Source organism: Aedes albopictus, chromosome 2 (assembly GCF_035046485.1).
Source record: "Aedes albopictus strain Foshan chromosome 2, AalbF5, whole genome shotgun sequence".
Classification (NCBI taxonomy): domain Eukaryota; kingdom Metazoa; phylum Arthropoda; class Insecta; order Diptera; family Culicidae; genus Aedes; species Aedes albopictus.
In genome coordinates this window covers 325,588,540-325,660,076 of record NC_085137.1, presented here as the reverse complement: position 1 = coordinate 325,660,076, position 71,537 = coordinate 325,588,540, and the positions used below count along the sequence as shown (strand labels likewise).

Genomic DNA, 71,537 nt, shown 5'->3' with positions numbered 1-71,537 from the left:
GATTTTCCACATTTGGAAAGATTGTCTAATTTGTAGCGCACGCAATTTAAGCAATTGCGCTCTGATTATATGGAATCAACCTTCTAACTACCATCCGCCTCCTACTCCTTCCATTTGCTGCCGTAAACAGTAAGATGGAGACGCCTGGTATCTTATTAGAATTCAAAGCGGAAAATACCAGAGGTCGTATTGCCCCACCTCTAGGTGCGTTTTCCCCCAACAGTTTTTCAGCACCCAAAACGTAACATCTTTTTTAAATTGTTAATTTGATTCGGTAAAATTGATATCACGCGGACTAAAAGTTGGCGTCTCTTAGTCAAATAAGTAAACTAACTTTCAAAACGCAAGATACCCATAAAATCATCTTAATCTTATGATTTTCGGCAACGCATCATAAGATTAAACCTTACAGTCGATCGATCACCAGTTCAATCATCTTAATTTTTGCTATGGGGCCACGTTTGCTTAAAGGGTGCATATTACCCCACCTTCCCCTACTCCAATGCAAAAGACTGCCACACCAACTAACGATTTGCGCACCTACCAGGATCTCGTTGACTACGATAAGGAACAGTAGCGGTGATAGTAAATATCCTTGCCTCACCCAGCGACTTTTTTGTAATAAATGAACACCATGTAGAGATATTCTTGGAATTCATTGATTTACTCCAAGATAATACGGAGCGTGACAATAGGATCCACACAGGATCGTCCGGCACGGAATCCTGCTTGCTGACGTCGGAGAGTTGCGATAATCTTCTCCTGTATCCGGTTATGAATCTCTTTAAAAAACGATGTACTGTAACATGATGTCCTGCCAAATACCTCATGCAGACACCCGTTTTGGGTACCTTCAACTACTAAGATGCCCTGCATACGATCTACCGGAAATGTAACGTTTTCCCATACGTTGCAGAAGATTTGATGTAGCAGTTGTGCAGTACGGGGATAGCTTTGAGCCTCTCGGCTGACATGCGATCGACCCCCGGGATCTGTTTGATTTCATGTTATGGATACCTGTTGCTATCTGCTGCAAATGATGTAACTTCATTATTGACACGGGTAATGCGTCGAAGCTTTGGAAAATCATGTTGAAATGTTGGTGGCGTGGCGGATACATGAAAAAAGATTCCACGACGTGCTCATAGTCTGAGTTCTCGGAACCAACCTTTGCGATGAAGTGTTTATATCATCTTTTAGAAACGACAGCGTTCAGTTAGCTGTAAAAGTTCTCTTTGTCCTGTGTTTTGGCAGCATTAGTTGTTGCGTTACATTGGACCTTGGTAAGGTTTCGAAACCGTGTTCTGAAGGTCCGTTATCCTCTCCGGTAGGTTCCCAATTCATTAGCATCGAGCCGGCGTGAGCGATGAGCAGGAAACCAATTCCACGGTGACGAAGAACTTGTTCGCCTCGGCCAGAGTACAGCAGAATTTGACCCGATGCCAATCTGTGTTCTCAAACGCTCGGCCAATGGACTTCGCTCAGTTATAGGATCTCAAGCTTCATATGGCATGTCTTATAGGCTGGTTGTACCAGTTTACCCTGCTGGGCTAAGTGAGTACATCCCAAGCTCCAATTTTTGTTCGTTGTTTTGTGCTAACAGTCGTTCCCGTTAAGTCACTTTGCAACCTTCATTTTCGGGATCTGTAACGCTGGGGTTTCCGAACAGTAGGTTGTTGACCTATTGTCCCTATCCACCGTGATGGCGTGGTGGGGTTGCCACTTTAAGAATAGCTTCCGCTGGAGAATCATTTCATACTCAGCCGCTGGATGCCTGAACAAACGCAGTTCGAGCCTCACCTGTTTTGTGGACAGACGGTAGGGACGTACCTCCTCAATCTAGCTGAAGTCAAAAGGACGACAGTGCCTACCCAGTAAGGTGGCCCACACTTATATGAAAAACAAAAATTTCGAAAAATATCAAGTCTTACCTCCTAAATCAGTTGTTTTGGACTCGAAGAAGCTACGTTCAAAATTTGAGCAAAATTAATTAAGCCTGAGGGGGCGCTCAAATTGCTTGAAGTTTGTATGGGAAAACTTGGCCAAATGTATGTAGAAGTTTTTCGAATTTCGCCGCTAGGTGGCGCTGTAAGCGTTCAATCATCAAACCCTTCGGTATTATTGTAGGTGACTATATGCCAAACAACTTTGTCGAATACCGCAAAGTGATTCAACGTCTGTGACAAAAGTTATACCCTTGGTAAAGTGAGGATAAACTTTGTTGTTGTTTTTCCAATACATGTAAAGGAATAATATCAATAATGAAATCTCAATACTTTGCCTCACTTTGCCATATAAACTTCAAGCGTTTTGAGCGCCCCCTTAGGCTCAACCGATTTTGCTCAAATTTTGAACGTAGCTTCTGGGAATCTAAAGCAACTGATTTAGGAGGTAAGACTTGGCATTTTTCGAAATTTTTGTTTTTCATATAAGTGTGGACCACCATACTACCCAGACAACCAATTTACACGTATAATGCAGTTTATGTTCATGTTATACGTACTTTTATGCGGTAACGTTACATCGCATAAGATGCAGTAAAAGTGCCTTATGCGTACAAAAGTGGAGGCGCTATACGTGCATTGACGGCAAAATAATAACGCTATATGACTTCAGGCGATATCTTATGCGATGCACAGTGTGCACTATTACGACGCAATATATCATCTTATGCGACTTAATAATATTCAAAAATAAACAATTCTTGTCACTTCTGTATCGAACTAAGAACCGTTGTATTTTCGAGCCAAACTTCACACTGAACACCAAACACTACTTATGAATCACACTGATTAAATGTCATGACTTTCTAACTCACCTCAGTGTTGGAATGCACTTGGTTTTCGTGCGCTATCTAGAGCTCAAAATGACGAAGCGTGATTTCCCGCACAGTTATCACTACCTCTCTCTTGCTAGCACCACCCATTATAAATTATCAGGTCATTAAAACAAAAATGATGACTTTATAACTTATTTTGTAACCATAATTATGACTGTTAACTTTCTTGTAGCTTTTTGGCACCCCAACAGCACCTCTTTATTTGTTATCACATATCACATCGCAATATACCAATGTTAACGATTCTAGCTTATGTGAATTTGTATGCACATTTTAACGAGTTTATTTTTACTTTTATGCGATTTAGTTTCTACACCAATGCGAGTTTCACTGACATAATAAGAAAAGTACCAAGCGAAGTCGTATAATCATCGCAGTGCGCAATTATGCGAATTCAATTGACAATTTGCGAGCCCGCTCGAACTCTTTTGTGAATAAGTAAAGTTCGTCGCAATAAAACATCAGAATATCGTCTACTACGCAGGGATTGGCGGCATGCACCGTGCGGTGCGAAAAAAGCGTGTGCTTCACACAATCGCAAGTGCTCGTCTCCCGTTTTGCCGAGAGACAAGAGACGTATGAGTGAGAGCTTTCATAATTGTGCGAGAGACAATCGCAGCACTAGCTCTACGACGCAGGGAGTAATGCACGGTGCTTGGGACTGCGCTTGTCTCCAAACAGAAAAAATCAATTAATAATTAATTGAAGAGTTTGTGTTTCCGGCAAAGTTGTTAAGCTTGTCAAGGGTTGACAAGTGATGGGTTGTCTGATTCGAAATTTTTCCAATCGTGCGTAGTATCAAGCCAAGTGCCAAGCACGGAGACAAGCACCGAGAGAGTGCATACGACAGAGCGTGAGAGACAGGAGAGCTCCAGCGCGCGGCAAAGTAAGTGAGCAACACACAACCGATTGCGCGTACTCGTCTCCTTCTAGTTTGTTGTGCTGTCTCGTAGCAGAGTGTGCGGCACGCAAAGAGTTTTGAGTTGCACCCTATCCCTGCTACTACGATGTAGTTATACATTATAAAAGTTAATTTGCACTCTTATATAATTTTACCAGATACATCGCAATAAGTTCAACAAATAACATCATATGCGATGAAAATTGTCATTCAGCCGTATATATATGCGATAGTGAGTTAAAATAGTACTTTATACGATGTACAGTAGCGTGGTTCAAAAAATCGTTTTTGCTCCACACCGCTTATTCGATTCCTTGCCAGATTATATGCCTTCTCCCAAAATTTGAGCTCATTTGGTTGAAAATTGAGACTGCACAAGCCCTTCAAAGTTTGTATGGGAATTACTATGGGAAAACAATGTTTTTCATTCAATCCACCGTAGCATTTCCCCAAGTGTCCTAGTGGGTTAGTTGACCCTTGGTAATGCTAGGCTACTCTATCAGCTACAACTTTGCCGAAGATCACATTCAAATCGGACGCCTCATTAATTAGTTATCGATTTGTATCCAACTGGGCAAACTTTAACAGTAATCCCCCAGCTTCCCAGCAGGCAACATTGCTGCATATGGCGCCAAAGATAGCACACTGAAATCATGGCTACTATGTTTCACTGCAAAATGCAGTGATGCCCACCGAATAGTTTAACCATCATGAGTAAAGATTTCGATTCTGGATAAAAATCGGTAGCTAATTAATGAGGCGTCCGATTTGAATGCGGTCTTCGGCAAAGTTGTAGCTGATAGAGTAGCCTAGCATTACCAAAGGTCAACTAACCCACTAGGACACTTGGGGAAATGCTACGGTGGATTGAATGAAAAACATTGTTTTCCCATAGTAATTCCCATACAAACTTTGAAGGGCTTGTGCAGTCTCATTTTCAACCAAATGAGCTCAAATTTTGGGAGAAGGCATATAATCTGGTTAGGAATCGAATAAGCGGTGTGGAGCAAAAACGATTTTTTGAACCACGCTAATGTACAGCGTACATCCTTATGCGATTTCTGTGTGGTAGTTGCACTACCAGCTAAGCATACAACTCTTAGCTGGCGGCCTTTGGCATATTGACACATGGAAGCGAAAGGACGGAACTTGTTAAGACTAGAGCTCAGTTGAGCGCTCCTTGTCGACTCGCCATTTATCATAATGATGAAATATTCATCTGTATCTCCTTATTTGACCCTCCCTGTGCACGCCAGTGCTTGAAAATCTCTCGCTTATTGCCAATAAATTAGTCCATAAGATGCCAAACGCGGTGAGGGCTCTCGTGCCAACCACTTTCGCTGCTTGTTTAATGCTAATGTGTGGTTATTATATCATAACCATATGTGTGCCTTGGCGCAGACATGACACCGCCATCATCACCACCGTTGCGTTGTCTGAGGGTGGTAAATAGCACCTGTTTAGTCATTTTCCGTTTTCCCACTGTGGGATCACCGCGCAGACACGTCGATTACGCATGTTATTTGGTGACATTTTTTTGATGGCTTTATTGAAACCTTCGTTGACAATGCTCGCTCGTTAGGGAATACACATAAATGTGTCAGTGTTTATAGACCCTTACGCATCTGACATAATGCGATTGACATGCAATATGTGAGTTTATTACGGATTGAAACAAAGCATAGTAAAATTTATGTCACTCCACTATATTTGATCAGTACAATTGACGAATATTCGCATAACTTTTCCCGTGATAAGGATGCTTGGCATGTCCTTTCTTATTAACGTGAGCCTGGAATCCAATACCCTTAGCTGAGCGGTACTTAACCTCTCGATGAGTGCCGTCCGGTTCCCGTAGCATGTAGGCACCAACGACTCGATCGCCATCCCGGTGTTCCCAGTGGCCTTTGTTATCTCCGGTTTTAGGATTCACCACCCTGTAGTTAAACTTATATCTCGGATGTACCCCGTGGCGATGCCCCTTGCTGACGGCAGCCGCGAGAACGATCAAGCAGACTAACAGGAATACGATCTACAGGAAAAATAGAAGTAATTATCAGGATTACAAACTATAAGATTCATTCTACCTTTAGCATGATGTCAGAAACTTAGCGTGATTGAATTAGCAACGTTGGGGCCTTGGTTTGCGAATGAGATGTGATCGATACCGTGCGAAATTTTTATACACCAGTTTTGTTATTAAAAGGCTGGTGCAGATTTATTTGAATAATGTTTAGATTTGGCTGTTTAGTTATTGTCCAAAGCTATGCGAAATGAGGCAAAAGCGTTGGGGCATCAATAGGTTTATCAACATATTATCCAATCAGATAGGTACGAACACTCTGTCTCATTCAGTTCTGTCATTTTTTTTTTTTTCGTTATTGTAAAATGATTACGGTCAATCAAGTGTGGCTTATCCAAAAATCTGCTGATTAATTATTCTCTATACAATATCCGAATGTTTTACAAAGTTATAGCAAATTTACAAAAATGAAACATTCGATTGATTTGATTGATTTGTCATTATTAAAGAGACTTTCAGCCCTTGGATAAAACATTCGAATCATTACAACTTTTCGAAAAGTTTTCAATAAATTGCAACTTTTTTGCCTTTGGTCATATTTTAGTCGAGTCCAACGATACATGAAGACCAATACATTAGTCATAAACTTTCAAAATTTAATTTAATTCGGTTCGCTTAGTCCTAAGGTACAGTAAATTGATAAACGGAAGTCAAAAACTAGATATAGATAGAAGGGCTCTAATTTAGTGTAAAGTTGAATAATCAATCAAGCCCAAATTTGCACCAATTAAATCAAACTCGTTGAGGAACAAGTAATCAAAATAGTTTTGGTGGACTTTATAAAAGCTTGTTCGTTTTGGATTGGTGTTTCTCGGTGATATCTTAATTAGACTCGTAATATTAGTTTACGTTTCAACCTACTTTTATTTTTTCGGTCATCATCAGAACTATATAAAAGAACATAAATAAACAAATTTTCACAATATTAACACATAATTACAATCATTTTCAAATTTCAAATTAGTTGGACAAACACTTACACTTTCCGCCGCGCCTTCGTTCTTTGGGGCGGCTCACTTAATTCTAATTATCTATGTCAGGTTACGTCTCTGTGTCGTCTTGTTCGTTGCTGTTCGTCTTTCAGTTTGTGTATCAAGTTGTTGTATGTGTTTGAGAACCCGTCTACGTCACGTTGCAAATTAACCGTCGTTTCTCTGTTTATCTTAATGTGAACTACCTCTGCTGCTAGCCTGCTCGCGTCATTGTTGATTCTCTCCAGAATTCTAGTTCGGGAGAAGTCAAATCGATGTCCGTTGTGTAGCGCGTGTTGGGTGAGTCCCGTAGCTGATGCGTTCGTGCGTACCGAGTTCTTGTGTTGCGCTATGCGCTTGTCAAGTGTTTGCGAAGTCTGTCCAATATATTCCTTTTGTTCACATGCTCCACAAGGGATAGAATACACTACGTTTGTCTGTTTAAATGTTGGTATTGTGTCTTTTAGTTTTGTGAAGATAGTTGTTTTCACCTTGTCGCATGGTTTGAAGGAAGCGGTGATGTCATGTTTTTTTAGCGTCTTGTTCACCTTCTCGCTGAGACCCGGTACGTAAGGGATGGACACGTACTTTTTCGGTTCGTCATTGCACTCCTTCTCTAACGTGTTGTACAGCCGGTGTACCCGATCTCTCACCGTTCGTCGAATGAGATTCTCCGGGTAGTTGTTGTTACGGAGAATGCTCTTCACTGTACCAATGCTCTCTGTTCTTCGTTCGACGTCCGTCAGTTTGAGTGCTCGGTCGACCAGCGCGATCATCGTGTTAACCTTGTGGGTATGCGGGCTCTCCGAGTTGTAGTCCAAGTAGCGACCATCCTTCTGTTTCGGGAACCAGATCTTCTGGATTTGCTCTCCGTTTCTCGTGAGCGTGAGATCCAGAAAGCGAAGCGACCCATTCGTTTCCTCTTCCACAGTGAAACTCAGCTTCTCATCGATGGCGTTGAATTGCTCCACCACCTTCTCCACATCCTCTCTTCTCCCTACTAAGAAGCAATCATCGACGTACCTTCGGTATACTGACAGTGGGATGTTTTTCTGCTCCAGCTGAGTCATGGCCTCCTGTTCCACCTTCTCCATGATTAGATTTGCTATCACTGGTGAAAGCGGGGAGCCCATGGGGACCCCCGTTGTTTGGGCGTAGAATTTTCCGTCGTACTGGAAAAAGGATGCCTCCAGAACAGTTTTCATCGCCAGCTTAAAATTTTCCCATGGTATAGTGGTATGTTCTTGCAGTTCTCCCCATTTTTCTTCTACCAGATCGTATACCTTCTCCACCGGAACATTTGTGTAGAGGGATACCACATCCAGTGAGTACATGATCTGATCATCTGGGACGACCACATGCGATATTTCTTCCGCAAAATCGAAACTATTCCGCACGTGATACGGTGTTTTCCCTACCAGCTTCCCCAAAATTTCCGCTAGAAATTGTGCCATACGGTATGTCGCCGTTCCTATGGTTGACACAACTGGGCGGAGGGGTCTGTTCGGTTTGTGGATTTTTGGTAGCCCATATATTCTAGGTGGGTGACAATTATAAACCTTAAGTTTGTTTTTTGTTAGTGTGTCAATGTGGCCATCTTTACACCATTTTTCGATGATCGTGTTGATCTGTACATTACGAGAGCAGACAAAGGAAACAAAACCGTGGTGCTGTCCGCTGAGGAATATCGTGAAAAAATGGCGGAAATGGTGAGTGACACGAACACGTATAAACCACTAAACGATAACCCAACGAACAGAACCTTAAAGAAACTCAACACGATCATCGAAAAATGGTGTAAAGATGGCCACATTGACACACTAACAAAAAACAAACTTAAGGTTTATAATTGTCACCCACCTAGAATATATGGGCTACCAAAAATCCACAAACCGAACAGACCCCTCCGCCCAGTTGTGTCAACCATAGGAACGGCGACATACCGTATGGCACAATTTCTAGCGGAAATTTTGGGGAAGCTGGTAGGGAAAACACCGTATCACGTGCGGAATAGTTTCGATTTTGCGGAAGAAATATCGCATGTGGTCGTCCCAGATGATCAGATCATGTACTCACTGGATGTGGTATCCCTCTACACAAATGTTCCGGTGGAGAAGGTATACGATCTGGTAGAAGAAAAATGGGGAGAACTGCAAGAACATACCACTATACCATGGGAAAATTTTAAGCTGGCGATGAAAACTGTTCTGGAGGCATCCTTTTTCCAGTACGACGGAAAATTCTACGCCCAAACAACGGGGGTCCCCATGGGCTCCCCGCTTTCACCAGTGATAGCAAATCTAATCATGGAGAAGGTGGAACAGGAGGCCATGACTCAGCTGGAGCAGAAAAACATCCCACTGTCAGTATACCGAAGGTACGTCGATGATTGCTTCTTAGTAGGGAGAAGAGAGGATGTGGAGAAGGTGGTGGAGCAATTCAACGCCATCGATGAGAAGCTGAGTTTCACTGTGGAAGAGGAAACGAATGGGTCGCTTCGCTTTCTGGATCTCACGCTCACGAGAAACGGAGAGCAAATCCAGAAGATCTGGTTCCCGAAACAGAAGGATGGTCGCTACTTGGACTACAACTCGGAGAGCCCGCATACCCACAAGGTTAACACGATGATCGCGCTGGTCGACCGAGCACTCAAACTGACGGACGTCGAACGAAGAACAGAGAGCATTGGTACAGTGAAGAGCATTCTCCGTAACAACAACTACCCGGAGAATCTCATTCGACGAACGGTGAGAGATCGGGTACACCGGCTGTACAACACGTTAGAGAAGGAGTGCAATGACGAACCGAAAAAGTACGTGTCCATCCCTTACGTACCGGGTCTCAGCGAGAAGGTGAACAAGACGCTAAAAAAACATGACATCACCGCTTCCTTCAAACCATGCGACAAGGTGAAAACAACTATCTTCACAAAACTAAAAGACACAATACCAACATTTAAACAGACAAACGTAGTGTATTCTATCCCTTGTGGAGCATGTGAACAAAAGGAATATATTGGACAGACTTCGCAAACACTTGACAAGCGCATAGCGCAACACAAGAACTCGGTACGCACGAACGCATCAGCTACGGGACTCACCCAACACGCGCTACACAACGGACATCGATTTGACTTCTCCCGAACTAGAATTCTGGAGAGAATCAACAATGACGCGAGCAGGCTAGCAGCAGAGGTAGTTCACATTAAGATAAACAGAGAAACGACGGTTAATTTGCAACGTGACGTAGACGGGTTCTCAAACACATACAACAACTTGATACACAAACTGAAAGACGAACAGCAACGAACAAGACGACACAGAGACGTAACCTGACATAGATAATTAGAATTAAGTGAGCCGCCCCAAAGAACGAAGGCGCGGCGGAAAGTGTAAGTGTTTGTCCAACTAATTTGAAATTTGAAAATGATTGTAATTATGTGTTAATATTGTGAAAATTTGTTTATTTATGTTCTTTTATATAGTTCTGATGATGACCGAAAAAAAAAAAAAAAAAAAAAAAAAAAAAAAAAAAAAATAAAAGTAGGTTGAAACGTAAACTAATATTACGAGTCTAATTAAGATATCACCGAGAAACACCAATCCAAAACGAACAAGATTAAGTAAGCGGTGATCCAAACCATATCAAGACTTTATAAAAGCATACAACTTGCTAAAAATGTTTTAGGCAATTTTTAAAACTTAGCATGCTTTTGTATATACAACTAGGCGGTGCTAGAGGTCAAGCAAATTTTAAATTTAATATATCTCAGAATTCTAGAATTCTGGTCACTAACAAAGTTGGTGTCTTTGACAATGTTGTTTGGTAGGTCAAGGGCTTAGAGTTAATGGTCCACTTGTTTCGAAATTTTGCCACAAGGAAGCGCAAGTTACACATTTGCAAAATTAAGGAAATGAATGTTTTTTTTTTTCGTAAAGCAATCAAAAAGCTGTAATTTAGTTTTCTTTGAACATAGTTTAGTCAAGTCAAAGGTTTTTCAAAGAGCTATATATTAGTCATAAATGTGCAAAATTATATTTCATTCGGTTCACTTAATCCAGAGATATAGCACTTTAACGAAGAACACTCAAATATGAAACATTTTACTAGAGTCGCTCCAACTTCATGTAAAACTATCCAATCGAGCTCAAATTTGTACCATTTATAGCTAATTAGTGGTGCAACTAGCAGATAAAATTTGAGAATATTCCCTACATATTATAGAAAATTACAGGTTGCTGAATATATTCGAAATAATAAGTAAAAGATACATGCTTCTTCTAATTTGCAACTAGCGCCGTCTACTGGCAGAATCCTGAACCAATCAGCTAATCAACTGGAACGCCTTAATAAACCAAACAACATTGCCGAAGAAACCAATTTTCTAAGTAATCAGAGTTCTGAGATATATGGAATATAATAATTAATTTATCGTCAGCGCTACCTAGTGGTGGAATTTTGAATCAAACGGCCCATCACCAGTAAAACCTTGACTGGCCTAACAACTTTGCCAAGTATACCGAATATTTAAGTAATCATGGTGCTAAGATGTACGGTACGGAAATTTCGCCATCGCTACGTCTTGCTGTCTGTGATATCTGTCATACCAAAGACAAACAGACGTAACACTGATGAAATGTTTATACCAAATATCTCATCATCCTGGTTACTTAGAGAGTTGGTGTCTTCGGCAATATTATTTGGCTGGCCAAGAACTAACAAATGATGAGCCGTTTGATTCAAAATTCCACCACAAGGCAGCGCTAGTGAGCAAACAAATATTATATTCCATATATCTCAGGACTCAGATCACTTAGAAATTTGATGTCTTCGGCGATGTTGTTAGGTTGGTTACGGCCGCTCAGTTGATTAGCTGATTGCTTCAAGGTTCTGTCAGTAGGCGGCGCTAGTTACGAATTAATTGAAGCATGCAATTTTTCCTGCTAGTTGCACAACTAGTAAGCTATAAACGGTACAAATTTGGGCTCGATTGGATAACTTTACATAAAATTGGAGCAACTCTAATGAAGTAGTTCATATTTGAGTGTTCTTCGTTTAATTGCTATATCTCTGGATCAAGTGAACCGAATGAAATGCGACATTGCACAATTATGACTAATACATAGCTCTTTGAAAAACCTTTGACTTGACTTAGACATGTTCAAAGAAAACAAACTTACAGCTTGTTGATTACTTCACGAAAAAATATCAATCATTTGAATGATTTAGCAAATGTGTAACTAGCGCCGCCTAGTGGACCATTATAACTGTAAGCCCTTGACTCACTTAACAACGTTGTCGAAGACACCAACTTTCTAAGTGGTGAGAGTCCTGAGATATATGAAATTTAAAATTTGCCGTTTATTGGTGGAATTTCTAATTAAACGATCCATCACCATCCATCATGGCATCGCACATAAAATTATTAGAAAGCAGATTTTTGAATCAGTTTAACCAGACGAACCACCCTAACATAACAATAATAGGGAATAGGGTCAACAATTGAAAATAAACTTTCTAAAACACAATATGTGTTTTAAAACTTAAATCTGAAGCTTAAACAGTTTTGTCTTCGCAAATACGGCTCTGGACCCATTGTGCAGTGTGGCGGCTGTATCACATCCATCACCAAGCCACGTTTGTGTTGATCATGATGGCTTTCAGCCTCGTGTCTATCTATGTGCAGTTGTAGCCGTGCTGGTTAGAGCGCAGGGTACTGTGAATCACCATTACAGTGCCCTCGGTTCGATTCCCGCCGCCGCCCGTATTTCTTTTTAAACATGTATTGGTATTTGATGCCGCCGCTGCTGCCATGATCAGTCTAAAAATAGAACAAATAATGAGAAACCAGTGCGACAGAGCACACGCACACATGCGAAATTTTCCTTTTCCAGATTCTAGGAAGCCAATACAATTTTTGGTATGCTGCCACCTACACGGTAAAAATTATGCACGCTCGATGTAAGGGAAAAATCCATTAACTATTCAATGTCCTGATCAACATGATCAGAAATGCTTTTCCTTCGAGATCGCAAGGCTGTCAGTGTTGACTTGAGGACCAAAACAAACCCACCGGAGAAATCAACTGAAAATCCCTTCGATTTGCACTACTGTAAAAAGCAATACGATCTAAAGTGAAAAGGTGTTGATTTGGTAATGACTCTTTTGGGCATGAAAGTAAATATAGATGACAGGTGGTAGAAAGTGCTTCGCTTCGATTCACACCTCTCCAACAGATGTGAAGTAGTGTAGTGGTAAAACAGTTGATCGTGACTCTGAAGGTCCTGGTATCGAATCTGGCTGCGGCTGAACACATTTTTTAATTCTTGTTTTGAAATCAAAACATTGTCAACAACGAATTGATGTGAAGTTCCATTAAAACTGAAGTGGCATTGGATCTTCTCTGTCAAATGATATGTAATTGATAACAAACTGATTGAACAGTAGTGCGAATTCAAGTGTCAATCAGTTCATATCACAGTGCAGATTTTTTACCGTGTACCAATTTTTGTATTTGCAAGGCCCTAATACAATATTTGTATATGTTTCATACCCAACTGTATTAGAATCTCAGGTTGCGTGTAGTGGTCGGAGTCGATGTTGGCGCCATGATAGGTCCTGACCAGGCACCAAATTTTTCACTCACTCACGCGAGTAACGATCTATCACACAGCGATATTATCCGGACAGAGTAGCCTGTGATATTTTCCTTGCACCCATGAACGATTGAAAAGGCTCTCACTCCGGCTCCTTTGCTTGATAAAATTATGCTCCCTCCGACTAGCGCTCACTCACAAATCGTTTGCTCTCGCAGGAGCAAATATTTGCTCTGGCTGCATCAACCCACGTTTTCACCCGGTTGACGTCTGACCGGTGCTTTGTTATCTAGATGGCCATGAAACAATATGTAAACACGGTACCACTAAACGTCAAATAATTGTTCTCGTGCATCGATGGAGATGTCTTGTGACTCGCAGACGGAGTGAAAAATCCAGGCCCCTGACACGGCCTATATCAATGCATTGGAATCATGGTAGACAGGATGTCCTGGGCGCTAATAAATAGCGCCCACTGTCAAATGCATAAACATCAACAATTTTTTGTTTAACGTTTATTTTGGTTTGTTGATCAGTTTTTGGAATCATTTTTTCCACCTGTTATGATCACAAAACAATTCAAACTCGCTTTAATATTAATGTACGGTAAGAGGAGCATGCGATTAGTTGAATAAAGCAACCCAACAAACACGCATTGTGAATGTGATTTCGTGTGTGGCTCACAACATCAAACAAAAGCTGCGTTTGTTGATTACACGCTCGTTTCAATTTGCACGAATATGAGTATAAGGCAGTTAGATGTTGGCTACGATATATTTCATTCATGCCAGGGGCCTGGAAAAATCGGATGCTTTGTTGTTTATCCGTGAGTTGTGCATGGAGAGCAAGATAATTATCGTGAGCGCTGGAGTGAGAGACTTTTATTTTTCATCCCATGCAGTGAGAAATCACGATCGCGGAGGTGGATAAATCCGGGGAATTTGATCACGTGAGTGAAAAATTGGATGCCTGGTCCTGACATCAATAATGTCGGAGCAGTGCCTTCCGTCAATCAGAACGTGGTCGATTTGAGATTCCGTCTGCTGTGGTGATCTCCTACGTTCTCGTCCAGTGTGATTCGGTAGTATGTACCAATTTGCAGGTACGTCGGAAAATACTGGCAAAAACTTGAAAACTAGAAGACACATAATGCTGATTAAATGACAAATTGAGAGATGAAATTGTGGAATAATCGCGTTCTGGTGGAATTCCAAGCTACATAACAGTAACGATTCTGCGAAACTGAAAGCCAATTGGCTTGGTTTCACTGTAGATAGCTAGTCATTTAGAGTAGTCAATTTAAGGTGTCTTGCTGCATCACTAAGTTTTCAAACGAATCATTGACTTTTTGTTTTTCAATGATTGTTTGCCTCGCGTTTTTAAAGTGATAAAAAACTGTCAATTCTGCAGCAACGCAGCAGAAAAAGTATCATCACAATCACGGCGGGTGAGCATATAGAATGATACTTTTTCATACGAATATTCGCTTTGGTGGCAGAGAATTATCACTTTGAAATTCCGAGCCACATATCCAACATGGCTGCCGATGCTGATGATGCCGTAAAAAGCCTTAAGCTGTAATTATCAAAAAGTTAACTGTAACACGCTACAGGGCCCAGATGTCAATATTTCTCGTATCTACACTGTCTATCGGACAGTCGAGGGTGATAAGAAACTCACCATGGAGTTACTAAGCACTGCTCTGTCCATAACTGCATATTTGTAACATTTGCATATTTTGATGATATTGAGTTATTATCGAGGATCACCATCAAATCGCAAGTATTTCGACTTCCTGAATAAAAATTTCAAGTTTGTTCAAGGATTTATGAAAAAACTACCAAGTCATTTTGTCTCATTGGCCAATGTAACCGCGTAACAGTCACACTGGAAAAAAAAGGCTGGCTTTAAAGCATGTCATCAATCATAATTTGGTCCGATTTATTTTCTGGCAATTCGTCTAGCATATAAGATGTGCTGTAGAAAATTTTATTGCTAAACGATTGATTATCAATTTATGAGAAATTTTTAAAATTTAGGTTCATTTCCATACCATTCAATGTTGAATCTTTGGGCTCCATTTTCTCCAATGCCTACTTTTGTCGAATGTTACTCTTATGCGATTATGGGCAGTGCTGCCCTGTTATATTCTTTTACAGGACTTCCACATGATCTGTAAGGCCCTTGTCATGTGTTATGTTTCGTTCAGTGTGACGACGGTGTTTTTTTTAACTAGCAAGAACTGAGACACGGATAAACAGACGTTTCACTCTACTCACTTCCCACCGTTCCTCTTTTGGACTATCGATTCAAATTCACTGTAGTTCCCAAACCACTCGTTCATGGCGCTATTATCGTTTTTGCTTCTATTTGACGCTTGCTTACTGTCGCCACCTACTCAGCGGTTTGCGTGACCTTGTGTGATTAACATTGAGTGGTTATGTTTTATGACGACGATTTTAATCGCAATTTGTACCAAATGATACGTCTGTTTGTCTGTGACTCATACTACTCCACCAGTCAATATGTGATGCAGTTAAACGGTTATGCTTTCATCACCTACTCATTACGCAACGTACTAATCTAGTAAATATTGCAGCATGTGATAATTAAGTAAATGTACTCAGACATAATCCGTTAATTTGATAAATTTGTGTCTATATTTTCAAAACCGAGATTTTTTTCTAGTTCTTTGGTGTGAGATCAGTTCCTAGTAGTGTTGATGGATGTTAGCGTAGCTTTCGCCATGTGGATGGTGGGCGTGTCCCTTGCGCTGCACATGAGGCTGGAAACCAGTTTTATGGTCCGAGGTGTAATCAACGATGCGGTGGGTTCCATCGGCTTCGTCCAGAGTGTACTGTCCGTGCACGTGATCTCCATCGCGGTGCTCCCAGGCGCTCTTATGGTCGTGGGTATGTGGGTCCTTAACGCCATATTCGAACTTGTACTTGGGATGGCTGTGGTAATCCTCGTAGGCCGACACCACGACGACCAAGCAGGCAACTAGGGCAATGAGCTGTAAAGTGTGTAATGGCTTTATTAATTGATTGTTGTTTGTAGCGTAATCGGAAAACAGCTGTTTCCATACATACCTTGAACATTTTTGATTAGGGCTGGGTTGATGTTGTTCTGATTGAACGCTGGAACTAAACTGATAGCTAGTTGGAATCGCCACAGAATATTTATACTAATCGCTGTGGCACACTAGTGGCTTGTTTTACCATTCTTGAAACAGGTATGACCACACACTTTCGATCGAAAATTTCACTCGACTATTTGTCAAGTATTAACTCGCAAGAAATGCATGTTGCACCGTTCACATATGAGCTGCCAGGGGGTTGTTTGCTACCATGATCGATTATTATTGTTTGATCGTGGGGGAGATCTGATTTTTTCCTTAGCTCTGAGCGATATGGCCAGTGAACCATGCATTTCTGCCTATAAACTGGGCTGTGCCTTCTGGGCAAGGTTAATAGAAAACCGAACAAAGCGCGTAAAAAATGGACATATACTTTCAATTAATAAGCCGCATGGCACTTGACGAGGTGTGGAATCGGTCGGATTGTTTATGAAGCGGACGAACAGATTATGCGCTCGCAAAGAGGAGACAATCAATGTGTATAAATATTCTGCTCCATACCAAATCAGGCATCAGTTTCAGTTTTGCATTCATATTGTGGAGTAGTTAGTAGCTCATCCCAAAAGACGCAACAATGTTCAAGGTGATACAAAAGGTAGAAGAAATTACCATAATCATTACTAATTATTGTCCTGTGCTTTTCCCAACAGCTCATCGCTCTGGTTGTTTGCTTTGCCGTTGTCGCGTCGGCCTATGAGGACTATCACAGCCATCCCCAGTACAAGTTTGAATACGGAGTTAAGGATGGACACACCCACGACCACAAGAGCCAGTGGGAACATCGCGATGGTGACCACGTGAAGGGACAGTACACTCTGGATGAAGCCGATGGTACGCACCGCATCGTTGATTACAGCTCGGATCACAAGACTGGATTCCAACCACATGTTCAACGTGTTGGACACGCCCACCATCCACATGGTGAAAGCTACGCCAACATCAAGCAGCATTACTAGAACTTTTGTCTGGTAACACCAAAGAACTAGATGAATTCGCCAGTCTGAAATATAGCAAAATTTTTGTCCACCTAATGCAAGCTGGTACTAATGTTTATTCACGTGAAAGAAAAATAAGCTTGAAACAACAGGCGTAATGTAACGGTTCCTTTACTATCTCATTGACCCTGCAATAATGACAGCATGGGTCATCGGGACCGTTTTCTCAGATCAAAGCTTTTTTGGTTCCATTTCGGGTCCTGAGTATCTGTGCAAAATTTGAGCACGATCGGTTGCGTCTACACTTTGCGCATTGCAATTGAAATTTGTATGGGATTTTGTATGGGAAAACATACTTTTTCACATTTTTGTCATAAGTTCAAAAAGTTTGTCAGAAACTTTTCAACCGATAATGTAAAATGATAGCCTAGGATGTTCTGAAAAACTTTGTCAAAGACCGCAAAGCGATCCGATGCTTATGAAAATACCGCATGCATGCGTTTATGTTTTAACATGTACAGGAAAGTCACGACAAAGTTTTTCAGGACACTCTAGGCTATGTTTTCACATTATCGATTACATGATTTTAGATAAATTCGAGCTTGTCATGAGAGACATGCAAAAAAGTGTGTTTTCCCATGTAAAATCCTATACAAACTTCAAACGCGATGCGCAAAACGTAGACATATTTTGCACACTTATTTGGGTCCTGAAATGGGACCAAAAATGATTTGATCTGATGGGATGCCATCAAATTTTTCATTTTTCCATATAACGGATGACCCACTCTAATGCGTACTTTTTTCACGCAGATAAATGGAAGCATGTACGCATATGGCCTCCACTTTAGCATCCTATTCTACATCATATGCGACTTCGTGTTGGCTGAGAAAACATATCCAAAACAACAAGACACAAACAGATGAAGAGATGATCAGATTAGGAGAAAAAACAGCAGTGATGAAACACATTATCGAAAATAATCATATATTCAACACAACACAACCAAAAATCCTAGATAGAACAAACAGAACTGCAAAATTATCCATACACTAAATCCTTTTTTTACGCGAAGGATGCGTCCGCGCAAAAAAAGTTCGCGTAACTTCGTGAAATCGCGTAAAAAAATCAAAGGGAAATCTTTTTTTACGTGATTTGCCCTCCGCAAATAACCAAAATAGCGTAAAAAAAAGTCGCGTAACTTCGAGAAAATCGCGTAAAAAAAATCATGCAAAATAAAATCGCGTAAAAAAAAGTGGTGAAAAAAAAGGATTTAGTGTACTAGAAATGTGTTATATTGCCAGTATCGATGTCGATGGTCTAAGCACGACGTATGCCGGACTTGTACACTCTATTAAAAAGTCCAATAGTCGGCAACGACACACCACCACTACCATAGAACAAATGTCAACAGAACAAACGGTTCTAAATCATCTTCCACAAAACTAAGAACGCACCCTAAAATGACCAATACCTCCCCTAAAGAAAAATTCCCACCTAAAAGAATGTTACAATACAATAAAATAAATACAATACAAAAAATAAAAATCTAAAATAACAACACGTAATAAGTTAGGTAAAATTCCCATAAAACAATCAAAATGTATCCCACATTTTCTACTACACAGTACATGAAAAGCAACCCAGAAGAGCATTCCATATGCAAATGCCCCGAAAACGATAGACGGTAGACACTAGTGAGTTTTTTTTATCAATGTATATATGATAAATGTTTAATGTTAAATGTTAAAATACATGTTTTCAGCGACCCTTGAAAAAGGCCATATCCTTAGGCCGAAACGTCGGGAATGTACATAAAAATCGTTCTTGATTCAAACATTGAGAGAGCCATCCCCCTTCAAATATGTAAATTAAAACCATTAACTTACATACAACCCAAGTAACATTTTGATGGCCACTTAGTCTTGTAGAGGTGTTTAGAAACGTCATAAAGCCGAATGCCTTTTATTATGGTTTTATTATGGTTTTAAGAACTTCCAGAGTCTTTTTGACTGAAACATGTTACTTGGGATGATATATTTCCTTAACCTTCCGTAACTCGCACGGTTAGCCACCATCGTCAGCATCACGCAAGTGCTGAGTACAAAAAGCGCAAAATGCAACAGTGCGATCGCTCGAGAGTTAAAGTTAGAAAATCGAAGAAATGTGTTGAAAAGGTCCTGCACAACGGTTAAAAGTTTATTTTAAACCACTTCTGCGATTTAAAGGATCTGCCAGTGCTTCTGAATCTCTCCAAAGTATATCCTATATCAGAGGTTCCCAAACTTTTTGCTACCGCGGCGCCTTTTGAAATTTTCAAAATTTTCGCGGCGCACCAACAACTTTTTACAAAGAATTTTAATAACTTCAACACCTTCAGTTCAAAATTTCAATGAATTTGCTCAAAGATTCGCAGAACTTAACACAAACTTTAGATTTCTGAAGGATTGCATTGCAAAACTTTTATTATTTTTTTTAAAATAAGGTACGTAGATTACCAAATCCAAGGAAAAATAGATATAAAAATGAATTGTTCAGAAGCTGTCAGAACGGCTGAAAGTGACGGTGAGGGGTCATGTTTTTGTATTCGGAACTCAAAAAACTCAGTTCAACTCAACTCAACAACTCAAAAAAGGCGGTTTCATGCATAAAATCGACACAAAAATTGTTGCAGATTTTTTTACAATAAAGAGCTAAACCAGCCTATAGGAGGAAATCTCAATCTTAGAGACAAACTATCAATTTATGATAGTGATGTAAGTAAAAACGTCGTCCCGAAACGTTTGAGACAGCACGAAGACCAGGAGATTGACAGTAATTATAGATGACAGTATTATGGAAAGAACTCTAAAACATTTTCTTGAAATATCTACTTTGAATTGCAAGCTATTGATAAAAACGAAAACTAAGCCGAATCATAAAAAGTCCAACAATTTGAGAGTCTTACGAAAATTTTTATAATTCCGGAAATATAAAAATTTTGTAAAAATTAAATATTTCATGAGGATATTATAAGTTCCGGAAACATTCGTAGGCTTTGGAATATTTACTATTTAGTTGGAAATATAGAAGAGGGAAAACCCCTTTGAATGAGTTTCTTTTGAAGTCTTCCCCAAAAAAGCCAAAACATTGGTATCGAATACAAAAAAAAAGGGTTTAAGGTGACACTTGTTTAACAAAACAATACAAAAACAACTAAAAATATATTCTGCCTTCAATAATAAGAGTTTGTTCTTTGTGTTTTGGCCCAAGATCCTGCGGCGCACCTGAGAGATGTTCACGGCGCACCAGGGCGCCGCGGCGCACAGTTTGGGAAGCACTGTCCTATATATAAAGCTCATACTTGTAGGTTGGGTCCGACTTGACATATAAAATCAAGTTAAACGTTCGATGTTCATTTCTCAACTAACACAGGCCGCGTTTCTTGTACACACAGTTAATTACTTTATTGAGCTCAATTAACACAGTGCTGTCGAGCAGTCAATAAAACGATTATTTTACATCGCGGCATTGAAAACAAATTTCCTAATCAACTGCCAATAAACTTAGCATGGTTCGTGCTTTAATTCAATCAAGCGTAAAAAATTGTCTTAGCTCTGGATGTAGGAGCTCAAATGATCGACTAATAATATATTTAACTTTTTTTTAAATCTGTTAACAGTGATGTTGTACTGATCAACGTTACCATAGCCTTCCAATGAGGGTGATTGATATATCTATAGCGCTGAAACTGGGACTGACACCCAGTTAAAACTGTATTCACCATCGTGATGAGCTCCACCTATTCCAACCAGAATGTACTGTCTTTTCATGACAACTTCAAAGCGGTGTTCTCAATAGGTCTTATAGTCCAGTGAACCAATCCTTTACACTTTACTCGAACTTATATTTGGGTTGGTACAAAAAGACAACAACAACAATGATAGTCATACAGACAAGACCTGTTTAAGATTAATAACAGCTTTTGTTTAAGATTAATGGTAGCTCTTGGTGAACCATCATAGCATTGAGCATTTTCGATTTTGACAAGTGACGCAGTTCTACTGCAAAAGGCAATCCCGACTGATGCATGAGCGCAATTAGCTGCAATTACACATCTCGCCACATCAAAAGCATTCCGTTTGTAATTCCCTCGGTTCTTGGCATATCCCTCGATTCGATGGGCCCGCTGTTGCGTGCGGCCTCCAATTTTTACATATTAATTCGCGACCGTGGATTGCAACGTTCAAAAGTGATCATTTTTCGGAATTTCTCCTTCTTCCCTTCATAACGATATATGTATACGGGTGTAGATGTACACAAATGGCTTATTAAAAGCAGCTGCAGTTCGTTGGCAGGTCATTGGAACCTTTGCAGTACTTGAAGTAGCACCGCACCACAATGTTCAAAGTACTTCTGGACCGTTGTGCGATTCTTTTACATTTGAATAATCAAACTTGTTATATTTTCAGATTATCGCCATTGTCGCCTGCCTAGTTGCCATTGTTGTTGCCGATGAGGATGAATACGATACCCGACCAAGGTACAAGTTCGAATACGGAGTCAAGGATGGGCATTCCCACGATCACAAGACCCAGTGGGAATACCGGAATGGGGATGTCGTGAAAGGACAGTACACTCTGGATGAGGCTGATGGTACTCATCGCATCGTAGAGTATAGCTCGGATCATGAGAATGGGTTTAAGGCCCATGTTCAGCGCAGTGGAAACGCGTATCATCCACATGGTGAGAGCTACGCCAACATTGATCAGCGGAGTTGAAGAAGAAGAAAATGTCGTTTCGAGTTTAATAAATAAGTTGATCCGTTAATTAGCTATTGTTTTCCTTGCTTGAAAGCAGTTAGTCCTGCTACCACTGAAGAAAGATGTGTAAAGTTATTGTTTCAGTGTGGTTCAAATATTGAACGTTTTGGGTATCACATCAGAATGAAAAAAACATGCTAATAAGTCATGTCCTGTTGTGATCATTTCGGAAATAGGGTTGAATACATCCCTACTTCAATGTCCCACCACACACAAAAAAAGTTTATATTTTAAATACAAAAGTCATCTATTTCTGACATTCCCTATCCCCCCTTTCAATTGTACTGGTCAATATTCACGTAGCTTTCGCCGTACGGATGGTGAGCAAATCCGCTGCGCTTAACATGAGCCTGGAATCCGGTCTCGTGATCCGAGCTGTACTCAACAATCCGCTGGGTTCCATCAGCCTCGTCCATAGTGTACTGCCCCTTCACGACATCGCCATTACGGTATTCCCAATGGCTTTTGTGATCCAGCGAATGTTCATCCTTGACTCCGTACTCGAATTTGTACCTAGGATAGGTGAAGTAATCTTCGGCGGCCACCTTCACGACGGTAAGACAGGCAACCAGGGCAATGATCTGGAATCAACGGAAACATGAGTTACAATTCAACTTTTATTTGATGCAAATATTGTACTTTGAACATGGTGTATGAATGTGAGGTGATGCTGGTCAGTTCTTCTCTGCAGCGGTCAATAAACTAATACCGAACTTACAATTGCTTACATCTTTTATATGAAGATGAAATACATAAAATTTTATGTGGATTTATGTTGATTCTAGGTTTTGTTTTCAACTTTTTCTTCAATCCTCATCTTCCGATATACCTTCAAACGGATGGTGAAGAAAACACAGGATAATCGATCAACAGTTACATGTTGATGAGCCATGCTGGAGGTCACATGGCGTGCCAGAAAACAATAATTCCGAAGTGTTAAATACCATGTAAATGAGACGTTGGAAACCCATCAATGAGCTACGTACGGCAAGGGTCTGCATAATTAATTCGGGCCCATTACAAGGTGGCGTTGTTTAATTAAAATTAGTTCAATTTACAAGAATTTCGACGCGCATCTTGTAAATTGAATACATTGTTAAAAGATGATTTGGTGCCAGTTCCGGAAACATAGACAAGAAGTTCTCCAATATTCAAAGTAATTAGTTTGTCCTTCTTCCTGATTGGTATGTAAAAATAACTTTTTTTTTTCATTCATAAGTAGAAATGGTTCAGCAATGTAATGGAATTTGAATTGTTGTTTTTCATGAAATCCATTATAAAAAGTTGTACGAAAACAAAAATCATTCTAAAATTTATTTTGTTATTCAATAAATTAGATAAATCATTTTAAATATCAGAGCTTTTGAATAAAATATTAAGAGTTGTATCTACATCGAAATTCGGCGTACGCACACGCATCAACATCTCAATCGACAAATAATATTAGGTATCACAAAAAAAGGTAAATTTAGTTATTTTTACCGAATGCCGTTAAAGTCTGGCAGATAAACTCATTCATTTCATTACTTAAATTGTTATTACAATAAAATTGAATCAACAATTTCTCGCAACAACACTTCGTGGCTGAAGTCCTTCATCCTCGGCCGGTGATGGGCACAAAAGTTCAGCTCATTGAATGCAGTGGCTTAATTTTCCCAACAGCGCAGCGGGGAGGAAAAAGAGTCCTCAGCCGCTTCCTATATTTGCCAGATCGTTCTTGTACCTAGTCCGTCCATCCAGGCCTTCTTATACCATCAGGATCTCTTGCGAACACCAGCTTTGCAGGGTTTTTTTTTTTCAGGCATTCTCTCAACATACCCTGCCCAGATTATCCTTCGAGCTTTTACGACCTTCCGGATGCTAGGTTCGCCGTAGAGTGAAGTTAGCTCGTGGTTCATTCTTCGCTGCCACACACCGTTCTCCTGCACACCATCAAAGATAGTTCTAAGCACCAGACGCTCGAACACTTCGAGTGTTTGCATGTCCACCTTGAGCATAGTCCAGATCTCGTGCTTGTAGAGAACAACCGGTCTTATCAGCGTCTTGTACATGGTATTTATGTACATGGGATGGTCAAAATGTTTGGGATAGGCAACTTTGTTTTTTTTTATGTGCCAGTAGTTTAAAACGTCATATCAAGTATCAATATAATCCAAGATAAACGTTCAAAATTTCATTCAATTCGGTTCACTGATTTCCGAGATATGACGGTTCAAATAATCGAAAGGTGGAAGCAGCACTTCGATCAGCACCTGAACGGCGTGGAGGACGTAGGCACGGGAGCCCACGGCAACGGAGGAATCGACGACGCCAGTGCAGCGGAGGACGGAAATGAACCAACCCCCACGCTGAGGAAAGTTAAGGATGCCATTCACCAGCTCAAAACCAACAAAGCAGCTGGTAAGGATGGTATCGCAGCTGAACTCATCAAGATGGGCCCAGAAAAGTTGGCCACCTGTATGCATCGGCTGATAGTCAGGATCTGGGAAACCGAACAGCTACCGGAGGAGTGGAAGGAAGAGGTAATCCCAGATCATCTTCCGTCGTCTGTCACCTAAAACAAACGAGTTCGTGGGAAGTTGTCAAGCCGGCTTCATCAACGGCCGGTCGACAACGGACCAGTACGGACCGTACGGCAAATCCTTCAGAAATGCCGTGAATACCAGGTCCCAATGCATCACCTGTTCATCGACTTCAAGGCGGCATACGACAGTATCGAACGCGCAGAGCTATGGAGAATCATGGACGAAAACGACTTTCCTGCGAAGCTGACTAGACTGATTAAAGCAACGATGGACGGTGTGCAAAACTGCGTAAGGGTTTCGGGTGAACTATCTAGTTCATTCGAATCTCGCCGGGGACTGCGACAAGGTGATGGACTCTCATGCCTACTCTTCAACATCGCTCTGGAAGGTGTGATGCGACGAGCCGGGCTCAACAGCCGGGGAACGATTTTCACAAAATCCGGTCAATTTGTGTGCTTTGTGGACGACATGGACATTATTGCCCGAACATTTGGAACGGTGGCAGAGCTGTACACCCGCCTGAAACGCGAAGCAGCAAAGGTCGGACTGGTGGTGAATGCCTCAAAAACAAAGTACATGCTGGTAAGCGGAACTGAAAACGACCGGATTCGTCTGGGTAGTAATGTTACGATAGACGGGGATACTTTCGAGGTGGTGGAGGAATTCGTCTACCTCGGATCCTTACTGACGGCTGACAACAACGTGTGCCGTGAAATTCGGAGGCGCATCATCAGCGGAAGTCGGGCCTACTACGGGCTCCAGAAGAAACTGCGGTCGAAAAAGATTCACCCACGCACCAAATGCGCCATGTACAAAACGCTAATAAGACCGGTAATCCTCTACGGGCACGAGACATGGACCATGCTCGAGGAGGACCTGCAAGCACTCGGAGCTTTCGAGCGACGCGTGCTAAGGACGATCTTCGGCGGTGTGCAGGAGAACGGTGTGTGGCGGAGAAGAATGAACCACGAGCTCGCTGCACTTTACGGCGAACCCAGCATCCAGAAGGTGGCCAAAGCCGGAAGGATACGGTGGGCAGGGCGTGTTGCAAGAATGCCGGACAACAACCCTGCAAATCTGGTGTTTGTAACTGATCCGGTTGGCACAAGAAGGCGTGGAGCGCAGAGAGAACGATGGGTGGACCAGGTGAAGCGTGACTTGGCGAGCATCGGGCGCGACCGAGGATGGAGAGCGGCAGCCACGAACCGTGTATTATGGAGAAATATTGTTGATTCAGTTTTATCTTGAATTGGATGTACCTAATACTAAATAAATGAAATGGATCAAATCAACGTCGTCTGACACGATGACATTTGTCTAATTCCAGCTTTTCGCAATATTGCTGCCAATTTTGATTAAGATTGGTATAATATTAATTTATTTGTGTGTGATAAATCAATTACGACACATACATTTATCCAAAACAGCTCTGTTTATGGGAAAGACAGGAATAACAAAAACCGAACCATCTCCCGACGCCGCAATCGTGGACAAGCGCATTCATTTGACATTTTTGTTCCGTACAGTAGTATGATCGCTTGTGTTGTGAATGTTGGAGACAAAGGCAGCCGAATATCGACGAAAAGGTGTCAGTGATCGCTAAAAAGACTGTCGGGCACCAACTGATCTCACGCTTTTGCATATCGCCCATCACTATAAAAGCTGTTCTCAGCTCGCGTGTGTTGCCGCAGCTCTAGTAGACGGTATGATTGCCTCTAGGGTAAACAGATATAATATGCCCCCCTAAGCAGAAACGGCAATATATCTAAAACTGGCGCCTTATTCCATCTATTGTCCACTGCAAATCGTTGTTCCTAAAGTCAGTGAAGTGTTGCATGCACACTATGCCTTTGGAGGGGCGGCTATGGAAGCTTTGAAACGTTTTTCGAAAACGTTCAAAAATTTGCCTTATCAAAACAAACGGGGCAATACGCCCCACCAAAAGAAAACGTCCAGCCCCGTGATAAAACTGTCCCAGGGAATAATTCCACTACATGCTTATCCTAGGAGGGGCTTTTAACAAGTGTTAAACTGCATAAAAGTTGCAAAATAACACAAGCGAACAGAGCTAGCTTCGTTTACAACGAAGTCAGTTTACAATAGGTAAAATATTACGCCAAAAGCCTCGATTTCAGACTTTTCGATATTTTTGTTGCTTTTCTGTACCAATTAACTAATGGATCAGCTTGATGGCAATTATTCTTCAATATTCAAGATTTCTAATCGATCACGCATGCGAAAAGTGCTTGAACCGCTAGAAAAAGAAGGGGGCGTTTTGCCCCGGTGGGGCGCATTATACCGTTTTACCCTAAACGTTCGCACCGTTGATCCTGTTCAATACACCTCCTGCAGTGCTGCAATGCCTCTAACCCACTGTCCTTCAGCACATCGGCAAGTATGCGGGTGCTCTCGATGAAATTGAAAGATCTGCAGTTCCACATACCGAGTTTCCAATCGCTGGGGTCGTTGCCGAGTTTTGTTCGCTGGGGTCGTTGCCGTTGCTCTCGGTTCGTATTCTCTTGTTGATTAGGGGTGATACAGAAATTATGTCACGCCTAAATCGACCATTTTCAAGCTATGCCAGCCTGTTTCCAATTTTCCAATTTCACTAATAAGACGTGGCATATTTAGTTGAAAAATAAGAAATGTCTAAATTTAATAAAAACAAATACTATCCAACTACAAGTGGAAATAGACTCAAAATTTTAGGAAAATTTCAAACTCTGATAACTATACATGGGACTCCTCGATGCCGTAATTGGAAGAGATGTAATCTTGCGTCCAGAAATTGTAAAGGTCATTCAGAACAATATCAACATGTTTGAAGTTGGGAAATGGTATTTGAGTATTGAAATTCCATCTGACGTGCAGCCAAATACACAAAAAAAATATTAATATCAGTTCAGATGCGTAGCAATGGTTTTCAACAAATATTTTTAACACATCTGATGATAAAAAGGCAAAAGTTTTAGAATTTTTTAAAAGCAAATATTACTTTACCATAAAACCGCCCAAACCAGTAACATACTATGAAATGACTGTAATATTGCAATTAGACGAGCAGTTTTTTTTCCTTCAAACTTTATATCAGCACAGTGTCAAACTTCCATCAATCATTCTCAAAAACTATGCAATGAGTGAACTGTACCGCATCATCATTAAAGTACTCATCACATAATCCTTCACTTTAAACCTGGCATCAACGCACCAACGTGAACCCTCTGCCATACAGCTGTTTCCTAAAAACACTTCGTCACACCCATATGAACTTCCCCTAGCTTGACCTGCAAACTAACGTATTACGCTCCATTCTCCCAAGTAGCTGTTTCTATATATTAATGGAGTTGTAGTGTAATCAAGCTGATGTACTCAATCAGATTAATGCCTACCATTGAATCATTTGCAGAATTGACACATTGAACTTTTTTGCGACGCTTGTTTTCAATTGAATCAAAAGCAAGAATTGGCGTTCATTCATTTCAATTAGCAGCGCGATGTAAATGACCGTGCAAAAACGAAAAATAGCTGTGCCGCTGATGATCTTCATCAAATTATAAACCACAAAACAAGGAGAAAAGCAGTAAAGAAACAAAACAACGAATCATTTAAGTCCTAAACAGTCTCATCGCACCTTCTTTATTTCTCATTCACGCCTCATTTTCGCACACAACTCACTTCAATAATGCTGAGCAACGTTGGCATAGCTCTCGCCATGTGGATGATGGGCGTGTCCGGAACGTTGCACATGAGCCTGGAATCCACCGTGATGGTCAGAGGAGTAGTCAACAACGCGGTGCGTTCCATCGGCTTCATCCAGAGTGTACTGTCCCTTCACGACATCGCCATCCCGGTGTTCCCACTGGGTCTTGTGATCGTGGGTGTGTCCATCCTTAACTCCGTACTCGAACTTGTACTGCGCGTGGTCATCACCGGCAGCCACCATGACGACTAGACAGGCAACGAGCGCGATGATCTGAAAACAGACGAGAGTGTTGCCAAATTAGATCTGCGGGATTGCATTCGACTAAGAAATGTTCTTGAATTGGCCGACTTGCGTACCTTGAACATATTGATGCTGTTTGGAATGGGGCTGTGCTGAACTGTTGCTATGAATGGTTTCGAGGTTACTGATGATTTCCAACTGATATGCATGCCGTATATATATGATGCCGAATTTAGACGGCCGATGCGTGTTTCTCGCAACTCCAAGTGCCGTGTTTTGTTTTTCTCCAATTTTCGTGTGAGCACTTATCGCTGAAATTTGGCCGTGTATGCTTTTCGGGCGTATGTGCAATCTAATCTACTGGTGCTTTGCGTGGTCAGTATGAAATTGAGATTTATTGCATCTCGCGAGGGTGAGAAAGATCTCCATTCAACATTCTTGGAGTTGCAAGCTTTTCGCAATCAAATATCAGTTGAGTTTGTTTTGTTCTAACTGAACCGGAAAATTATGATAATTTTTTATATCACGAGCCACAAAAATCGAAGCATATAAGTAAAAATATGTTCAGTTTTGCATATAACAAATTAAACTCAATTGATAATTCTGTAGTTCACAAAACTGGAAAAGCCATCTTCTACAGAACAATCAACGAATTGAAGGAAACAAGAACCAACGTTTGCACCAACCAACAGAACAAACAGCAAGACATTTTTTTCTCTTTGATGATCATAGTGGAGAATAGTGATTTTCAGTTCTGGGAATTACACGATTTACAATTAATAATTTGCAAAAAAGTACAATGAGGGACAACGGAATGAGCGATACACTAAAAAGTCAAATTTCGAAGAGCGAATTATATTTTATCAAAAATAACTTTCTATCACATTACTCGTTGAGATATTTTTCTATGTACACACTGTTGTTTACGTTTAGAGTTTTTTTTTTGCACCCAAATGTAAAAGCAATGCATGTTTATAGGATAAAAAATGCTGGCTTTACCAAACGAAACTTACCGTGACGAGGCTCCACTTGAGCACTGTTGAGCTGGTAAGAAACAGCCAGCAACAATGCAGCAGGGAAAAAACGTGGTTATGGGGGAGCCAGACATGGAAGAGAATTATGCATTGCAGACATACCATAAGTAGTTTTTAAGGCGTATCACTCTAAATTAGACAAAATTGGGCAAAATTTGCTTTTCAGGTGCAGCACTTCCATTTATCAACAAGAACTTTCTTTGCCAACAGTTGACCATTTAAATTAAAAAATGTATTACACTGCATATTTCCATGTAACAGAACCAATGTACCTTTACAGAACCCTTGAAAAAGATGGTAAAACCCATTGAAACGTCGGGCGTAAGAAAGATACTTTCGTTTTAATCGCTTAATAGACTGAAAGCCGAAAAAATCCCCTGTGACACTGCATAACATGACGTTTATTATGCCATGGACTGAAGGTGTATAAATTGAAAATGTGCATAAATCAAAACAGGGCATCAAAAGAGGAAATTTTACGCATAAATTAAGTGCTCATGTCAGAAAGTCAGAAATTCAGTGCAAATTAGACTAATTTTTAATTTTGTGATTTTGTTTTGAGTTTTTCTTCTATATCGGTAATCATTAATACGTGATAAATAGAGATGAACACAAACCACTGATTCCCAGAGTGAGCGGAAACCGAGTCGTAGGGGGGGGGGGGGGGCGAAAATACTGCAAAAGTGGGGATTTTTTCAGTAGATTCAAGATACATGTCCAGATGTTTATTGATTCATAAAGCTTTCATTCCCTAACATTTCTAGAATTTCTTTTCTTTCTTTTTCAATGACTCAAATTAATGTAAATGGCATCATTGTTTACGAAATGTGAGTGTCAAATAAAGAATAAGTATCATTGATCGTCGAAAATCCCTCCTACAGTAAATTTCTGGGTTCGTCACAGTACCCAAATAACTCGTTTTCGTTTGTTAAATTCATATTTTTTCACAAATTTTTTATTGGGCCTGTTTTTATAATTCTTAAAGGGGGTCGCCTCCTGAAAAAGGTTGGGAACCCCTGCTCTTGGAGGTTTGAGATGGTGCCAAAGGGGTTTCATGGTGTGTCAAGGAGCCTAACAAAAAAAATCGAAGAACAAAAAATCGAATGACAAAAGGTCAAAGGATAAAAGGACGATTCAATTCGAACTTTTGTTCAATCGACGTTTTGTGCATTCGATTTTTTTTTTATCCCTTCAGCCTTTTGTCCAATCCTTCTGTTCATTCGATCTTTTGTCCATTCTCCCTCTTGTCCTCCCGCTTTTTGTCATTCGACCTTCTGTTCTTCGACCTTTTGTCCTAAAACCCATGGGACCTTTTGGTATTTCCCTAAAATGCCATGGCATCCCCTGAAACGCTTCTGAAATATCATAAATGCACTCCGAGGTCCACTGGTTTCCACTTAACCGCCCCTGAGACTCCACTAAATACCCAAGCATCATCCTAATACCCGACTGAACCCTTCTGGGACTCCCTAAGGGCCTCTGAATGCCAAACTAACCAATAGTTCCACTTCCCTTGACAAAAGACAATTTCAGGTGTACAAAATTATGATAATGTTAAAAATGGAATTTTTTGGATGCTTAGAGGCTAACAATGCCCCTTACTCTTCGCATAAAAGTAGCTTGCGATTTGAACAAGATTAAATTTATCATTTTAGGAAAAACACCGTTATGAGCAAGTGTTATAGAAAACAAGTTTAAACTTCACAAATCAATTAATATTTAGTTCAAATAAAAAAAAACAGCCATTCGCCGGATTCGAACCGAACCGGTGCCGCTGCGTGCGTAGTATGGGTAAGTAGAATAAAAAAAATCAGATATGTTTCACAATACACGGTAGATTGGGATGAAACTACAAAATAGATTTATGGTTCAGCAACCATTGGGAGAAAGTTCTCTTAGGAACTGCTGAGGAGGCTATCCCGCTATTTTATGTTAACTTTTAAGTTCTGACAATACTTAAAACAGATTCTGCTTAGAAGGCTAACGAGTAACTTCTAACAAGATGGTAGAATTATTAAGTACTCCCTTATCTGAATTTTTGAATCCACTTGAGACTCTCCAAATCTTTCTGAGATTCTCTAAAACGCCCTAGAGACTTTTGAAACCATCTTGAACTGCCTTTCGAAATATCCTCTCTGAAACTCTCTAAACTCTCTGAAAGATACTTTGAAATGCTCCTGATAATCCCTAAAACGCTCTGAATCCTTTCGAAACCTATCTGAATCCTTAAAACTTAAAACTTCCTGAAAGTTCCTGAGACCCGCTCAAACCCTTATGACTCTTGAAACTCTCTGAGATCCCCTGCAGTCCCTGAGACCCCATGAAACCCTTCTTGATCCTCCCAAGACCCCCTAAAATGCCTTGAGACCCACTGAATCTCGTGGAGCTTCTCTGAACCGCTTCCAAAATTCTCTGAAAGGTCTTTATGTATACACCCATCTGGGAAGCTCTGTAACGCCCCTAAAAAAATGTTTTCCCCTGAAACCCCTGAAACACCCTGAAACTCCATGAAATCCTTCTAAACGCCTCGAATTCCCCGTTTTCCTTGAATTCCCGAATCTCCGTTTTCCTCGAAATGCCTCTGAAAATCCCTTGAAACGCTCCGATGCATACCTGGAACCAAGCATGTCCGCATTGAGCGCTTGAAAATTCTGCTTTTTGGATTTACACCACTAAGCGCAGTTTCGAACTGCCAAAAAAAACCGCACCGCAGAGCCGGACGGGACGTTCAAAGTGAAATTCACGGGAAACATGCTAGAACACCTGTAAACTCTCCTGAAGTTCTTTCGACCTTTCAAACAACCCTGAAATCCCCCGAGGGTTTCTAGGGTTGATTTATTGATTGATTTGTCTTTATTAAAGAGACTTTCAGCCCTTGGCTGGTTCGTCTCTATCCTAAACAAGAGGTGAGCCAGAAGGGCTCACCCGGGAAAATACAAGGCTGTCAATTTTTACATTTCATTTTTCTAGCTGCTCGGGTCCTGGGGTCGGGCTGCATCGGGCTCTTCCGACCAGGCTGGTCGTGGTTTATTTATTTATTTACACTAAGTCAACAGGTAATACAAGTCACCCCAATGACACTTATCTTACACTTACAGACTGACGCGGTACCTTACATAATTCACGTTTAAAACTACACTTATTTGTCTTATTTGTCTTACGTGAAGCATTAAAATCAAAAACAGAATAACATTTATTGAACACACGGGACATGCTACGAATCGGTTCGTGTTGACCGTAATTAGTCCTAGCTGAAGGAAGACGTAAAAATGAGTGTGTTCGCAAATTCCGGCGGCGTGCGTTGATGTTTAGCATGCTCAAGAGTGATGGGCAGTCAATATTGCCCTGCAGGTGGTCTCCGACAAAGCATGCTTGAGCAACATTGCGCCTTGCAGCGAGAGGTTCCAAATGTATGAGTTGGCAACGACTCTCATAACTCGGTAGGTCATGCTGATTCCTCCACCTGAGGTGGCGTAAGGCAAAACGAATAAACTTTCGCTGGATTCGCTCAATTCGCTGTACGCTATTTTCGTAGTAGGGGGCCCAAACGACTGCCGAATATTCCAGAATAGGACGTACAATTGAGCAGTATAACGATTTCAAGCAGTAAACGTCCTTGAACTTCTTGGCAAAGCGGAAAAGGAAGCCGAGCTGCGACGATGCTTTCCCCACGACATAAGCAACGTGGTCCTTGAATGTCATTTTGGAGTCAAGGAGAATCCCCAGGTTCTTCACTGTCGATACACGATGCAAATGTACTCCTGCCAAAGCGTACTCGTAACGGAAGGTTGTTTTCTTGCGGCTAAACGAAATGACAGAGCACTTCGACACATTTAGGGACATTCGATTAACAGAACACCAACCAGCAAAAGCTTCCAGTTGTTGCTGCAAAAAAACGGCATCGCGGGGTTCCGCAATAGTGGAGTACAGCTTCAAATCGTCGGCATATGAGAGCTTCATGCAGTTGAGGATCGAATTGACATCATTCATATATAGCAGAAACAGAAATGGACCGAGGTGACTGCCTTGCGGTACGCCGGATGATACTGGAAACGGGGAAGAAACATGATCACCAACTTTCACGTGCATACTACGACCGATTAAATAGGAGCGAAGCCAGATAAGGAAGCTGTTGTTCATTCCCAATTTCTCGAATTTGGCGAGTGCGATTTGGTGGTTCATTTTGTCAAAAGCGGCGGAAAGATCCGTGGAGATTGCGTCCACTTGATGACCATTTTCTAACTGTCGTATCAAATGCGAAGTGAAACACGTCAGGTTTGTGGTCGTTGAGCGTTTGGGCATGAATCCGTGCTGGTCCAGCGAAACATGATGAGAAAAACGCTGTACCAACTGTTGTAGAACTATTTTCTCCATGAGCTTAGAGATGGCACTCAAGGAAGCTATTCCCCGGTAGTTTGAAACGGTCCTCTTGCAACCTTTCTTAAAAACGGGAAAAACATATGACTGCTTCCAGCAATCCGGAAAAACGCCAGTTGACATGGAAAGATTGAACACGCAGGACATTGGAGTAGCAAGCGAGTTCATACAACGTTTGATGACTAGCGGAGGAATACCATCCGGACCGCATCCTGTGGATGATTTAAGCTCTTTACCAGCAGCAATGACCGTATCATTAGTGAAATCAAAACGCAGTGAGGCTGAAGGAAGGCTTGGGACGTTCCGGGTGGCGTTGTTTATGTCCTGCAGGTCAAGGTGTTCATCAACGAAGACACTACTGAATTGAGAGCGAAACAAATCGGCAATTGCGGCGGTAGTATCAGCTTCATGCAATCCATTAGTCATCGTAGAGGGTAATCCAGTTTCCTTCCGTTGATCGTTCACGTGTCGCCAAAAACTCTTGGGATTCGATTTGAGGTTGCTTTGTAGGCGGTCTAGGTGAGCATTGTAGAGGCGATCATTAAGTTGCTTATAAGTCGTGTTTGCTTCTAGGTAACATGATCTTGTAGGATCCGTGCGAAATTTGCTGTGACGTCTCAGGGCTGCCTGCTTCATTCTTTTCAGGTTTTTGAGGTCTGCATTTGACCAAGCGGGTTTTACCGGCTCACGTTTAAGCTTTTTGGGAACGAACTGGTCAATAGCATATGGCAAAGCACTGGACAAGGTGCTAGCAGCGAGGTTTACGTCCGAATTACTCAAAATTCCGCTCCAATCGACATGAGCAAGGAAACAATCCATTTCGTCGAAGTTTGCTCGGCTGAAATCATACATGACGCTTTCAGAAGTATCGTGGAAGCAACGATATGGTTTTATTTCCAAATAAATCAACAGTGGGAGGTGATGCCTTCCGATTTTGACGAGCGGTGCAGGAGCTTGCGTGACCATGCAGTCAACGATCAACTCGTTACTCACAAAGCATAAATCAAGTGACCGATTATTCTCGTTTTCTACTCCGACCATCTGTCTGAGCCCAGCCAGCGGTGCAATATGCATCAAGCAGCTCGCGTGAAGGTTCGCCAAGAGAAGTGGTTGTGGGCGTGTTGGTGGGGGTCGCTTGGGGTGGGGCTTACCACTCGGGTCCCGGGGAATCCGAGAGGGCCGAGGTGCCCACGGGTTTCTAGGGGACCCTCTGAAATTTCTTAGATATCACCAGTCGGGGTGACATTGGACCAAAAATCAAGAAAGATGTTTCGCTCAAAATACAAACATTTATTAAAGTGATTACCAAAAAATGGATAGTATATGGTAAATATCACTTGCGTTGACCATCCGGTGTAGAAAAAGTCACATTTAGTTAATTTTTCATCAAGAAAACGTGATGTAAATTTTATGGTACTGCACAATATAGTTGTTTTGGAATGCCTAGTAAAAGACAACTGAACATCGATCAAGAATTGCTGTTTTCTAGGTATATTGAGCAGTTGATTTGAAAAGTAGTACAGTATGCGGCAGGAAAAATTCGAAAGTGTTTTTTAACTTCAAACCTCATTTTCGTCCATTTGACATTAACCTATCTATGTTTCAACGTTCCATGATCTCTGACAGGCCAATTTTCTAAAAAAATATTTAAAAAAAACCCTTCTTGGTCACAAACCTTTACAAGACGGCACCTGAAGCTGAAGATCATTAAAATTTTTAAACCACTGAAAAGTACACAGGCCGCTATATTTCATATCTGATAAAACAAAACTTTTAATTTTCTCTACAATATCATCATATATATGTATTTATTTCATCTGGTATGTGAAACTACATGGCTCTGGACCAGTATGACCTGGTTTTTCATCGAATTGAAGCTATTTTTTTACTATTATAGCCATTTTGTCTTATGATCATTGGGCGCGCAGTTTTTTGATACCAACTTTTTAGGCTTATATTATCACATGTTAAAAATCAAATATGTTAATTTTTATTTTGTAGTGCTAGAATATAGACGTTGACTGATACACTGTCATTAAAAAATAGTCATATATATCCTATATTCAGTGTGTAATAGCTCCTCGATAGTACACCAAAATTTAGTTAATTTTTAATCTACAAAAATGAGTTCGAATCATTAATAGACGTATAGTAGAGACTTCGATACTATGAATTTGTGTTATGCTGACTCCTATACTCTCGTATGAAATCCCAGAAAAAAATCTTTGCGGATTGTTACAAGGAGTTTTTGAAGAAATCTCGGTAAGAATTTCTGATACCATTTCCGAAAGAACTCCCAGAGAAATTTTGGGTGAAGTTGCTAGAAGTTCCAGAAATACCATCTGGAAGCCCAAAAAAATCCAGAGACATCCTAAAAGAAACTATTCGGAAAATCTCGGATGAAATTCCTGGAAGATTCCGGGGACTCCTTGAGAAATTCTGGAGGAGATCTTTTGAAGTTCGAAACGTAATCAAGAAGGTCACGAAACGTCAAAAACTTGGAAAAAAAAATCCTTAGCAACCGCGGCTTGCATTGCCCTATAGGCTGTACTAATTCCATTGTTTCGCTTTCTTGCTTGCTTTAGGGATTTCTTCAAATTTCAAGCTTCTTCCAGTTCCGAAATTCCTCTAGGTGTTGATTCCGAGATTTTTCCAGGAATACTTACTGGGATTCCTTAGGGATTCTTCCAGGAGTTTCTTCTGCGATTTCTAATGAGATTCCAGGGACTCTTTTAGAGATATCTCCAGAGATTCCTTTCGAAACTTCACCAAGAATTTCTTCTGTAATACTTTCGGGACTTCCAGGATTTCTTCAGGAATTTCTTCCAGAATACCTCCAAGAATTACGTTCCGGGATTTCTCCATGAATTCATTCCAAGATTCCTCCGGAAATTCATTCCGAGATTCCTACAGGAATTCTTTCTAAGATTCATCAAGTAATTTTTCCTTGAATTCCTCCAAGAGCTCCGGGATACCTCTAGGAATCCCTACTCTTGGAGGAGTCCTAGAAGGAGCAATGTTCAGAAGATTTTGAGAAAATTCATTTAGAATGTTTCTAAAACAAGATATAACTGATCTGGATCAATTTAATTATATCTGGACCAGTTGACAGCCAAAGCTTGCACAATACGGACGCGTTTCTTTCTTCACTTTTTCGATTTCGTGTTAATATGAGCGGAAAAAGAGAAAACACTTTATTAATAGATTTCAGTATTTTGCCCAGAACGCCTGAAGTACCAGCAGCACACAAATTCATTTGCGAGGAGCTTAATGTCAACATTCAACACGTTAGAAATGTCCAACTTCATAATGTGCGGAACTGTGTCTGCATCGAGATGGTAGACATGGACATCGCCCAGCAATATCAGAACGCTCATCATTTGCAGCACGTTGTGAAATGTGGTGGAAATGAATACAAAATCCCCGTGTACGCACATGATGGTTCCATAAATGTGCGGGTCCATGATTTGCCCCCGAATACGCCTTCCGCGGTTATAGTTGAACACCTTCGGAGATATGGAACCGTTCTATCGATTTCCAGGGAAAGGTGGAAACACTACTTTCCTGGGCTCTATAACGGTGTTCGAGTAGTTCGAATCAAGCTTACCCAGCCAATTCCCTCGTATGTGACCATCGGCAATGACGTCACAATGATCACATACCCGAATCAACCGAAAGCGAAGAAACCTCAACCTCGAAGCTTCAATAATTCTACGCCGCAAGCAGCAACAACGACAACGGCAAGTGGTAAGAGGTACACTCTCGTTGAAGCCGACTTTCCTCCGCTAGATGCCCCACAACCACAAAGTGATCTGTTGAACAACAACGAAGGCACCTCGAAACGAAAGCCGAAAAAAGCTAGAAGTAAATCGCCTAAACAACCCGAGTATGCAGATGCCGACTCAAACAATAGCGAACATGAATCAACAGACAATGAGTCTGACATAGAACAATCGGCAAGCAAGCGACGGCTGTCATCGGATAGAAAGGACAACACACCGAAACGCAAGATACGAAACCAGAGTTGCCAGAATTCCGGATCAGAAAAAAGTGTTGGAAATGAAAACATTGATGTGGTGGAAGTTGAGTCAACCGACTTTTCTCCAATTTTAACAAGGAGCAGAAAGAACAAATCAATAAACATAAGTGATTTTTGTGTATTTGAATTTAAGAGATGAACCAGCCTCAGGCTGGAAATCTCTATAATAAAGATATAATAATAAAATATATCTGGACCAGTTTGGATGGTTCTAAAAGCAAACTCAAATAAAATCAATATAAGTTCCCAGAGATGAGATGCCTCTACGAAGCATCCCCAGAAAATTTTTCCAATAAAGATAGGATTCTAAACAATTAAAATTTCATAATTAATAAACGGACCCTTAGGCCACATGTATTTTTTTGGAAATCCTGACGTTTCAGAAATAATATTCTTAGATTTGAGAATAAAATTTGAAATTAAAATGTGTAATTCGATAGACGTTTCGATAGTACGTACACTAAACGAAGCGGTGGTGTACGTACTATCGAGGTATGCCCGTATGAGTTTTCTTGGTTTTGTATGCTATTTAGCACGAAAATATTATTTGTTCAGGCTGTAGGGGATATCGGGGCATAGTGGATACTCGGGGCGAAATGGACACTCCTGATTTTGTCGAAACCGTTGACTTTTATGTTAAACTTTTAATGCATAAGTGTAAAGCAACAAGTCATGGTTCTATTTTTCCAAAAAAACTAAACGTAAAACGGGGTACCTATCTTTGATAATGCAGGTAACTTTGATAGTGCGACAGGCATGGTATAGATTATCTTATAACTATGATTCCTTCAATCAGTTAAGAAAATGGCAAACGTAGACCAAAATTATACATATTAAAGTCTATTTGAAACGTATTTTCAATAAATTCAAACTTTTTGGGCAAAAAATAAAATTGTTGACATGTCATTTCTTAACCCCTTCAAACAATCTGCTGTACGACTTTGTTTCAACTATTTTTTCAATGATTGGCCTCTTATTCTTGATAGATCCATTATAGAAGATTCCAAATCTGGCCTTGCATCTCTTAACGAAGTGTGTTTTTACAAACTGAAATCAATTTTGTAAATTGGGACATTAACCTCCATACACCAATAAACACCTGAAAGTATGCAACGCCCTTGTGGTTTCGTGTAATTGATTCTGCTGTGTTCAAAATTTGTTTATAAAACATTCAGGAACAACCCAAAAAAGAGAATTCATCATAAAGAGCCTGTAATCATATGTTGATGTACCGTTAAAAATATATATTTTAACTGGCTTTCGCAGTATTCGAAAAACGTTTCAAAGTTTCATTAGCCACCTCTCCAAAGGCAAAGCCCGCATGCAACACTTCATTGACTTTGAGAACAACGATTTGCAGTGAACAATAGATGGAATAAGGCACCAGTTTTAGATATATTGCCATTTCTGCTTGAAGGGGGCATATTATACCTGTTTACCCTATCGAGAATAAAGGTCCATTCATTGAAAAAAATAGTTGAAGCGAAGTCAGATAGCAGATTGTTTGGAGGGGTTAACAAATGACAAAAATATCAACATTTTTTATTTTTTTCCCAAACAATTTAATATTAACTAGGTTTTAATGAAAATACGTCTAAGAAGAACTTTGATATGTATAGATTTGGCCTACGTTTGCTTTTTTCTTAAATGGATGAAGAAATCATAGTTATAAGAAAAACTATACAATGCCTGTCGCGCTATCAAAGTTACCCGCATTATCAAAGATACCCCGTTTCACTGTACCGTAAAACGGGGTAACTTTGATAGTTTTTCAGCAAATTTTCTTATTATTTTTCCATGCAACATTATTTCCCCTAGTTTTATATTTTTAAAACAAGTACCTTAAAAGGGTGACCTGACTGTATGCGATAATTGGCGGGGCATCATGTCACTGTGTATCGTACTCAAAGTCCTCTGCAAAGTTATCCTTAGCCGGATACAGGAGACGATTTACGCAACTCTCCAACGGCAGCAATCAGGATTCCGTGCCGGACGATCCTGTGTGGACCATATTGTCACGCTCCGTATCATCCTGGAGCAAATCAATGAATTCCAAGAGTCTCTCTACCTGGTGTTCATTGATTACGAAAATGCTTTCGACCGTCTCAATCACGGAAACATGTGGGAAGCCCTCAGGCGCAAGGGTCTCCCCGAGAAAATCATCGGCCTCATTGAAGCACAGTACAGAGCATTTTCGTGCAGAGTACTGCATAACGGTGTTTTGTCCGATACCATCCGGGTCGTTGCTGCAGTGAGGCAAGGATGTGTCGTGTCCTATCACCACTACTGTTCCTCATCGTAATCGACGAGATCCTGGTAGGTGCGATTGACCGTGAACCAAACCGTAGATTGGTTCCCATTACCATGGAGCACCTAACTGGCTAATGGCGATGCTCTCCTAGCTCAACGGCGCTCTGATATGCAGAGCAAGCTCGATGATCTTGCCAATCGCTCCTCAGCGGCAGGTCTTACCATCAACGTCAAATCGTTGGATGTAAACACGGTCGACCCTTCCAGTTTTACGGTAGCTGGGCAATCAGTGGAGAATGTTGAAAGCTTCCAATATCTTGGTAGCCAAATGGCGGCCGATGGCGGCTCCAAGATCGACATAGGTGCACGGATCAAGAAGGCGAGGGCTGCCTTTGCGAGTTAACGAAATGTATGAAAAAACAACCAGATTAGGCGACGCACAAAAATCAAAATTTTCAACTCGAACGTGGAGAACACTCAACGGTTTTAGGTCTTCATCAATAGATGCCTGCGGTATATAATTCGTGCGTGGTGGCCTCACAATTGGATCTCCAACGTGGAGCTCCATCGTCGATGTCATCAAAATCCTATAGCGACAGAAATTCGAGAGCGAAAGTGGAGGTGGGTCGGCCACACTCTACGCAGGGGCGGAAACGAAATCTGCAAGCAAGCGTTAGATTGGAATCCAGCAGGACATCGCAGCAGAGGCAGACTTAGAGGCTCATGGCGGCGCAGCCTCAACAACGGAATCACCTCCGTGGGTGCTCAGGACTGATAGTAAGTAAGTAGACCTACGAAGGGAACGTCCATAAATTATGTCACGCTTTGATGGGGGAGGGAGGTTCAGCAAAGTGTGACGACCCATACAAAAATTTCAGAGGTCTCATACAAAAAGTATGACATAGCGGGGTGGGGGGTTGAAAATGGACAATTTTTGCGTGACGTGATTAATGGACGCTCCCAAAGATATGAACTATGCAATTTTTGGTTCTATGACACCCCCACTGATAGGTGATAATGGTGATCACTTTGACCTTCTCACATTGCAAATGGTCTCCTTTCATGTGAAAGGGGCAAACTACCTCTGCATATGATGTCGCTGGGAAATGATGATTCAGTACATTCTCAAATTATCACAGTAGTAGTCTAAACACTCATGAAAAACCCAATACCAACACAAGCTGCTTTGATGTTGTTTTTTTTGTCTGTATTAACAAGATTTTTAGCCCTAGGCTAGTGCATCTCGGAATCCACGCTTAACATCCATCCCGAAAGAGAATTCACATTTTGTGAGCTTGTCGGCAGTGGGATTCGATCCCAGGTCCTCTGCATGATAGTCACGTGCTTTAACCATCACACCAGGTCCGCTCCACTGCTTTGTTACTTTTAACCTGGTGGATCTGGTGGCATCAATAACTTCCCTCAGTGTGGGAGTTGGAGGATCATTTTCGTCCTTTGCTACACTGACATAAGAGGCTGTACAAACTAAACCAAATTTTGATCATCTCAGCTGTTTATTTTTTATTTTTATTTTTTGCGGATGGGGCTTACTCATACTTTTTGGTGTGTAAATAAGTTTAACGTAATCAACATAATCGTACTAATGATGATGGGTTCATTTCCCGGCTGGTCCAGGAACTTTTCGTAATGGAAATTTCCTTGATTAGACATGAAGTATCTTCGTGCATGCCACACGATATACACATGCAAAATGATCATTAGTGTGGGTCATCGGAACCGTTTTCTCAGATCAATGCTTTTTTGGTTCCGTTTCGGGTCCTGAGTATCTGCGCAAAATTTGAGCACGATCAATTGCGTCTACACTTTGCGCATTGCAATTGAAATTTGTATAGGGTTTCGTATGACAAAACATACTTTTTTGCATTTTTGTCATAAGTTGAAAAAGTTGTCTGAAACTTTTTAACCGATACTGTAAAATGATAGCCTGAGATGTTCTGAAAAACTTTGTGGGGGCCTGCAAAGCGATCCGATGCTTGTGAAAATAGTTATAACCAACGAACCGCACACATGTGTTTATGTTTTATCATGTAAAGGAATAACGTTAACCCGTAACGTGGGTAGATCACCTTGGAATGGTGCGTTACGGTGTAAGATCTACCATTTCAAGAGTTGATCTTGCTATTTTCCAGCCTGGTTTATTTAAATGCAGGAACATTGCAGGATCAAAATTTGGTGTACTTTTTTACACTATTTATTTATTTTTTTATTCTATTTATTTTTCACTGCTAATATACCGTTTGTTTCAGAGGGACGGAGGTAAATTTAAACTATATATAAATAACAATTTACAAAAAATATAACAGTGGAGAACGTATCACAATTTAATACTTTTTTCTATTTCAGATTTACAAGCAGGCAATCTGCGATCAAAACGGCGAAGGTCAAGATTACCGTACGATACAGTGACAAGTAGACCACGTTTTCCGCGTTAGTTTATTCGTGCCGAGTTCCATAATTTCGTTTTTTTTTTTCTCGAACATTTACGATAATGTATTTCTGTTCATCACACCTTCAACTTATATTACGCGTTGCGAACATTCGCGGATAATAAATATGTACAACGGTTTTATTATCCGCAATCTTATTAACACGGGAACGCGAAAAAATAATACAAGAACACAGATGAAACTCAAAAGCAACGATTCTAGTTGTTCAGTTGTCCAGTTTTCTCGTAAGGCTACGGTGCGTGTTTCGGTTTTTCAGCATTGGCAGTAACACTAAACGGAATTGCATACAGTTTATTTTCTGACTGAGAAACGAAAGCTTTAAACGTGCGTTATTACGAGTTGATCCGACATAAGCGTGGTTTAAAAAATATTCATACCCGGTATATAATTAAATTTAATACACAAACATACAATAAAATTATTGTATTCTTCCGACAGCCGGCTGGCGGAAGACTAAATCATATCAAGGGTTGCATAAGTCACATCACTTACCAATGTGAATCCAGATCTATGTAACTTTCTATCCCTTCCCTTCCCACCAACAAACGTCCTTCCTGTGACAACCGTGGGGATGCGGAGGTACACACGGTCTCTAGTAGCAACGGATGTCACACCAACATTCCTTTCCTTCCCCGATGACCGTAAGGACGTGGCCGGCGCCGGTACTGACAATATAAAGTTTTGAACCTTCAAAATTGCACATTGAGGATGGAAAGCTACACCCAGGCCCCATCCATTTGGTTCCCTGTGCAATGTTGACTGTTCTGGTCAGTAACGGAGTAGCAACTACGAATTGTACGGTCATCTCATGCTCATGCTCATGCTCATGCTATCATGTAAAGGAATAACAATAGCAACAAAATCATGCTGTTTCGCCAAGCAATGCCAACGCTATAACTTTTTTCATAAGCATCAAATTACTTCACGGTCTTCGAGAAAGTTTTTCAGGACACCCTAGGCTGAGTTTTCACTTCATCGGTTACATGGTTTTAGAAAAATTCGAGCTTGTTATATGAAAAATGCAAAAAAAGTGTGTTTTCCCATGAAAAACCCTATACAAACTTCAAACGCGATGCGCAAAACGTAGACATAACCGATTGTGCCCAAATGGTGCACACTGATTTGTATCCTGAAATGGGATCAAAAAAGCTTTGATCTGATGGGATGCCATTGAAATTTTCATTTTTTTATATAAACGATGACCCACTCTAATGATCATTGGTAAAGGAACCTCTCAGTTACTAACTATGGAAGCCCAAGTAACCAAAAGTTCAGATAAAAGGGTATTTTATAAGCTAAGCAGCTTGTTCGAGGTTGCTCATTAGCCTTCTAAGCAGCTTCATTTTTAAGTAATTTTGGAACTTGAAAGTTCACATAAGCACGCTGGATAGCCTTCTAAGCAGCTTCTGACAGAACTTTGACAAAATTCATGCAAAAACAAAAATGTGTTTTTTTCAGAATCACAACCGCACCCCCTGTTTGGGGGGGTTTGTGATTCATTATCTGGAAATTGCTTCTGATAATTATATTCTCACACATGTCGCTTCTATGTAGATTTGAACTGGATCCTCCTGCGTGATAGCCTGCCGACTTACCACTGCGCTGCTGATGACACTTGACAAAGTCAAGCTAACTTCACTACTGTACAAATGTGCAAAACTAGCTGCCGACAGAAAATCGATTCAAGTTAGACTTTACCTACTGCTCACTCGATCGCAACTGTAGTACTGTGGTAGAGCGTAGGGTTCTCACGCAGCGACTATCGGTTCGAATCCGATGGGCGGCAATTCTTTTTTTTTTTTGATTAATCCTAGTATTCATTGATTGGATAAATTCATATATGTCTTTTTTTTCGTTTATGCTTAAACAGTTATTTTCTGTAAAAGAAATAATTTTAATCTTCATTGAAACACAATGCTACTGAACTAAACTTCTATGAACTTGAAAGTTCCGACAAAGTTCCGAGTAGCATCTTAAGCAGCTTTAAAGTTCCGCGAAGTTCAGATAAAGTTCCGAATGGAACTTTCTGGCTGCTTAAGAGGCTAACAATGAGCCTTGCCGGAACTTGTGACCGAAGTTCCAGCAAGGCTCATCGTTAGCCTCTTAAGCAGCCACAAAGTTCCATTTGGAACTTTATTTGAACTTCGCGGAACTTGGAAGTGCATTTTGTCCAGGGAAGCGGAACTTTTGGTTACTTGGGAGTGTTCATAGTACACTAAGCAGAGAAGCAGGCTTCGTCTCAGTGGGAACCACCACTTTTCCTTATGCACTGAAAGTTTGAACAGTTTGCTTTAGTTTAATACAACCAAAAGTCTGATATTGCCACGATCTTTTTTCGACTAACATCAAAACGCAACACAGGAAAACCCATCTGGTCCGTACAGCTAAGATAAAAGTGAATGGATAAAGTCTTTTCCAAACAAGGATGTTATTGTAACGGTCAGCCACTTCTAGCACTGTATGTTTTTGCACTCTTGCGGATTTCGACTACAAACAGATCCACGTCGGTGCAACCGGCGCTAATAAAAGGTTTCGTTGAAATGGTGCAACAATATTTTGAAGAGGTTATTACAAAGACACATATGTAGACGGTGCAATACTAACATCAAGTATGATGTCAAACTGGCTTGGCTTTGGCGAAATTGAATCAAATGTCGATCAGAATTAGTGCTCACCCAAACCCGCTATAAATATTCACGGATCATCGGTATCCATCATCAGTCACTTCATAGCATCCGATCAACCTCATCAAGAGTAACACACAAAAAACCAAATCGTCGGTCCGAGATGTACAAGGTAATGAAGCAAACCGATTCATAAAAAAAACAGCCGCCAATTAGATCTGATTATTTTTAATTTTACTCTCATTTGCAGTTCATCGTAGTCGTTGCTTGTTTGGCTGCTTTGGCCGCCGCTCTGCCGTACAAGCCCGCCCCTGAGCCACACCACAAACCGAAGGAAGCTCATCACCACCCACAGTATAAGTTCGAGTATGGCGTTAAGGATGGCCACACCGGCGACCACAAGACCCAGTGGGAACACCGCGACGGAGACCACGTGAAGGGACAGTACACTCTGGAAGAAGCCGACGGTGGCCACCGTGTGGTTGAGTATGAATCCGATGCCCACGGAGGAATCCAGATTCAGGTTAAGAAAGTGGGCGGCCATGGTCCGGCTCCGAAGGTTCACGAACCGTTGCCAGTTGTGCCGGTTAAGACGGGAAAGACCACCCACCATCATGGTGGAGAGAGCTACGCCAACCTGAAGAAGCACCGCCATTGAGTCTTGGTACCGAAGTGTGACTGAACTTCCTGGAAGGAATCGTTGATCGTTTCCTGTATGGAAGAATGTTTTTAAAATGTGATAGTTAATTTAAAGCAAAAAATAAAACACTTAAATGAAAATATTTTATATAAAAATTGTATTTTAATTGGTATTCAACGAAATAACTTGGCATAATTTTGTTCATAAATGTTTTAACTAACATTGCATGTAATTCAATTATTTTCTTCTGCCGCTGATCTTTAGAAAAAAAAAATATTCTAAGGTCGAATACTTCCGTCACCTCTACTGCCTTGTGCAGCATAGCTGTGCCATGTTAATAGGAATTCCCCTAGAACATGGGACACGGCAGGCCACTGTTTATCAGGTGCCAGAGGGAATCAATGTTCTTGGTGAGCCAATACACTAGACTGCAAACCAGAAAGAAATTACAGCTGTAACTGTCTCAGTCGAAATAATTCAAAAATTTCATGGTTTTAGAACTTTCACTAGAATTAATGACTTACGGAAAAAAATATATTGCTGCTCTTGCAAGCTTTCAGTCGACCTTGTATCCAGGAAACAACGGATGCTCCACTCAATTTCTCCCTTCCCAGAACTTAATAAAATTGAAATTTCCATCAGGGCGACGTGGAAAATCAGAACAGAAATTCATTGGATGTTTTATGGAATCTCAGTTTTTGTAAGCATTTTTTTTTTTAAAGAAGCAAAGTAATTCACTGTTTGTTCACATTTCCAGAAGTTTTCTCGAAGGAATAACTGAGTTCCAATAATTTATATTTCTTGTTCTACACAGAAAAAAATATGTAATTAAAATTCTGCGAGAAATCATGCACATAAAGGGAATGCTAGGGTTAGTGCACTTTTACATGAGATATAATGTAAAATTACATTATTATTTTTTTTTAATGTGTATTTTAACTGATAGCTAATTCTACACTTAGAGTTACATTACCATCGTGTAAATTTCCGCCAACCATCGCGTAAACCATCATGGACTCCATCCGGTTACGTGACTATTAGCGGAAATTTACACGATTGTAACGTAATTTTACATGATATCTCATGTAAATATGCACGAACTCTAGCATTCCCTTTATGTGCATGATTTCTCGCAGAATTTTAATTACATATTTTTTTCTGTGTATCTTGTGTTACTTCTCACCTAGGACTGAGCATGCTTCTCAGCTATTCTATGAGTCACTCTCATCTTCACTTGGTTACAGAATATCTGACTTCATCACAGCGATTTATTTGTTCAACAAGCTGTAGAGATCACCCTGACAAAACATCTACAGGAAATATCACATGAAGTTCTTACTGCAATACTACAATTCTTCAAAACAGACCTTTTATGACTTAACTGCTAATGCCCTCTGCTTCTTAGATATTTATCTTATGTTTGTTGTTCCTATTATACTTCTACTTATTCTTCCTTTTCTTCTTCTTCTTTATATCGTTTCCACCGGAACTTGGCCTGCCTGTGCGATAAGCATAATGATACTAGGGCCCGTTTGAAGTTGATCATTAATGTAAGGGGATCGACTGTGATTGGTATTATGCAAGCGGGGATTTTCGGCTTCCAGTCTCTATGTAATCATAAACGGATATTGGTTCAACACCTGACGTTTCGGTCACATATATTGTGCCTTTTTCAAAGGATAGATACAATCCCTCCGTTTACTCGTGAGGTTATGTATGTTTTAAACATAGTCGCACGTCTTCACTTCAGTGGTTGAGTTCGTTGGTTGGCGCACTTTTTCAAATCGATCAGTATCGATCTGTTTTACCTCCTACGATCTACCTCTTGCCGGCGGCGTCACTTTCGCGCCAGATTTCGATTCTGTCTGAATTATTTATTGCTTTTTCGATATTTTTTATTGTGAATTTTCTAATTTATTATGGAAAAATCGAATTTATTTATGGAAAATGCTAAGTTTTTTGGTGGGAAAATTGGCTTTTTCTATTGCAACAATTGAATTATTCATTGCATTTTTGACGTTTTTTATTGCTCAAAAATCAATTATTTATGGAAACTCTTGATTTATTTATGCATTTTTTTATTTGTTTATGGAACTTTTGTTATTTATTACTGCTTACACCCCTGTTTCTTCCCTGGGACTTTTGGAATTATTTATAAAGAATGATCACTTTCTTATGAGTCGTTTATATTTTAGCCGTGGACCTTGTGTTTCTCCGAGACAATAAGCTGCCCTTCTTCAATCTCATACTTGAGGCTGAATAAGAGCGGGATTATGAAGATGTTATTAATTAGTTTAAATTTTCACCTATATGGTTTCGCATTATGCGTTTTACACAGTGTATTCTGTGCATCATCGCCTTTGGCGCACTCAAATCAATACCGATTTGGCTTTATTGTTGCTGTTCTTTTTTGTGCTGTGATTGTTAAGAGTTTAATCTTGCCTAGTTTGGGTAGTGGCTACGGTTAGGATAGCTCAGATCAATCTTCAGCACAAAAGAACAATAACAATCAATCTTTGTAGACTTATGCAAAATGGTACAGCCCAAGTGGCGTTAGTCCAAGAACCTTACTTTCGTAAGGGGAATTTCTATCTAGGAAACCTTGTGAATCCGGTGTTTGCTACTTTCAGTAAAATTGAAATGGCAAACTCACGTGTCATGCCTCGAGCCTGTGTGCTTGTCAACAACGCAATCGTTGCTAGACTCATCTCTGAGCTAACCACTAGAGATGTATGTGCTATCACAATCGATGTATCTGTTGGAAACCTCAACAGGAAATACGTTTATTGTTCGGTTTATTTACCGCATGATGAACCATCCCCTACCGATGCTTTCAAGCAAGTCATTGCATACTGCACTTCAAAAGGCCTTCCGCTAATTGTTGGTAGTGATGCTAATGCTCACCATATAATCTGGGGCAGCTCAGACATTAATTTGAGAGGCTCCAGTTTGATGGAATACTTAAGTAGTACAGATCTTGGATTACTTAACATAGGCAACCGCCCAACCTTCTTGGTATCTGCTAGAGAGGAAGTGTTGGGCATAACTCTTTGCTCTAGCAGAATTAGTCACGAGCTGACCAATTGGCATGTGTCAGATGAAGAATCTTTATCTGACCATCGTTACATCTTGTTTGAACATGTGAATGTTACTTCGCAAACTTTGCGTTTCAGGAACCCCCGGTCAACTAACTGGGATCTCTTTACCGATTTGGTTGCAGCCAAATTTCATGAATACTCACCATCAATTGGTACTCCAAGAGATTTAGATGAAGCCGTTGATACTACAACGGCCTTCATCATGGAAGCTTTTGAAGAAGCTTGCCCTCTGCGGTCTGTGAAGACCACAAGAGGAACCCCTTGGTGGAACTCTGATCTGGCCAAGCTCAGGAAACAATGTAGAAAGAGTTGGAACAGACGACGTTCGGCTGGATCGGAGGCTTTCAGGTCGGCTCGCAAGGCCTACCAGAAAGCTCTTCGGTCTGCTGAGCGATCCGGCTGGAAAAACCTTTGTACAAATGTTTCCAGTCTGAGTGAAGCCAGTCGATTGAACAAAATCCTTGCAAAATCTAAGGATTTTCAAGTGAACGAACTTCGTTTGCCAAATGGTGATTTCACTTCCTCTGATGAGGAAGTTTTGGAATGTTCAATCAGTACACACTTCCCCGGATGTGTGGATATTACATCTTCGGATGAACCTGATGTCTTTTCTTGTAGTTATGATTCTTTAGCTTCGGCTCGGAGTATCATAATGTTAGAATCGATTGAATGGGCACTTAATAGCTTTGCTCCTTTCAAATCTCCCGGGGCAGATGGAATTTATCCTATTTTGCTTCAGAAGGGATTTGATCATTTCAAACATGTTTTGAAACAACTACTTGTTTGCAGTTTTGCTACAGGGTATATTCCCAAATCCTGGCGGGATATTACTGTGAAGTTTATTCCGAAAGTAGGTCGTGCGTCGTATGAAGAAGCAAAGAGCTTCAGACCTATCAGTTTGACCTCTTTTCTTCTGAAATGCTTAGAACGCATTGTCGATCATCACATCCGTGATGTTTATTTGGCCAATGTGCCTCTTCATGTGAACCAACATGCTTACCAATCTGGAAAGTTCACTGTGACTCTTTTACACAAAGTTGTTTACGATATCGAGAAGGCATTCGCTCAAATGCAATCCTGCTTGGGTGTTTTCTTAGATATCGAGGGTGGCTTTGACAACGTGCCTTTCGATGCCATATTGGAAGCCGCACGGGGTCATGGTATATCTCCAATGATTTCCAATTGGCTTCACCAAATGCTCAAAAACCGACATCTCTTCGCGACATTGCGTCAAGTGGCGATTAGGAAATTGAGTGTTTGTGGATGCCCCCAAGGGGGAGTCTTATCACCACTTTTGTGGAATCTCGTAGCAGATACGCTATTGAGGCAACTCAATAATAGCGGTTTTCCTACTTATGGTTTTGCCGACGACTACCTTACATTGTTAGTCGGTATGTGCATCAGCACCCTTTTCGACCTGATGCAAAACGCTTTTCAGGTAGTTGAGGGTTGGTGTCGCCAATATGGCCTTTCGGTAAATCCGAGTAAAACATCTATTGTTCTTTTCACGGAAAAGCGAAACCGTAATGGTATTCGACCTTTACGTCTCTTTGATTCTGATATCAATGTGACTGAACAGGTGAAGTACGTTGGAGTCATTCTTGTTTCCAAGCTTTCCTGGACACCTCATGTTGAGTTCAGAATCAAGAAAGCTTGTATGGCCTTCGGGCAATGCCGGCGAACCTTTGGTACAACTTGGGGTCTCAAACCCAAGTATATCAAATGGATTTACACAACTGTTGTTCGTCCAATATTGGCGTATGGATGTCTTGTGTGGTGGCAAAAGGGCGAAGTGAGAACTGTCCAATAAAAATTAGGCCATCTCCAAAGGATGTGCCTGATGGCGATGTCTGGAGCGTTCTCTTCAACTCCTACGGCAGCGCTCGAAGTTCTCTTTGACGTTGCCCCACTACACATTCATCTCAAACAAGAAGCACTTTCTTGCACTTACCGTCTATGGGTACTCGGTTTACTAGAGGAAACTCCTGTGAACCGCAGTTCAACACACACCTCGTTGTTTCCACTTTTGGTGAATTGGGACAAAGTTGTCCTTGCTCCAAGTGATCTTACAATTGCTTGTAATTTTCCATATAGGACATTTTCCACGAAATTCCCTTCCCGGGAAGAGTGGACATCTGGTTATCTCCCTCCTCGAAGGACGAGCATGTGCTGGTGTTTATTCTCGTGAGCTAAGGCTGTATCAGTCTTATTCACTTGGTAGACACTGCACCGTTTTTCAGGGCGAAATCTTTGCTCCTATGTGCGGAGTGTAATCAGCACTTCAGCAGCACGTAATGGGCAAAGTAATATACTTCTGTTCAGATAGCCAGGCTGCTATTAAAGCACTTGCTTTGGCCAACTCCAGGTCGAAGATAGTTATCGCTTGTCGAACTCAAATCGAGGAGCTGAATTCAGCAAACGCTGTTCACCTTGTATAGGTACCTGGCCATTCTTCCATCGCTGGAAATGAATTGGCTGATGAGTTAGCTCGCACTGGAGCATCACATGACTCCATTGGCCCTGAGCCAGCTATTCCGATATCGAAGTGTTGGGTAAAGCTTCAGATTCACACCTGGGCTGCTGCTCAACACAGACAATACTGGAATAGTTTGGAGTCATGTCGTCAAACCAAATTGTATTGTACTGAGCCATCTCCAAGGGTGGCGAAGTATCTTACAAATCTGTCAAAGCAAAATTGCAGCATGCTGGTCAAAGCATTGACTGGCCACTGCCGACTCAGTTATCACATGGCGAATATTCAGCAAGCTGATTCATTTGCCTGTGACAGCTGTGAATCCGATTATGGAACTTCGTATCATTTAATATGTAACTGTCCAGTTTTTGTGCAATTGCGTTTCCGAGTACTCGGTAAACACTTATTAAGTGAAACTGACTTTTTTTTTTTATAGAATGAGAAAATCTGCAACAGATACCCAAGAGGTGGTTCCTCGGGTGATGTGGGGATCGACCCACTAAAAACTCATTCTCTCTCTTCCTTACCTTCGCGGTACGTTAGGGATGACTTCGAGAAGGGGGGGACCGTACATGAGTACACTCTAATAGTAAGCGTTCCACCAGCTACCGCCTTTAGTTGTTCACTCTCCCCTGGAGGCTCGGGTCCTGGCTAGTACTTAGACTACCCGTTGAACTCAAGCTCCTGGATGGGGAAGGCACAAATTTCCCAAATGGAGGAGAACGTGCCTCTGGAGCCGACCTACTGATACCTGATCTTGTGTTACTTCTCACCTAGGGCTGAGCATGCTTCACAGCTATTCTATGAGTCACTCTCATCTTCACCTGGTTACAGAATATCTGACTTCATCACAGCGATTTATTTGTTCAACAAGCTGTAGAGATCACCCTGACAATATCACATGAAGTTCTTACTGCAATACAATACTTCAAATCTTCAAAACAGACCTTTTATGACTTTACTGCTAATGCCCTCTGCTTCTTAGATATTTATCTTATGTTTGTTGTTCTTATTATACTTCTACTTATTCTTCCTTTTCTTCTTCTTCTTTATATCGTTTCCACTGGAACTTGGCCTGCCTGTGCGATAAGCATAATGATACTTTAGGCACCTTACACACTACTCAAACCGTTTGACCAACATTGCCACCGCCCCCAGGTTGGTCGAACCAGTGAATGTTTCTGCAACCGTATGACGAACTGCCAAATCGTGTTGCACCAACATGTCACTTTGGTTGCACCAACATGCTTCCCCATATGAAATCACACTATGTTTGTGCAACAACACTACACACGGTACGATCGGTTCGTCAAACATTGGCTCCGCCCACCGTTGGTTTGAGTGAAATCAAACTGGTTTGATTTTTGCCGACCAAACCGTCAACCGTCAAATCGGTTTGACGAACTGCCAAATCGGTTCGTCAAACAGTATCACACACGGTCAAACTTAGCACCAACTTCAACACCAACCTGGGGGCGGAGTTAATATTGGTCAAATCGTTTGACTGGTGTGTAGGGTGCCTTATGCTCAGTGAGATCGGGAGAATTTCCATCCGGAAATTGGATAATTTATGGCCATTGTTCTGATGTTCCTTTGGAATTTCCTTAAGGATTACCACAAGGATTTTTTTTTGTTCTTCAAAAGTTATTGTGAAAAATCTTTTCAGAAGTATGTAATTTTGCTAATTTCTCTGGGATTTCTTAGGCAGCTTCTTCGCGTGATAGTCCTTCAGAAACTTCTTCGGGAATCCTTCCATGAGTGAATCTAGAATTTCTTCCATAAGTTTCTACGGAAAATCCTCGATGAGCTTTAAAATTCCCGCTGCATGTAAGAACTCCACAACAGAAATTCCTGGTCTTATTTCGGTATCTTCTCCTGAAGTTATTTTAAGAATTCCTGCTGTAATTGGCCGAGAAATTCTAGGAGTATATGAACTCGGCTAATTTCCATTCTTTTGCCGAAATTTGCACAGCCGAGGGCTCGGCAATAACAATTTAACTAAGATATTAACAAAAAGCAAGTTCATTCATAGAAGCACCCATTTCACCAAAAAGTAAAACGCGAATAACTTTAAAACGGATAGAAAAAACATCATGCTGTCTTCGGCACAGTTTTCTTAGATTTAATGAAATTTGTTCATCGTAAAAATAATCTTAAAAAAGTTCCTTAAAGCTTGAAATCTGAAGAATTTTATTACATGCTCAGCTCAAAATCAACAAAATGGTCACTTACACCCCTTTTCATACGGGTCCCTCAATTGCGCTCAAAGAACAGTTGAACGAAAAATTTTTTGTATCTAAAGACACATCTAACCTTATATCTTAGAATAGCCTAACAAACAGGTAACCCCAATTCAAGGTGTCAGGCGACCCGTGCTGATGGATGAATAATTGAGGGGGTTTAAAACATGCTCAATCTTTAACGAAGCCCGTATCGTGGGTAGATCCCCTTTTTGGGTTGCTTTTTGGCGAAATATATACCAAACTGAACCCTAGTCCTAACTGATTCCAACTATGGAACAGCATATTTTAGTAATTAAAGGAAAAAAAATTGATCCTTATTACATTTCATGCCTTGTTAAAAGTGAAAGGTGTCGGTTTGCTTGTGGCCGAGAATGATTTTGAAACAACAAAAACTGGATTACATAGTAGGGAAATTTTCCAATTGTTACACGGCTAAAAACTCGCCTATTGTTGCACACTCCAACTTCATGTTATTCTTATGAAGTGTGCAACAATTGGCGAATTTTTAGCCGTACAACAAATGGAAAATTACCCTATTCCTAATCTTTTTTTTTTTGTTGAACACTGGTTTCAGGCAGTCAGGACTAGGGTTCCGATGCATGGTCAATATCGGTATCATTTCTTGATTTTTTTCGTTAAGGGATCCGATTTTGACTGAAAAAGGAGCGTGCCAAAGCGGAACCTATCAATCAGAACCCTTCCACGCGATTAAGTTGAAAATGACTACTGTAACAAAACCGAATACTTTATTATTACCTACTCAAAAGTGATGAACTAACACGACATGTACTATACAAAGAACACAGGATATACTACAATAGATCAAATATTGGTCGCAGTGGTTATGCCCCGAACAAAAAAAAACTTATATCTACTTCGACATACAGAATACGTTGATCTAGTTGAATTGAAATGTTGGGGTAATTGTTTGTTAATTTCAGCTGATTGAGTTGCGTGTTTGTTGAGTTTTGGCCGATATTAGTATAATAAGTTCAGTAACATATAAATTATGATACCGAAATCCATCATATATTTTTTTTATTCGAATCTCTTTTCATCAGTAAGTGCATTTCGACCAGATATCAAATCGACCTTTTTGTCCATTCGGCAAAATGTTATGCTTCTTCTTCCTCAAAATGAGTTTCGTTCAAATGTCCATTCGACCAATTTTCCGTTCGACCAAATGTACTTTCGACCAAATGTCATTCGACCAAACGTTATTCGACCTAATGACATAGATCCATCACGGTGTCTGACCATTTGGCCGAATTATAATCAAATGAATTCAGAGATGAAAACAAACTCCGGGTAACATTCTAGCAGCCAAAATGACCATCAGGAATACCCTTATTTTAATCATTGGCTATTTTTTTTTTTTGTCGGGTATATTATCACTGCGACCATAATTTGATCTTATGTGATACACAACCCATTTTAATAATATTACCTTATCAAGGTGAGTAATTTCTTTTCGAACAGAAATCATCAACGCAAGACCTAGGTTTTATCCCAGCTAGGTATGATGTGTCGTATGAAACGCACTATTTATCTTACTGGGATTTGAAACCCATACTTCAAAGGGCTGTGAAAGTCTCTTATCAAAGAAAATCGCTCTTCTGTTGAAAATAGCAGGACAACTGCATAACCAATTGTCATAGGCTATTCTTTCTAGTTTTACCTTGAAGGGATCAGTTGACGTTGAAATTGCAAATATTTTTTGTCAAATTTATTTGCTGCTTTGAGTCATGAAAGAACAGCCTTTCAAGTTATAATGACATACACAGCTAATCACGTCCGGTATGTATTTTTTACCGAAATCTCAACTGCTGTGCGTTTGGTAATGAATTTTTACCTAAATTCTGTAAAAAATTACAAAATTTCATTAAAATGTTACCGTTTATCTGTCAAACTCTAACGAATTTCGGTGTTACCAGCTTTTCCGATTTTTTCTGGTTAACACGGTTGACAGTTGAAATTTCGGTAAAATTCGGATTCGGTTTTGTGTGAAAAACAGTAACAGTTTTTCTTTCCAATATTTTACATGTTGGATGTAGTATCCAACAAGACTTGGAAAAAGATGTTCGGATCACACAATTCGAACTAAAAAAAAATCCTGTACAAGTTTCTTCAAGTATGTTTTTTGATATTCTTGAATGTATCATTGGATGAGTATTTGGGGAAAATTATGAAAAAATGTATGGAGAAGTATGTATAAGAATATCGAGAAGAGATTATTTAGAGAAGTACCTAACTTCGAGGATTTTTCTCGAGAGATCCGAAAGACTTCAAGAAAGCAGCCTAAAAAATAGTTTGAGATGTGAAATTCTGGCGTAGCACGTAATTATAACGCTACTAGAGCATTGGGCAGAATAAAGTACGCATTCATCGATTTGCATACAAAACGTCCAGGTTTGGAGCTCTGAATCTTAGCTTTTAATGCACAGGTTGTAATAGAATTTTAACTGGATCACACTTGAGGGGCCCAGATGTGCAGTGGTGTAAGTGACCATTTTGTCGATTTAAAGCTGAGTTTAGAGTTAATGAACTAGTCTTCGCCCCTCCCTAATTTTCGTTCCCCTAATAAAACATTCATATTTTTTGTGGTAAATTTAATAAATTGTTATTTGCTTTTCAAACTTGTTGAAAAAGCGAATAAAAAATAGTCTAGTTCACTAATGACATTGCATAAAACCAATCCCTTGATTTATCGAATTAGCGATTATTAAATAGTCATGACAATGATGTACATTTCTTCAAAGCAATGAAAACAGCAGTGATAATTCAAAGTTAGGAAAGCATACCAACTCAACTTTTGTATCACAAATTATTGCATAATAATAATACTAGTCTCAAATCGTTAACAAAACATTGAAAAAACTAAAATTTTGCTGTTTTCCTGTAATGGGAGCTTCGCCATATTTTGAAAAGTTGCTTAGAGTTATCTTATCTTTTGCTTAGCTAAGAATTATTTTATCTTTTCACATATCAAATTTCAAGTTATCGTGAATGTTCAGAGAAAATAGGGGTGAATCGGTGCACTAGACGCTGAAACTCACATCCCTATACTTGAGTATTTTGTATGAAAAACAGCCAATGCAAAGTGTGTTGTTTTTCTTTTTGACAAAACTTCACACCTACTTCCACAACCAAAATACAGTAAACCGGAGTTAAATTGATCGCAGGGGTGAAGGTCATCAATTATTTTACCGTTAGATTGTAAAATTAAATTAAATTCATAAGTGTTTTGATTTTATCAGCACAATAATTGTAAGGAAACTATTAAAAGTATGCTTACTCTAACATAATGCCGATCAGCGATCAATTTGACCCCTGTTTACGGTACCGAATTGAGGCGGTAATGTAGTTGGAACATAGAATTAAAAATTTCTAGAAATGTTGCTGGTACATTATCAGATTTTTTAAGGTACCATACACGCAGAAAAATGGCGCTTGTTTAAATCAATAAAACGCATGATTGATTTTCAAACTGTGAATTTACTTATTCCAAAGTTATATTTAATTGTTTTCATTTAGAGTTTATCGATAAAAACAACCGATTACCATCATTTCATATAATGTCAAAAATTTCATTTGTTTCAACAAAATAAAAACCATAAACATGGTCCGAAAGCACTCACACATCTATGAAATGCTTACTCCAACATCGCTACAACGAAGAAGGTGCTGCAAATCCATCACGCCAACTTCCAAGTGCAGCTTTGGCCGTGATGGATAATGCGCAGGTACTCACGACAGCATCCACAAAAAGTTGATCGGTTTCGCCTTTTTTGTCTTTTTTTTAGTCGTTCTCCTTCCCATCCGCTTACCGACGGTCTAAAAATAGATTTCCGAGCTGCCGCAGTTGCTGCCGTCACCAACACAATCACATTCCCGGTTTGTTAGTGGCAAAAGTGCAGTCGTTTAAATCAATCCGTTATTTCATGTTGAAAATACCATATCTTTGTTTGTTTTAACAAACTGTCACAAATTTCGACAAATGAAAATATTTGTATTATCAAATAAAAGAACAGTTCAGTTTAAACTAAAAATCAGTTTGTCGCTATAGTAAACTGAAAAATTGGTTGATTTGAACTAAAATTTTATTGTGTTTACAATTTATTTTTCTGCGTGTAAGATGAAACACGTCGTGCATGATATGGATGCGTTTTGTTGAACAATAAACTAAACACCCACCAACAATTTTCTTTCTGACGGAAGCCAACATGTTCATTTAACATAACAAGTCTTTATTGCACAATCAACCTGAGCAGCGTGTCACCTATATTGCAACACTCCACTGCCCGCACACCTCTCGAAAGCACCAACAACAACGATTCACACACCATCTTGGTTCCTTCTAGTGATGCTGATCAATGTTGGCGTAGCTTTCGCCACCGTGACTATGTTCGTCGATGTGTTCGCCGTACACCGGGGGATGCTGAGCGTGTCCCTCACGCTGCACATGGGCCTGGAATCCAGCATGTTTATCCGATTTGTAGTTCACCACTCGGTGGGTGCCATCGGGTTCGTGCAGGGAGTAAGATCCTTCCACGGCATCTCCGTCCCGATGTTCCCACTGTTCCTTGTTATCACCGGTATGACCATCCTTCACACCATACTCGAACTTGTACTTGGGGTGTGAGTGGTAATCTTCGTACGCCAACACGGCAACTGCCAAACAGGCAACCAGAGCAATGAACTGCAATTAAAGCATAAATGGTTGAAGGTAATTATTAAACGAAAAGAACGATTTCTGGGCTGACTACCTTAAACATGTTGGATCTCCTGTTTGAATGGCTGGCTCCACCAGGCTGACTAACTGACCTATTGGTTGAGTGCTGTTACGAGACTGATACCTATCTCTGCTAGACACGGAATATTTATACGAAAGTTAATTTTGTTTGCACTTGAAGCAAATGCGGTAAATGCGGCGATTTTTCTTTCATTTTTTCATTTTCCTCCGGGTGTTCATTTACATGCTACTTTTTGTCATGTAATCACGCTCGACTTTTACACTACAACTCTTGCAGTTTTCCTTTCGCTTCAGTCTGATTTTATGAACGTTCTTGACAAATTTCGGCTGTTTTTGAGCAACAGACACACACCAAAAAGGCAGAAATCAAAAGAATGGCTGAAGATGAAAAAGATATTATTAGTGAGCTATATTCATCTCAGTTTCGCCACCGAAACGAGAACGATCGAGAAGAATGACGGCGATGTGTTTGACCGGCTCGACTAGCTAAATGGGCCGGTAAAAGAGCAAAACGTCTAGTCTGAAACCTATTAGCCATAAACTTGAGAATACCATTGATCGCAATTTATTTTCACCGATCCGTTTGTTACTCTACCGCTCTACCGGGTCGAATAGCTCAAGCTCGATCGATGCACCGGTCATATGGCATGGATCAGCCTCTCAATACGACAAAATCTCCTTGATTGAGGGGTGCAATTTCGTTCCAATGATTTTCAGCTTCTTCTCCGTCATTACCACTCAGATTTTCTCTCCGATACATCTTTCGCGGTTCAGCGAGTATAGGTTTTGGAGGTGATCGACGATAATTATTTTTTTCGGCAACACGATACAGCTTCTCGAACGAAACCCAATCATTTTCGGAGAGAACCTCTCGCGTGCCAACTTTACTCGGCGGCGACGGCATGCCCTCTCGTGATTCATCAACCAGTGTCAGCGTGTGCCCAAAAAGTGCCCCTTTGTGAATGGAACCCTCGGCGAGACTCGGCCTTTAACGTGCGTCGGCGCCAGCTCGTCTCTCCATATTGCGTATAAATACATCAAACTACTGTGAACTAAGGTATCAGTTGCGCAGTAACTTCTCATCAATTCACATTAAGCCCAATTTCAGAAAGAAAAATGTTCAAAGTGAGCTAACCAACCCGAGCCTCCATTAATCACTCGAAACTCAATATTGCACAATTTCCCTTTCAGATCATCGCCTTGGTAGCCTGCTTGGCCATCGTTGTCTCCGCCCAGTACTACGGAGAAGATCACGGCCACCACAAGGAGGAACCCCATGCCCATCCCAAGTACAAGTTCGAATATGGTGTCAAGGACGCCCATACCGGAGATCACAAATCCCACTGGGAAGTGCGCGATGGAGATGTTGTGAAGGGCCAGTACACCCTGCAGGAAGCCGACGGAAGCGAACGCATCGTGGACTACAAGGCCGATGACCACAACGGATTCGAAGCCGTCGTGAAGAACGTCCCCCATGGCCACCATTAAGGGAGGAAAGTGTGACAGATTCGTGGGAAATGCGGGAACAGAAAGAATGCGCGCTCGAGAGTACCAAAACCAATATGATTGGAACATTTGCTTCTGTAACGAATGTGATATTGTAATTGTTGATTAATGTATGAATGAATGTTATTGACAAAATTCAACTGGTTGTATTTTTTATTTAATTGAGTGAAGTATCCCTTTGTCAGTCTACGCCTCTTGATTTGCTGCATTATGGTGAAAATATGACGAAGTCACACATCGAATGTTCAAGAGCACAAATCTGAAGAACCGGGGGTTTGGACTGAAAAGTAGATCGGTTGATTACTTTCTGGTGGTGACCAATCGATCATCTTTTTAACGCGAATCGTCTTGGTTTCTCAGAATTGTGCTCTTGAAAATTCGGGGTGTGGCTTTATCATATCTTCACCTTAATATGGTCATTGCTTCTTTTAGTTCAGGAGTAATAGGCGTTTTTCTTTTGAAAATACGAATGAAAAAAAACATAATTCTCGCGCTTAGTATCATACGGGCGTATCTACAATGATCGATTTCTCTTCATCGATTTTCTCTTTGGGTAATAACTTGGCCGGCAAATCATTTTCGGTTGTTTTTGTTGTTTGAGATGCTAGTCCTAGTCGTCCTTTACTGAAACACACCGAGAGATCATCCGCTTATTGGGCGTATTTCCCGGAATAATCCGAAAAGAAAATCGATGAAGAGAAATCGATCATTGTAGATACGCCTGTATGATACTCAACGCGAGAATTTATTAAAGCATGAGACCTATAAGAAAAGAGTAAATGTTACACCTTGAGAAAAAGGGAAAATCATTCCTTCCGAATCAGCAAAGATAACAACAATAAAACTGCACAAATAAATTGTGTTTTTTGTATTACCTGAAGCCTTTGAGAAAACATGTTAATGCCCTTCCTAATTCAAACCATCAAATAGTGCCAATAACTCCCAATAGAGTTCCACTAAATATTTCTTGATGTTTTCTGTCAAATCTTCATTATAATAGTTATTTCTGTAACGAGTTGCAAAAAAAGTTGATTTTTGCAACGAGTTCCATACAAAATTTTATGCAATGATTTTTTCATGAAGCAGTTGCATTATGAACATTATACAGTGACCCCACACCGATGAATCACCTTGATTTTGTACACTATTTATGAATCACCATTTTGATCAAATGAGTGATCCATAAACTGTGGACATTTTTGCCGATTCATAAATTGTGGGGTCACTGTACAACTTTTTTCATTATGCAACTCATTTATGTTGCATAATGAACCAGTTCGGAAAATATGACCATTATGATACCAAAACGAGTTATATGAAACAGAATTTATAATACAGAATTGCATAAAATAAATTAATAAACTACTCAAACTACAAAAAATAATACTGAGATTGCAGGGGTTCCACCAAAATGTCTTATGGCTTCCTGAAATTTCACCAGGCTTCTCCAAAATTTCTTTGAAGTTTCAACTTATGAATATTTCTATATCCCTTTCGTGACGAACCAGTACAATTGTGCTGTTCAGCGGTAGTCTTTGTTTTATGTGATGTAAACTGTTTTAATAATTCAGCCATTACATATACTTGTACAGGGGATAGACAAAATGATCGGGACAAGCAAAATTTTCACTTTTCAAAAAATGTTCAACTAGCTGTAACTTTTCGAAAAGTGCATCAAATATTCTCAATTTTTTACTGTGAGTTCATCAACTAGTTGTCCATCAGTGGTTTCAAATTTGGAAAAGATCGGGCCATTCTCCACGAAGTTATGAAGATTCTTGAAAAAGGTAAAATTATCCGATAGCCAACTTTGAGCTGTTATATCTCCGGATTCAATGAACCGATTGCAATGAAATTTTGACCATTTATGACTTAAATAATGAACTCTGGAAAACATTTGACTTAACTTGAAATTTTAAACAAGAGACAAAATTATAGCGATTTTAATTTTTTCACGATTTTCTAGTAAATTGGTCTATTTTTAATATGCATTCTATTACTTTTTCAATTTATTGGTGGCTATGTTGTTACTTTCCTTCAAAACACATTTATATATAAGTCAATTAGAGGGAAATTAAAAGAACTTTAATTTGCATCTTGAATTTTGAAACGATGTTGATATTTTGGATAATTTGGTGTTCTATTAGAAAAATAATCTAATCGTTATAAGTTTCTTCCGTGTTGAAAATATTAAGTTAAGTCAATGGTTTTTATATAAGTTAAGTCAATGGTTTTTATATAAGTCATAAATGGTCAAAATTTCATTGCAATCGGTTCATTGAATCCGGAGATATAACAGCTCAAAGTTGGCTATCGGGTAATTTTACCTTTTTCAAGAATCTTTATAACTTCGTGGAGAATGGCCCGATCTTTTCTAATTTTGGGCCACTGATAGACATCTAGTTGATGAATTTACAGTAAAAATTTGAGAATATTTGATGCACTTTTCGAAAAGTTACAGCTAGTTGAACACTTTATGAAAAGTGAAAATTTTGCCTGTCCCGATCATTTTGTCCATCCCCTGTATGTGTGCAAACAGACTTTTGTTCACGTTGCCTCTGAGATTCACCACCACACTAAACAAAAAGTGGACAAAAATCGTAAAACATGAAAAGTTTCATCTGTTGCATATTTTTTATTTCCATTGTATCTAGGTAGTCAAAGCTACAAATTGAAAGAAAAAGAGTAGTTCTTTCATATGAGGAAAACATATCGTAGTTTTATTGGTAAATCTTAGAGTTCTGAAGAACCAAAATTGAGCAATTTGTATGGAAATATCACTTTTTTGCGCTTCGTTCCGAAAGGGATATCACAGACAAACAGACATGACACCTTGAACGATTTTCATGGAAATCCATCACCCAGTTCACACTACCATCACCTGGTGGAAAAGTTACACGAATCACTGTGTTGTGCAATATCGTCTACAGAAGGCGCTAGTGTGAAACGTCAAACGCATAGAAAAACGATGCGCGCGCCTCTGATTGTGAAAGCCACAACTGTGAAAATTTAAAATGATCGTTAAAAGTGTGGTCGATGGAAATTTTGCAAGTGTTACGTCTGTTTGTCTGTGGGGATATCTTCAAAACAAATTAACATCTCTATTTAACAAAAGTTGTAGCGGCTTCATTTTGTGTTTCGTTTGTAACACAGTGATCATCAGCTTAAACGGTCCATACGATGAGCGAGCTCTGTGGGTCAAAAACACTTCAAAAAGTCGACAGTCTTTTGATAGCAATCGACACATCGAATTTCTATCTATGACGAAAAATAAAAACAAAACGACAAAACAATGAAAAGTTGAAAGACAAAAGGTCACATTTTAAAAATGGAACAGTCAAAATGACTATTTAATGCCGGGATCCGTGGCGTAGTGATCACACGTACACTTCATAAGTTGATGACCCCAGCTTCGGCACTTGCAATTTTTCATCATTTGCTCTTCCCCCCGAGAGCGGCTGACATCTGGCCCTCTTCTGAATATATGCTCTAACGGACCCGGATATCGGCTAACGGCAACTCATAATGGACCCCCTAATAGTACTGGTAAAGGATCTAAAGCCACACATCAACATCCTCGTGCTCATTAGGCCGTCCCTTATTTTGCAAAATTTGGAAATGTTCTAAGTTCGTTAGTGGAAAATGATCCTTCTAGCTAAGAAATGATCGTGTCAAAATTTGAAGTCCATATCTCAAGGCTAAGTGGTCCCTCAAGGGGCCTAAAGTTGTCAAAAATGGTATGGGACCAAAAAAATATGAAATTTTTTTTCGACGAAAAAATACGCTATTCTACTAAAACCTGTTATTTCAGGACCCAAAAGGGCCGAAAATGTGCCTAGAATTGCGATATCTCTACTCATATTGAGTTATTGAACAAAAAAAATGGTCAAAAATGCAGATTTTTCGGTTGTTTTTGTCAACAACTCAGAAACGAGTAGAGATATCGCAAATCTAAGCACATTTTCGGCCCTTTAGGGTCCTAAAATCACAGGTTTTAGAAATCACAGGTTGACAAATTGAGCTGTTAATTAGGTTAAGTAGTTGAAGAATGAAAAAAAACCGTAGTAGGTAAGCTAGGACAATGCAAAACATAATTCAGCTTTTTGTTCACCTACTCATACAGTCGAAGGGCGTTTTGCACAAATATAAGATAAACCTGGTAGAAAACGCCCTTTAAATAATGAATCTGAAATTTGGTCGAATAAACATTACGACTTTTCCATATTATGGAAGGGAAAGCATATTACATTCTATCATATTGAGCTTATTTCGGGAAACTGGAACCTGTTTTATGCATAAATTAAAAAGGTGATAAAAGGAGGAAACCTTCTTCTTCTTTTTATTCTTTATGGCTCAACGTTCTTACTGAAACTTGGCTGTCTCGCTTCAACTTAGTGTTCTTTGAGCACTTCCACAGTTATTAACTGAAGGGCTTTCTTTGCCTGCCATTGCATGAATTTGTATATTGTGAGGCAGTTACAATGATACACTATGCCCAGGGAGTCGGGAAAATTTTCTCGACTGGGACGGGAATCAAACCCGTCGTCTCCGGATTGGCGATCCATAGCCTTAACCACTAGGTTAATTGGAGACTAGGGTGGCCCACGCATATATGAAAAACAAAAAATTTGAAAAATGTCAAGTTTTGCCTCCTGAATCGGTTGTTTTGGACTACGAGAATCTACGCTCAAAATTTGAGCAAAATCGATTAAGCCTAAAGGGGCGCCCAAAATGCTTGAAGTTTTTATAGGTAAACGTGTATTCTTAGGAGAACTTCTTGGCTTTTCAGTCCGATTGTGAGATCAAAAACACCTTATGTTCTCTTACTCCGACGTTTCGATCCGTATCGGATCTTTTTCAAGGAATCGAGTTTTTGGTCGTTTTTTCATCATGTAGATTTTTCAATCTTTCAACCGTCATTCGATATTCTAGTTTCCCGTCCGTTTTCATCCGGAAAACCGTAACTTAAATCATTAGGGATCGGGATTCGGACCTCTTTCGCTACTGTATGTCTACGTTTAGTAGATGTCTACGTTTAGTAGAATGACGGTTGAAAGATTGAAAAATCTACATGACGAAAAAACGACCAAAAACTCGATTCCTTGAAAAAGATCCGATACGGATCGAAACGTCGGAGTAAGAGAACATAAGGTGTTTTTGATCTCACAATCGGACTGAAAAGCCAAGAAATTCTCCTAAGAATACACCAAGAACAGTCGTAATCCATCAACGAATAGGTAAACGTGGTCAATTACAGGGATGGCTAGAATGTTTGGGATAGGCAACTTTTTTTTTCTCTCACAAACAAGTTCAAAAAACTGTTACTTTTCATAGAGTGCATAAAAAATTCTCAAATTTTGACTTTTTGTTCACCTATTATATGTGCATGATTGGTACAAATTTGAGCTCGATTGGTTAATCTTTTGCGAAGTTAGAATCGTTCTAGTAAAACACTATTTTTAGGACAACTAATTTTTGAACTGTCATGTCTAGGAAAGTAGTGTACCGAATTGAATGAAATTTTGAACGTTTATCAACAATATATTGATACTTGATACGACGCTATAAAATGTAATATTTTCTCGCAGTGAATAAAGCTATACTGGTTTGACCTTTTCGTTTTCACCCATAAAGAGTAAAATAAGTCAAATTTACAATATCATACAAAAATTACTAATGTGTTATTCTTTCAATCCAAATAGGCTCTAATATATCTCTAATATATGTATACCAAAGATATCTTGAGAACAGAAGTGGAAAATCTTTGGACATCAATACTAAAATTTAATGATTTACATTTTTTAAGAAAGATCCAAAAAGTTTCAATCCATGATAATTTTTTTCAACGTTCAAAAAGAACCTATGTTTTAATGACATGAGAAGCATCAATGTATTGTTGAAGAACGTTCAAAAATTCATTAAATTCGGTTCACAGGTTTCCGAGATATGGCAGTACAAAAATAATGTGTAATACTAATGATGTGTAATTGCGACCAAATAAATAATAATCGTGGTGAGGACTGCGACGTGTATCACCTACCAAAGGTGGCTCCAAGATCCACACCTTACACTACCCCACTAACAAATACTCCTTCCCGAGACACCTGTGGGGATGCTATGGGTTCCACGGTTTCTAGTAACAACGGTTGTCGAACTAACATTCATTCCCTTTCCCGATGACCATAAGAACGTGGCCGGCTCCGTTATTGTGCATATTAAGAGTGTGTAGCTAGTCCCAAGCACCATTCATTGGTTCCAGAGCCGGATGTACAAATGTGGTGGCCCGGGGCCAGAGTGTTGTGGGGGCCCTTTACATAGAGTGTATATTTTTGCCCATCTAACAGGGAAAAAACCTAAAAACTATTAATCATTTTCAAATATGTTAATGACGGAAGCTATTAATGTCATTAGGGAAAAATATTAAAATTTCAGACATTTCTAGCCAAATTTCTTTGAAGAAGTTGCAGGTCAATCACCACGTAGAAAGGACACTTAACAAAAACTTGTTCTAACGCGACTGCTAGGGAAGGTTCTCACGACCTCCCAAAAGAGTTTTTCACAAAACTCTGAAATCAAAGAGGAAATTATAATAGAAAATGCTAAAGAAATTTTAGAGGGAATCCATGATAAGTTCCTGATAATTTTTTTGATTTAATTAAATAGAAGATTTTTTGTTCAATATCTTGAAAATATTTTACGATAAACTCGGATAAATGTTTGACCAATTTCTCCAAAAATTTATTGATCTTTTATCTGGGAAACCATGAATTTCATAAATTCGCCATAAATTCATCCTTATTTAAGCAAGCAAATCTCTTAATTCACAAAAAAAAATCGGACTGAAACTCTTCAAAATAATGAGTATTAATTTCATGTTAGATTTCTTCTAAAAAAATGTTGCAACAGTTTTGGTGTTCTCCGATTTGAGTATGTCATAAACTGTCTAAGTAAAATCAAAAACAAGAGCTTCAAAAGTTCCTCTAAATTTTGGAAAAAAAAATCCTTAAATTCTTCAAAAACTCTTGTAGAAAATTCTTCAAAATATTTTCAAAAACTTTAAACAAAAAAAATATATATATATTTAGCGAAAGCTTTTTGACTCTTCAATTAATAGACTTTTGAAGTTCCTTTAGAATTTAATTGAAGATATTCTTCAGGATTGCCGGTTATTTTTCATAAGCAATTGCACAAAAAAGAATGGTAATAAATTTTGGAGGCAAAATTTAAAATTTCATAAATAGCTGGACAAATAGTTGTAGTCTTTTCATAAGTCTTTCTCAAAAGAATCACAACATATCACATACATCTTGCCAGTAGATAGTAATTTGAAGTTCTTATGACAAAAATCAAATCAAGAGAAGTTTCTTGCCCTAATTTTATTTTGCTTCAATTTTTTTTTTCGTGAATCGAAATTTTGTGGGGACCCCTGAAATGTGGGGGCCCGGGGCCCTGGCCCCCCTGCCCCCCCCCCTCCCCCCTAACTCCGGTACTGATTGGTTCTCTGTGCAACTTCAATTGTTCTGGTCAATCACGGAGTAGCAACTACGATGTGAGCGGTTATCTTTGCTTTGCTTTGGGTAACGTGCCAACTGGGGCAAAGCATGATTCTTAGCTGTTCTATGAGCATTTCCACAGAGTTGTACCGACTTTTCGAGCCCTCTAAGCAGAATACCCTCTACGAATGAGTGTTTGTACCATTAAGCTCTGCCTAGTTTTGCTTTTCCTTTGACAGATACGCGTATTTAGACTACCACTTGTAATATTTCTCAGTGTCAGTTATCGCCAGTGGATAATTGTGGATAATTGACACTGAGGAATATGACATATAGACACCATTTCATTTTTATTAATATAGATAGAAGATGTATCTCAGTTACCCTTGGCCTAATTTAGGTATCTCCCGAAATTCATTTTTGTAATGATGCGAGAAACTCTCGGTAGATACTAACTCTCACAACAAAAAAGGCCAAAACATAAATTCACTCATGATACTTCGTTTTCCACTCGATCTGCTTCGATATGCCCAACAGACATACCGCAGAGCCATAAGTGGGCCTATATTTGCAAAACAAAACATATTCAATTACATCTGATTATATAAAAGTTGGTGGTGGCACGGTAGCCCCCAGAGGTACAGCAATGAACACAAAATAACTATTTTCACTAATTACGCCTAGTCGTCTCGTTTGACTCCGGAGCCGAGATCTTGAGATTCATTCATCTTGACGGCATGGTATGAGGTGCTTGTTATAGATATGTAGCTAGATTGTCCCGTTCAGTGGTGGTAGGTTTTCTGGTTAGCATAGCTGGTGGCAAGCAGTTCGCCGCCTCCGTTTTTCCATCCATTATTTTGATTATAGTTGCTGCCCGTGCTGCCTCGTTCATCACTCCAGCCATTCTGCTGCGAGTTGGTTTGATGCTGATTGGACTGAAGCCAGAGATCATTTCCATTGAGCGAACTGCCAATAATGTCTTGATGCTGGGTCTGTTTCAGTTCGAAACCATTTTCATTGCCGCCGTTCTGTTTGTGGTGATCCTGTTGGCGAACTACGAATGGAGCCCCGTAAGACTGTGGGTGAACGGCATGTCCTATGCGTTTCACAATTGCTTGGAACCCGTGCCATTTATCAGCCTTGTACTGTACGTAACGCTTGGTGCCGTCGGGTTCATCCAGAGTGTATCCACCCTTCAGTCCATGACCGTCGCTAATTTCCCATTGGCTTTTATGATCACCGGTGTGGGGGTCCTTTACACCATATTCAAATTTGTACTTTGCCCCGGAGTCCCAGTCGTCGTGATCATAACCCGCCAAACATGTTGCTACGAAGGCGAAAAGAATAACAACCTGGAATGAATGAGAGATTAAAATGGAAACAGATACATATCTGTAGTTTTAAATTACTTTAAACATTTTCCAATCCACCACTGCTTTTTTCAAGTTGACAGACCAAATGCAAATCGAAGTTCACGACTGATGGCCCTTCGATCAGGTCACCGGCCTTTTATACCGTTGTCACATATGATGTAGCAATTATAATCAATGACTTTAAAAATGTAATGCTTCTGAAGTTGTTCTTTTGTTCTACATACCTAGCAGAAATCATATGAGCAGAAACAAACGAGTTAACCAAAGGTGAAAGGGCAAGAATATAAAAGCCCAATGATAAAATAATACAGTTATCAGTTAGTGATTGACAACTGTTTGATCTACATCCTTCTACGACCGCGCATTAATTGTTTTTACAAATATGATCAAGGTATGATTAAGTAAAACAAATCAGTAAAACTAGCTGTACAGTACTGCCATGTGCAGCATTGTTGTCCCACGTTCTATGGAAATCCCTGTTTACATGAGACAACTATGCTGCACACGGTAGAGTCCAACAAATAATAATGCTGAATGTCCCCATATTCCCAGTTTACATTTCTGGCAGTTTGCTTCGCTGCCATTTGTTCAGCAGATCCCGATGACTGGGATTGGAATGGAAAGTACAAGTTCGAGTACGGCGTCAACGATCCGCACACCGGAGATCACAAAAGCCAGTGGGAAGCCAGCGATGGCCATGGAGTAAAAGGCGGTTATACTCTGGATGAACCCGATGGCACCAAGCGTTACGTGCAGTACAAGGCAGACAAATGGCACGGGTTTCATGCTATTGTTAAACGTGTAGGACATGCAACTCACCCGAAGACCTATGGCGCTCCATTTGTCGTAAAAGCTGAGAAGGCCACTCATAAGCAGAGCCACAATGGGCACGGATATGACGAGCATGAAAGTGTTGGATTTTCTGGTAGTGGGTACGAGGCTTCCAAGCAGTCGAATGGATATCAAAACTACAGATGGGCCGATCAACAAGCTAGCCCAAGCAGCTACAAGAATGGTAATGGGTGGAATACTGGGAACGGAGAAGATTATGCCACAAGCTATGTTGAACAGAAAAGCTACTATTGAAATGGAAATCTACCTCAAACAATTAAAAGTGATATGTTTGGCAAGTTGTCGAAAAATACAATAAAACAGTGATTCTATATTGCTCGTTTTACTTCATGGCTAGTACGCAGGTTATAAGTACTAAGGGAAGAGTTAGTGCAAGAAACGCACAAGTAATGATTTAAAAATTTCGTGAAGGGTTCGTAGCTAAAACGGAATAATCGACAATCAATTTGGGATGGAGATTATTGTTCTTCTGTTCCTGTTCTAATTGTTCGAAATGAAAAAATGTAAAATCTCAATCTAAAAAAAGAAATTCCCTATCCAAGTAACACAGAAAACATCACAGAATAAAATTTTTAAAATATGTTATAGTATAGTTTTATTGACGTAACTGTAAACATCTTCAGTTGAAACTATGTTTTAACTAAGTATGACGATAACAAACTACTAAAAACGTGAGTAGTATGTCGTATCGTAAGTTTTCATGGTGTATCTTTCACGTTGACAAAACAAGTTATTTACATCATCGTCTTCATTTAAATACAGATGTTGTAAAAAAATCTAGGAGAACAAAGTCAACACCAATATGTTCAAACATGTTTGAAACAGGTTATTTTTTGGTTCAAAGCTCAATAATGCATTTAGTAAGTTTGCAGCATCCCCAAAATCATTATCAATTCCTTTTTGCTTTGCCAATACAATCCGGACAACCAAATTAGGAGCAACATATAATATGTTTGTAGCGAAATTCGTTTTTGCATAACCGACAGAGCTGCAAATTATATTTTTCTGCACACATTTCACTGCTTACAACACCACCATATGTCGCTAAGTAGTTCTCCAAAAAAAACAAATCGATTTTACTTTACTATTACTTTAGAGCTTTTAGTAGAACTTGTTACTTCAGACTCTAGTTTAATTTAAAAACACTTCACTAATACTTTACTTTTGCAAAAGAAAATAAAAAATGAATAACTCTTTTAAAGAAAAACTAGAAAGGACGAGCAAATTCCTTTTAATTCTACTACTGTGCTTATCTTCGGACAGATAGGCCTATTTCGTCTGTGACTTACAGACTTCTTCAGTGTCAAGTGCTCGACTGCTCGAGCACTTGACACTGAAGAAGTCTGTAAGTCACAGACGAAATAGGCCTATCTGTCCGAAGATAAGCACAGTAGTAGAATTAAAAGGAATTTGCTCGTCCTTTCTAGTTTTTCTTTAAAAGAGTTATTCATTTTTTATTTTCTTTTGCAAAAGTAAAGTATTAGTGAAGTGTTTTTAAATTAAACTAGAGTCTGAAAAAAATCGATTTTAGATTTCACACTATTTCGCAGTTCGGATAGTAATTGAGGGGCCCAGATGCA

At 39.9% G+C, this 71,537-nt stretch overlaps 10 protein-coding genes across 11 annotated transcripts; 6 read left to right on the top strand and 4 right to left on the bottom strand.

Moving 5' to 3' along the window:
* Positions 1-8,740: 8,740 nt before the first annotated feature.
* Positions 8,741-10,284, top strand: LOC134286696 (uncharacterized). The gene is made up of 2 exons (XM_062848348.1): positions 8,741-9,703; positions 10,279-10,284. The coding sequence occupies exons 1-2, from the start codon at positions 8,741-8,743 to the stop codon at positions 10,282-10,284; spliced, it is 969 nt and encodes a 322-aa protein (XP_062704332.1).
* Positions 10,285-16,136: 5,852 nt separating this feature from the next.
* On the top strand, positions 16,137-17,590 carry LOC109403106 (cuticle protein 19). Of its 2 annotated transcripts, none has more exons than XM_062852439.1 (2): positions 16,137-16,298; positions 17,180-17,590. In XM_062852439.1, exons 1-2 carry the CDS (start codon positions 16,137-16,139, stop codon positions 17,483-17,485), a joined length of 468 nt encoding a protein of 155 aa, XP_062708423.1. In that variant the 3' UTR covers positions 17,486-17,590. The 2 variants fall into 2 exon arrangements, with proteins under 2 accessions (XP_062708423.1, XP_019531388.2); XM_019675843.3 differs by lacking the exon at positions 16,137-16,298 and adding an exon at positions 16,953-17,112 and having other exon boundaries at positions 17,180-17,588.
* A 3,706-nt stretch (positions 17,591-21,296) lies between these two features.
* Positions 21,297-22,377, top strand: LOC109403117 (cuticle protein 19). The gene is made up of 2 exons (XM_019675852.3): positions 21,297-21,853; positions 21,916-22,377. The coding sequence occupies exons 1-2, from the start codon at positions 21,845-21,847 to the stop codon at positions 22,222-22,224; spliced, it is 318 nt and encodes a 105-aa protein (XP_019531397.3). The 5' UTR covers positions 21,297-21,844; the 3' UTR covers positions 22,225-22,377.
* A 136-nt stretch (positions 22,378-22,513) lies between these two features.
* On the bottom strand, positions 22,514-23,081 carry LOC109404330 (cuticle protein 19-like). Its single transcript, XM_019677160.3, has 2 exons — positions 22,906-23,081; positions 22,514-22,847 (listed from the first exon to the last, which is right to left on the bottom strand). The coding sequence occupies exons 1-2, from the start codon at positions 22,912-22,914 to the stop codon at positions 22,542-22,544; spliced, it is 315 nt and encodes a 104-aa protein (XP_019532705.3). The 5' UTR covers positions 22,915-23,081; the 3' UTR covers positions 22,514-22,541.
* A 5,314-nt stretch (positions 23,082-28,395) lies between these two features.
* Positions 28,396-29,000, bottom strand: LOC109404321 (cuticle protein 19-like). The gene is made up of 2 exons (XM_019677154.3): positions 28,851-29,000; positions 28,396-28,764 (listed from the first exon to the last, which is right to left on the bottom strand). Exons 1-2 carry the CDS (start codon positions 28,941-28,943, stop codon positions 28,468-28,470), a joined length of 390 nt encoding a protein of 129 aa, XP_019532699.2. The 5' UTR covers positions 28,944-29,000; the 3' UTR covers positions 28,396-28,467.
* A 16,603-nt stretch (positions 29,001-45,603) lies between these two features.
* Positions 45,604-46,321, top strand: LOC109404318 (cuticle protein 7-like). The gene is made up of 2 exons (XM_019677151.3): positions 45,604-45,698; positions 45,777-46,321. Exons 1-2 carry the CDS (start codon positions 45,690-45,692, stop codon positions 46,182-46,184), a joined length of 417 nt encoding a protein of 138 aa, XP_019532696.2. The 5' UTR covers positions 45,604-45,689; the 3' UTR covers positions 46,185-46,321.
* Positions 46,322-58,206: 11,885 nt separating this feature from the next.
* Positions 58,207-58,902, bottom strand: LOC109403138 (cuticle protein 19-like). The gene is made up of 2 exons (XM_019675880.3): positions 58,747-58,902; positions 58,207-58,679 (listed from the first exon to the last, which is right to left on the bottom strand). The coding sequence occupies exons 1-2, from the start codon at positions 58,753-58,755 to the stop codon at positions 58,338-58,340; spliced, it is 351 nt and encodes a 116-aa protein (XP_019531425.1). The 5' UTR covers positions 58,756-58,902; the 3' UTR covers positions 58,207-58,337.
* A 798-nt stretch (positions 58,903-59,700) lies between these two features.
* LOC109404300 (cuticle protein 8) lies at positions 59,701-60,379 on the top strand. The gene is made up of 2 exons (XM_019677134.3): positions 59,701-59,858; positions 59,925-60,379. Exons 1-2 carry the CDS (start codon positions 59,850-59,852, stop codon positions 60,219-60,221), a joined length of 306 nt encoding a protein of 101 aa, XP_019532679.1. The 5' UTR covers positions 59,701-59,849; the 3' UTR covers positions 60,222-60,379.
* Positions 60,380-68,250: 7,871 nt separating this feature from the next.
* On the bottom strand, positions 68,251-69,201 carry LOC109404299 (pro-resilin). Its single transcript, XM_019677133.3, has 2 exons — positions 69,142-69,201; positions 68,251-69,084 (listed from the first exon to the last, which is right to left on the bottom strand). Exons 1-2 carry the CDS (start codon positions 69,148-69,150, stop codon positions 68,515-68,517), a joined length of 579 nt encoding a protein of 192 aa, XP_019532678.3. The 5' UTR covers positions 69,151-69,201; the 3' UTR covers positions 68,251-68,514.
* Positions 69,202-69,431: 230 nt separating this feature from the next.
* On the top strand, positions 69,432-70,621 carry LOC109404278 (cuticle protein 19). The gene is made up of 2 exons (XM_029878705.2): positions 69,432-69,496; positions 69,658-70,621. The coding sequence occupies exons 1-2, from the start codon at positions 69,488-69,490 to the stop codon at positions 70,189-70,191; spliced, it is 543 nt and encodes a 180-aa protein (XP_029734565.2). The 5' UTR covers positions 69,432-69,487; the 3' UTR covers positions 70,192-70,621.
* The last annotated feature ends 916 nt before the right edge of the window (positions 70,622-71,537 follow it).

Excerpts from the sequence above, each read along its gene's own strand:
- LOC109404321 (XM_019677154.3), bottom strand. The coding sequence starts at position 28,943 with ATGCATATCAGTTGGAAATCATCAGTAACCTCGAAACCATTCATAGCA. Across the intron at positions 28,765-28,850 it reads ACAGCATCAATATGTTCAAG|ATCATCGCGCTCGTTGCCTG; the intron begins GTACGCAAGTCG and ends GTCTGTTTTCAG.
- LOC109403106 (XM_062852439.1), top strand. The coding sequence starts at position 16,137 with ATGTGGATGGTGGGCGTGTCCCTTGCGCTGCACATGAGGCTGGAAACC. Across the intron at positions 16,299-17,179 it reads TCCCAGGCGCTCTTATGGTC|CTCATCGCTCTGGTTGTTTG; the intron begins GTGGGTATGTGG and ends TTTTCCCAACAG.
- LOC134286696 (XM_062848348.1), top strand. The coding sequence starts at position 8,741 with ATGGCACAATTTCTAGCGGAAATTTTGGGGAAGCTGGTAGGGAAAACA.